A 72089-nucleotide genomic window follows, 5' to 3' on the forward strand; every position below is an offset into this window, starting at 1 on the left:
TGAATGAATTTTCATTGACCTTATGGAAGAAGTAGTTTTAAAGTGAAATAAGAATACCACAACCTTTACAAAGCAAGAAATATAAGGAAGAGCTTTGGGGACGAGCAAAAAGAAATTATAGTAATATGCAACTAAGGAACAAGTACAATCAATTAAAGCAAAAGCATAAAGATTTTAAGTCTTTACTGAAAGAGACTAGTATGAGATACAATGCAATGACTGGAGAAGTTAGTGCGACTGATGAAGTTTGGGATAAACTTATTTGGGTAAAATTTATTTAAAATGGATTTTATGCTTGTTTTATTTTAATAGATATTGGTATATTTTATCAATATAATTTCATTTTATGTAGGTTAAAAAGTCTGCTAAAAGATTTAGAAAGAAAGGCTGTAAGTTTTATGAGAAATTATGCACTATCTTTGGTGATACTATTGCAACTGGTTCCAATTCTCATCCTTCAACTCGAAGTCCTTCTAATGATGGAGATAATAATGATGATGATGCAACATTGATAAGTCCTTCTACTAGGAATGAAGAAAGTAATTTTGATGAAGATGGTAGCAAAAGAAGAGGTAAATCAACAGCCACTTCGAACTCTCGATCAGTAAAAAGAGCAAAGTTCTCATCAGCTTTGGCAGATGCACTAGCACCATATAATGAAACTGCAAAGTGAAAGACAGAATTGATAGAGAGATCAATGGCAACATCTGCATCACATTACTTATTGGATGAGAGTATTGAAGCTCTTAAACAAATTGATGGAATTAGTGGATAAGTATACGCAAAAGCTATTGAGAAGTTTGAGAACGAGGTGTCCATAGCACTGTTTCCAAATATGCCAGAGCATAGAAGAATAGATTGGTTGCTGAATTTGAAGTGAAAAGTTTAGACTTTGTTTAGCTATGAACAAGATGACTTTGTTTAGCTATTGACTGGATGACTTTGTTAAGCTATTGACTGGATGACTTTGTTAGCTATTGACTGTATGACTTTGTTTAGCTATTGATTGGAAGACTTGTTTTGCTTATTTTGTTTTGTGGTTTGACTTTAACTTTGAGTGTTTATATATTGAATGTAAAATTTAAAAGTTTTTTATACTATCAGGATAAAATGCCTTTAAACGTTGCTCGGTTCAACAAGGATAATTTACTGGACGATTCAGATGATGAGTTTGGAGAGATTTTGCTATATTTTGCTTGCGAGTAATACAATCAATTATATCTATCTAAGCAACCTTGTAGAAATTAAGCACTTTCAAGCCATGAGTACGTTATGGAAGTGTTGCACAGCCATTGGAGTAGGTGTGATGATTTTTTCAGAATGAACAAAGATGTCTTTAAACTATTTTGTGGTGTTCTAAAGGAAAAAAAATTATTGAAGAACTCATGATATCTGTCTGTTGAAGAACAAGTGACTATGTTCTTATTTGTGATTGGTCATATTGAACGACATCGTGTGGTTGCTGAACGATTTCAGTGCTCCACCTCAACCACATTTCATTATTTTAGGAAGGTTTTGAAGGCAATATGTCGTCTATCCGAAGAACTAATTACTCCACCTTCATTTGATGTAACTCCTTTACAAACTCGATTCGATCCAAGATACTATCTATTTTTTAAGGTACAAAAATTTGAATTTTTTTTCCTTTCTTTCAATATTCAATAAAAAATATATAATAACCTATTTTGTATTTTAGAATTGTTTTGGAGCTATAGATGGGACTCATATTTTTGCGCATGTTTCAATTGATGAACAAATACCATATAGAGGTCGAAAAAGTGGACACAACTCATAACGTTATGTGTGTATGTTCATTTGACATGAAGTTCACATACGCTGTCCCTGGGTGGGAAGGATCAGCTAATGATGCACAGATTCTTCTAGAATGTGCCACAAACCCAGATTATGAATTTCCAATGCCGCCCCAAGGTAAGTGTTTATTAAACTTATTATGTTGATTGACATTATTTTATATTAAATATCTATAAGTAAAAATTAACATGAATTATCGATGGATCAGGAAAATATTATCTTGTTGATTCTGGCTATAAAAACATGTTGGGTTTTCTTTTGCCATATCGAGGGGAAATGTATCATTTGGGCCAGTACACAGATCTTAATCCCATAGGAAAAAAATGAGTTTTTCAATTATCGACACTCTTCCTTGAGTAATGTCATTGAGCAGTGTTTCGGCGTGTTGAAGGCTCGCTTTCCAATCCTAAAACAAATGCCTTCATATGATATAAGAATACAAATTATATTGTCATTGTTTGTTGTGGGATTCACAATTTTATAAGGACAAATGCAGAAAAAGATGTATATTTTGATGGAAGTGAATGAAATTTGAAGTACAGGCCAGTACTTTACAAAACACGGATGGAACTTTGACTGATAGTATAGAATTCAGTATTTCCAGAATTCATATACGTGAAATGGCTCATGTTCGTGATGAAATTGTTGATCATATATAGAGAGCTAGTCGACGATAGTGAGATTGAGTAAAGACATTAGTTGATTGTTATGACTCGTTTAATACTTCACTTTAAGTTTGGACAATTATCAATTCATACGTTTTTATTTTACCATGTAGACTTTATTGATTTTGTGTTATCTCATGGATAGATATTAAGTTTTGAAATTTGAGATTACTTTGATATTATTAATATGATTTTTTTTACTATAATTTTCTTATTTTTTTATTTTAAAATAATAAATAGTGGTCACAAAAAATATTTTTATTTTCTAATCTAGAAAATGAAAATAAAAAATAAACATTTAAAAAAATGTTTCCCAAACATGTTTTTTATTTTTAAACAAAAAATAAAAATAAAAGTTATCAAACACATTTTTATTTTTATTTTTAAAAAACAAAAAATAAAAATGGTTACCAAACGTATTTTTATTTTATAAAAAAAAATATAAAAAACAAAAATATATTTTTAATTTTTAGTTTAAAAAATTTCTAAACAAAATTTTTACCAAACACAACCATAGTAGTACAAAATTTAAATTAAAAAATACAAACTATTAGTTCTAACAAAATTCTATGAGACTAATATATATAGTAAGCTATTACAACTCCCCATTAAATAATTCGAATGTTTATCTTTGTAAAAGGAAAAATAATATTTTTTCTATGATTCTTATAGAGTTTTATTCCCCAAACTTTTGCAAGCAAAACCCCCCTCCGCCCATGTACTATAAAAATTGTTAAAAATGTGCCAATTCTATTGCATTTTGTTAATTTTTTGAATTATTTGCTAATGTGATCACATGCTACATGCATAATTGTAATATAATGATTTATTCAACTAACTGAAGCTAGTCGAAATCGAGTTTATTAATGTTTAACATACGAAGATTAGCTCTAAGAGTGTTGATACATATTATCATACTTTATCATTAGACCACTACTTATGCATGCATTTTCTGCTTGGACTTTCGAATCGCGCCACATTAGCGCTACATCATCAATATGTTTTAAAAAATGATCGGAATGCAATAGAAGGGACACATTTTCAATGAATTCTATAGTTCGGGAAGAATTTTTGCCACAAAAAAAAAAAAAAAAATCGAGGGACAAAAGTCTACAAGGGACATAATTCAGAAGAAAGAATTATTATTTGTCATTTTAAAAAAATTACTATGGAATACATAAAGTTGTGAATACTTTTAGAGCACTTTCAACCGTTTCTTTATTTTATTATTAAGACAGATATCACTAAATTTATTTATTTTTACTTGTAAAGTGAATTGAAGTGTTATTTTAAGACTTCTTAGATCATCTTTAATGGATGGTGTATATTATGTCAAATTTGGCCCAAAATGTATGTCAATGATATATTTGACTCACTTTTTGCATTTGTACTCCAAAGCACAATATGCAAACTAGCTAAAAAAATCAAGAATAAATAGCATTTTTGCTCCCCGAACTATGACCACTGTATGATCGTGCCCCTCAAATGATTTGCGATGTTAAAAATTCCCCCCGAACTATGCACGTTACTGAAATATGGGACTTCTGTTAGATTTCGTCCTAGGTGGCTAACAGATTGATGATGTAGCATTTTGTCTCTTGATGTGGTAGTGTCATGTGTAAAATAATTAGAAATTTTGCCCCCCGAACTTTGACCACTACCAAATTGTGCCATTTTTATTAAGACTAATTTATTTATTTTTTAAAAAATTGATAATTAAATCCTTAAAAATTAAAAAAAATCATTTTAAAAGATTAAGAAAATAATCAATACTAAAAGTTTCAAATTAATTAAATAAAATTCAAATACTCAAAAAATAAAAATCTAATTAATAGCAAATAATTTTTTTTTTACTTTTTCTTTTCTTTTACAATATATATGTTAATATAAAAATTAAAAAATAGATCCTAAAACAAAGTTTTTTCTCCTTTGTCCTCATCTTAAATTAAATTTTGTATTTATTTATTTAAGTATTTTGTCCACCTCTTTAATTAAATTTTTTTTCTTTGTTTTAGTATTTATTTTAAATGTTCATTCTAAAATAGTTTTAATTAATATTGTTTAAGAAAAAATAAAAAAGAGTTATTTGTTGATAATTAAATTTTTTTATTTATTAAGGATTTAATTATTATTTTTAAGAAAAAACATATATATATATTTTTATAAAAGTGGTATAATTTGGTAATGGTCAAAGTTGGAGGGGGCAAAATTGATAATTATTCTACACATGACACTGCTACATCAATATACAATATGCTACGTCATCAATCTGTTAGCCACATAAGACGAAATCTAAGAGAAGTCATATATTTTAGTAACGTGCATAGTTCGAGGGGAATTTTTAACATCGCCAATTATTTAGGGGGCACGATCATACAATGGTCATAGTTCGGGGGGCAAAAATATTATTTATTCAAAAATCAATACAACTATTAATGTTTATTGAAAATATACAGAACAATTCATTTTTTTTATTAAACGATAAATTAAAAATTACAAAACCCTTTTCAATTAATAAATTATATTAATGAGTGGCAAATGAGTAATTAAAAAAAAAATTATTATGGGCCGAATTTGGTCCATGCTCCAACTTTTAGCATGCGTCAAATTTGACACACATTTTAGAAAAATATCTTTCTTAGTTGTAAAACTAGATTTGTAAACTATTGTTACAACAATAAAAAATGTAGTTACGAATTTATTTGTAAGTTTTATCTACAAAAATAAAATCTACAATTCTATAACTGATTTTGTAAATATTATTTACAAACATGTAATAGATATTTACAAGTTTGTAACAAATATTTACTAGTAGGTAAACGTTGATCACAAAAAATTGTATTTTACAGCTTTTACTTTTGATTTTGCCCCTCCGTATTTACATTTTTGTCATTATGTGTTTTTATCCAAAACTTCCATATTTTTCAGATTTTTTTAACCTTTAGTGCATTTGTGTAGATTTCCCAAAAAAAACAATGGCTGCTTAATTACCTTATCAAGCCGAACCTGGACTAGGACATCCAAGCCCAAGTTTCCTCCAAATAATAAGAGTTTAATAAAAAATAAAGTAATATATTTTGTTCAGATATATTTAGTGGAAATTAGATCTGTACTCATTTTAAATGATCCATTTTAATTTTTACCCACTATTTTTAACTTTTATTTTAGTACCCCAATTTTCAATTAATGTACCCATTATACCCCTTCAATTACATGCTTTTTTTTCTCCTTAAACACACTACAATTATAATGTATTTCCAATTTAACTATAATATGACACATATAATACACATTACAACAACACTTAGAATCATGTGCTCAAATAAGGGTAATTTGGGAAATCTCATGATAATAATGGGTAAAGTTCAACTAAATATATTTAGTGTCTAATTTTAGTTAACTACTCCAAAAAATGAGTAGTTCTCAACTTTTCCCTTATATTTAAAACACCAAAATCCCTTCTCCCCCAAATTTTAAAAAATTAATAAAACTGTTCTTACGTAGGAATGGATAATAACTTTTCAAAAAAAAAAAATATATCATTATTTGTTCAGTCCAGTAGTACTGATCAAATAAATTTTTATTTAAATATAATTTTTTTAATTTATAATTATTGCTAATAATATATTTTTATTGTGAATTCTTGTTGCAGCTTGACCAGTATTCTGCTACAAGCTTGGAGAAATAGGAGTTGGCATCCAAAAGCTTTGAAGGCTCATCATACTCAACCAGCTTACCTGCAAGTTCAACAAAATCTCCAGTTTTTAGTTTTTTTTTTTAAAAAAAAGAAGGAAATCAATGCTTTATATATAAACACACATAAATACAAACATATGTTTATTTAATTTTATTTATAGAATTTATTAATTATTTTTATTAAATTTGTATTATTGTCATATAATTTCAAATAAATAAAAAATATTATATATAAAAGAACATATTAAATAAAAAATTAAACAAAAATATTTTGTATGATTTAAAAAAATATATGTAATATAATAACTTTTTTAAACATAAATGATATTTTTTTAATAAAAATTAAGATTATGTATTATATATTATTATAATAATATTTTATAATATTTAAACTCATATTAATATAATTATTAAAAAATTAAGATTACATATTATTATCATAATAAAATTTTATAACATTTAAATTTATATTAATATAATTATTAAATATTATATATTATTATAATAATGATATTTGAATTTGAATCTATATTAATATTATAATTATTATATATATATATGTAGTTTTATATTAAATATTATTATAATAATAATATTTTATAATATTTGAATTTTTATTAATATAATTAATAAATATTTATTTTTAATTAGTTTTAATGATATATTTTGTTAAATATTTAGAATCAACTAAGAATTTACCCACTTTTTATATAAAAGAGATATTATATATATATATATATGTTATTAGAGGGATGAGGGATCAAAGCATACCATACGAGAGGACCATGACCATGTCACTATCTATAACAGTAGGAACTCTGTGAGCTACTGTTATGACTGTACATTCTGAAAATTCTTGCCTAATGATCCTCTGAAGAATGGCATCTGTGGAAGAATCAATGGAAGCAGTAGCCTCATCAAGGACTAGAATTCTATTCCTCTTTAGCAGAACTCTACCAAGGCAAAAGAGCTGGCGTTGACCAGCACTCCAATTTTCTCCTTCATCACTCACTGTTGAACCCAGAGCAAAGATTAATATCACTAGAGACCCAATTGATGCACAAGATATGATAAACAAGAAAGATCAATGTTCATCATTTTACACAGCAAGATACTTGAACTCACCAGATGAATCCAGTAGATTGGGTAGGTTGCTAACTGTTGCTTTAAGCTGACACTTGTCTAGAGCCTAAAGTTTGGAAAGAAGAAAAACATGAAACTTAATTGTTATTAGCAAATTCTCTTTTGGTATTCTGCCAAAATGGGATAAAAGAATCAAGTGGCTCACCTGCCATATTTCATCATCAGAGTATAGGCCAAGAGGGTCTAAGTTGGTTCTAATGCTACCCCTGAAAAGAGTTGGTTCTTGGGGGATAATACTGAGGTTCATCCTCAAATCTTTTAGACCAATACTGCATATGTCAAGTCCGTCTATGATAATTTTCCCACTTGCTGGGTCCACTAAACGAAATAAAGCACTTATGAGTGTTGTTTTCCCACTTCCTGTCCTTCCCACAACTCCTACTCTAGTCCCTTCTTTGAATGTGCATGTGATTCCCTTGAGAACTACCGGTGCATTTGGACGATATCTAATCTGTAACCAACCAAATGAAATATCATTACAGTGATTGATTGGTTGATAACAAGTTACTACGCAAACAACAATACTCCAATGAGCTTTGGATATTTTACCTTTAGAGATTGCAACTCTATCCTACCCTTGGTGGGCCATGAAGAAGGTGGCCTATTTCCCTCAATGATTGCTGGAGGTTCTTCTGGAATATGCATGAACTGTTTGATCCTTTCAACTGAAACAATGTAGTTGGCTAAGTTGCAATACCATCGAGTCAAGAAAATTTGTGTTGCTGTTAGTGACAAGGCATAAGAAAGAGAGAGCCCCACAAGCCCTGCAAGCCAAAACATTCAATAATTGATGAGATTATTAGTTTATGCTTTTCAATACTTTTGGAACCAAGTTTTCTATGTTGAAAGGAATAAAAACAAGATGTTGGAATAGTACCTGGAGCTACCTGACCCTTTGGAAGTAAAATAAGGAAAAAAGCTGCAGTGAAAAGGGTCAAATTTTGAAGTACTTCTATTCTTAGAACTAACCACTCTATGGCTGCATTGGACAGATAGAATAAAGCTGCATCTGTGTCCACGAGTTTTAGGTAATTTTTGAAGAATCGATCCACTGACCCAAAAGCTCTTATTGTGACAGCACCAAGTGATGTTTCAGATACAAAGTTGGTAACAGGAGCTTTTGTTGTTCCATTAATTCTTATTAGCTCCCTAGCAGTAGCTAGATAATAGCCCTTTTAATAACCAAACCAATTATTAGCTCCATCATTCTATTAAAGAAGAAACATCAATGAACTAACTAAAGTTTATGCCTACCTGAACATATATACTAGCAACCAGGCTGAAAATGCCAACGATAAGAACTTGCCATGTGACAGAAGTCATAATGCCAATCGTTCCCAGAAGTTCAACAACACCAGCCAGTGCAAAAACGACAGAGAAAGGTATGTCGTAGTCCAGAATACTCAAATCTGATGAAGCCTGTGAAGAAGATAAAAATATAGTGGGATAGTTCTGAGAAGTCACTAAACTAAAGAGCAAATTTCTTTCAAGCGATGTTAGGAACATTAAAACTTACTCGGGTCAAGATTCGGCCAACTGGGGTGGAGTCAAAGAACAGCATGGGAGCTTTAAAAATAGCATTGGTGAAACCAGTGAAGAAAGCTTTCGAAGCTTTTATTCCAAGACAAGCTCCAAAAAACGATCTAAGATACACAAAGACGGCACTAAGTGTTGAAATTCCAGTATAAACACCAACCAACATTCCACTTGTGATCTTAGGAAATTGAATAGCTAGAGCTAACCAATAAGTGGCGGCAGCTTGCAATGAGAAAAAGCCAAACTGAGTTAATGCGATTAAGAATAGAAGAAGTGACCCTTTAGAGACAAGAATATAATCCTTAAATGGCTTCCAACGCACATCACCAATCTCTTTTTCTTCTTCTTGTGTTAATTGCACTCCTGGTTGACCATTTGCAGAGATTTCTTCTTCGCTGTATTGTTTGGAGTATGAACCATAACTCTCCTCTGTCCTTAACTCATCTACCATGTGAGATTCTCCTTGTCCATCATTATTCGAAAGACCCAGTGTAGATATTGCATCTTTATGAGCATTCACAAGCTCTTCAAATGCTGTCCCAGCTTTCAGGAGTTCCTCATAACTTCCTGAGTGAGTAATATTTCCATTTTCCATTACCTATAAGCAAAAAAGAAACAATTTTCCTATAAAAGTGTCACATATCAAATATATAAGAGAATATTATCACACTTATCATCAGACTATGATGAATTACTTTGCTTTTGTTAATTAGTTTTGAAATAGAATCTCATAAATTTTAACATAGTGTTAAAGTCCAAAACCTCAAACAAGCATCTGATTCATTAAAAGAAGAGCATAATTAATTTTTTAAAAAAATATAAAAGCTGGCCAATATTTACCAGAATTTTATCAACTTCAGAGAGAAACTCTACTTGATGAGTCACTAGAATAACAGCTTTATTTCTGAGAGCAGCCATGACACATTCCTGCATATTTTCACCAAACAAATAGTGCATGATAAGAATTTAAAGTTTCGTTTTCATGCCTATGAAAGTGATCAAATTTCTGTTTTCTTACATTGAAGAGAGTGGCAGCAGTGTGCGCGTCAACTGCACTAAAGGGGTCATCAAGGAGATAGGTATCTGCATCATTATAGACAGCTCGGGCAAGCTGGATTCTTTGCTTCTGTCCTCCACTCAAGTTAATCCCTCTCTGCCCTATTTCTGTAAGGTCTCCATGGCTGAAACCGTTAATGTCCTTATCTAAGGCACATGCTTCGATAGCCTTTTCATATAGGCTTTTGTCCATTGGTTTTCCATAGAGTATGTTATCACGAATTGTCCCACTTTGTATCCAAGAAGTCTGAGAAACATAGGCTATGGATCCATATACTTCAACCTATTTGCAAGCATAAAAAAACATGAATTAAAGAGAATTAGTACGTGTTTGGCAGATAGTTTTCCAGTTTGTTTGTGCAATAATCTTGTTTTTGATAATATTTTGCAAAATGATCTTCAACATAGTCATAATCATGTTTAACATACTCCATACCTTACATACATGCTTGTTTTGAGTAATTGAGTTCCCTTGGGTAAGGGTAAGTGTAAAGAGGTTTAGAACAGTAGTAATATTAAATATCCTTCAAATACATATAAGGCACAAAAAAATTATTAAATTTACCCTAGAAAATTTGAACCAGAAATTTCCTAACACCTGGAGTGACATTTTGCTAAGAATTATCCCATCTAGCAAAGTAACATTAAAAAAATTATATATTTTCACAAATTACTCATACTCCAGAGAAATATTATATGGTCTATTATCTGCTCTGTACTTACAGTTCCTGATAGCTTTGGTATCTCTCCGAGTATAGCATATAAGAGTGATGACTTTCCTGCGCCAACTGGTCCACAAATTGCTACTTTCTGCCTCAACCCTATCGCCAAATTTACATCTTTTAGTGTTGAATGTATCGACTCTGGATCCCAACTGAAATTGCCTCCTTGAATTTCCAAGCTCTTATCTGATCTGGGAATTGAGTGTCTTCTTTTTTCCTCGTCTTTGAGCTCATCATCGAGCAAAAATGAGTTCAGTCGTTCAAACGAGACCTTTACTTGGATCATTGCTGAAAGGGCCTCTGGTATCATTCTGACAGGCTCTCCCATGGTCCTCAAAGTAGCGAGAACAGTGAAAATGGTGCTTGCATTGAGTGGGGCACTACGAAGAAGAACGCATCCAAAGAAGACAACCGAGGACACAATGGTTGGGGACATCCAATACAGTAAAGTCCCATAAACCTTCTTAAATTGTGACTCTGATAACCATTTGAGTTCACGATCACGACGGGAGTTGATCAAGTTCTTGAACTTTTCTTCCCACGATTGAAGCTTAATGATTTTCATGCTGTTTAGGATTTCTGAAGTGGACCTGAGTCGCTCATCTTGAGCAACCATGAACTCGTATTGACACTTTTGGAGTATCTTTGCGAAAGGCACGTTAAGGAGTCCACATATGAGTAGAGGAAGAAAGCCAGGAAGAGCACCGTAGCCAGTGACCTTGAAAAGAACAACAATGGCTAGTAAAAGCTGGAGCCCAGAACTCCATCCCAAGTGGAGCCACCATGAACATTCACCCATTCTGTACGCATCAACTGCAACATAGTTCACTATCTCTCCGGTTGAGTGCCTTTTCCTTCCCAAACTGGAGAGCTTTAGCTGCTTTTCGTAGACTGCCACCATTAAGGCTGATCTCATTCTCATCCCACTTCTCCTTGAGTAGAAAAACCAGTGCCTTTGAGTTAAGGACTCAACAACCTTGGTAAGAACAAGACACCCCAAGATAGAAAGACCTTGCTGCAGATTTTCCTCTTTGCTATTCGCATAATTTACAAAAGCATAGAGTATGAGAGGAGAAACTACTACAGAAATTGTCCTTAGAAGTACACAAATGCCTATATACACATTTTCTTTCATGTACACTTTTACTATTGCCCAGAGGACAAAGTTCATGGTTTTGTCTGGGCTACTCTTCTCCCTTAGAAGCCCATCCCATGCTTGTTTGAACTTTTGGTAGCCTATGTTGGATTCATCTTCCGAACTTAAAGAAGGGATGTCTTCAAGAGACAACGGTTTCGAATATCCCAAGCTAAGCAACGGGCCAATCCAGGAAAACGTCAATTTCTCAAGAAAGCAAGCCCTGCCTACTTCTGTTTTTCTGTTCTCAGTCTTTTGGACAAGAGGCTGGGATAGACTGTTGTCTTCGTTATGCTGAGAAACCAGTTGTAGGATATTCATAAAAGCACAAACCAGAAGCAAAAGATTCACAATCCATGGCACTATGTCTATAACCTTGATGCTTTTTGCTCTGATCAGTATTTCAACGTTTAGAGCTGAAATCAAAGAAAAGAAGGAAACCCACCAGACAGAGTTCAGAACTCTAATCCATTTTGTCTCCTGAAGTAGCAAAGAAACTGAAAGAGATATCCAAATCAGTGCTCTGACAAGGCAAACCAACCAGCTCGAATGGTCAAATATGTCTCCTTTTGCATTTAGATTACAAAAACCAGCAACAAGATATGCAAGGCTTGTGAGACCACAGCAAATTGAAACAGCTATGAAAGTCCAACCCCTTCTGTTTGTAGTGCTTACGTTATGCTTCCTTAAAGAAACTACAAGCGAAGACAGGCAGTACACACCTAGGAACAGCAAATTTAAAACATCTACGATAATTCTTTGGATGTAATAAGAAGAACCCATGTCAAATTTTCCACCAAAAATCGATGAAAACATCCCTGCAAAATGAAAGAAAAAAGAAATGAATCGCATAATTATTCGTCGAACAAATGGATAGTTAAGGCAAAGTCACTAAACTAATGTTGACAGACTCATGGAACTGTATTGTGCATGTCATACAGTTTCACTTCATTGTAAAATCATGATAATACAAACCAAGTGAGCTCTCAAAGGAGGCCACCACCATTGTTGAAGAAACTTAAGTATTTTGTCAGTTGTGTATGTTTTGCAGGCTGCAGCAGTAGGCCGTTTACAGCAACACACACGTAACTATTGTTCATACACTCACTACCGCTTTTGTTGTATCTAAAATTTTATTAGATAAATGAAAATGTCACGTTGTTTATCTCAATTTTAGTGTTCACTGTATGAACATATCAAGTAGCACTTAATTGGCAATATCTATAATATTTATTAAAGAACAGTATGATAAATATATATATGTAGGATACATATATTATATATAAATATACTACGGCACGTGCCATGGGAATCTATAATTAATGTTTCTTATAATAAAATAATATACGGTTACAAAGGCATCCAATGATTTAATTTTTTTAAAAGGAAGATTTTTATTTATTTATTAGATATTTGCAGTGAAATTATTTAAGTATTTATTTTTATAGTACTTAAGTGTATTCCATTCATATTTTGGTGTAGTTGTTGCACGTGTGACTAATTTTTCTCTTTGGACGTAAAAAATATGTTTGAACTTAATTTTCGGTATTGTAAACTGTTGAAATTTTCTGAAAATTTGCAGAATGCTCTAAATAGCTACAATATACACGGTCATAAAAAAAAAATCGCGCCGAAAACTGTTCACGGGTCGAGAAATATTGAGAACCCATTAGTATGGTTTAAAGTGAAGCCCCTATAAAAAAATTGTCATATATAATTATGCATCTATGTACTTCATTTTCGATAACTAAAAAAATTATCAGCACACACAAATATTTTGATGTATTTTTTTTTGTTTATTCTGTCATCTTCTTCAGAAATAGAAGTTTTGAATTAATCTTAAGTAAGTTTTACATTTTTTAACTGCTTTATATTGTGATTTGGGTTGTTTATTACAATTTGTTATTATAAAAATTAAATAACCCAAATATGCTAAAAGCTTAGCTAAGTTTTTAATTTCCTTGCCTAAATTTATTTAATTTGTTGTGCTTATATTAATGTTTTTCTTCCTAAAGTTTGAATGTTCTTGTTAGTGGGAGAATAAGGAATTCAATTTCTCATTTTTTAGGAAAAAAAAAGTTTAATTTTTGCCTTTTATAAGCTTTCTTAATAGAAACATTCAACTATATCTAGCATTAAAGGAAAAAAAAATATGTTTATATACCTTTCAATGCTTAGTTTTTTTTCCTTTCTGATTGTCAGCATTTGGTTGTTGTCCTGCATTTGGAAGGGTCATTTTACTGGAAAAAAAAAGTAGAGGGATGAGTGAGAAGAAAGAGAGAAAGTAGAGAAATAGGCCCCATGATATGATGTATATGGGGCATGATATAAGTTTTTGTGCTAAACAAATAATTCATTTCTCTGATGCATATGATGCATATGGGGCATGATATAAGTTTTTGTGCTAAATAAATAATTCATTTCTCTGATGTATATGGCGCATGCTATAAGTTTTTGTGCTAAACAAATAATTCATTTCTCTGTATTACATGGCAACTGATAGATTATATGGCAACTCATGTAAAAGGCATATGACTTGGGATAAATTACTATCGTGATGTTTAGCATTTCTCTAAATTTAATACAACTTTTGTCGTATGTTAAATTTGGCACTTTTATTTAACACACTAATAGTATTTTTTTGTAGGGATAATTGAGTGTAAAGTACATTTTGTCTATGTTTTGATGCAGTTTAGTGCAACCATTTATTCCTAGCGTTAAGTTCATCTATGACACGTAGACAAAAATACCCAATTAAAGAGATATTTGCAGCAAAAGTAACCAATTTAAGAGATATATATGGTAAATTTAATAGATATTTGCGGCGAAAATATCTAAGTTATAAGCAATTAACGCTATGTAGGCGAACTTAACGGAAAAATAAACGGTTGCACCAAAACATAGACATCAAGTACTTTCACTGTAAAAAAAATAACTTAAGTACTTAAGTGCTATGAACATAATAACTTGAGTACTTTTGACACAACTTTTTTTAAAATGTGATAAAGTATATCACTTTTTTTACACTTCATTAGATAAAGTGATATTAGAGCATCTCTAATGGAGTGTCAAATTAGTGATGCAGTGCTAAAATATAACACACTCAACAAAAAAATTGATCCAATAGTGTTCCAAAAGTTGTTTGACACATACTAAAAATTGTGCTAAATTTGGCACAGAATATAGCATGATGCATATTTTGCATCACCATAAATACTACACTTTTTTATTTACTTTTTTTTTTTTCCATTTTTATTATTTTAGTATTATATTTATATATCAACATTAAATGTTAAACTTTTATCTTATTATTATATTTAACTATAGAAATCATATATAAATAAAAATTATTATTTTTTATATATTTTCAATAAAATATCAAATGAGCATTAATTAAATATTGATTTTTGCCTCATATTTATAATTGTGCATTAAAGCCTAGTGCTAAAAATTGTGTCAAATATATCACATATTTTGTTTTTTTGCCAAATATAACATAATTTTTTACATCTCTCATTAGAGATGGTCTTAGAGTTGTGTTGCTAGTTTATCCTTTGTCAATCACAAACATTTTTTTTTAGGGGAATTCGAACTTGGGACCTCATCTTTGTGAGGAGAGGTGTAGTACTACTAGACTATGCCTATGACCGCAAAAGAAATAAAAGAAAAGTCGAAGAAGCTAGGGATATCCAACAACTTATAATAAATATTACTCTATTGCCACTTTAATTTTTACTAATCATGGAATGATGAATTTATATATAACATTTAGTGAGAGTTTTATGTAATTTAATTTCTAAATCACAAACAACATATAGGAGATGATTTTGTTATTATTCTTTAACAATATTATAATATTTTATCTAATTTGTATTTTGTTATTGTTGACTAATTTCTTCGTCAACTATAAATAAAACGTAAAACTTAAATAAATAGAGAAATCAAACACCAGATTTTACGTGGCTCGGGCTATTAATTAGCCCTAGTCTACTAGTCAATTGTATTAAGGATGAAGAACTTGGAAAGCTCAAGTTCTCTTAGAGTTTTGGTACCGTCTTTGCATACATTGAAATTCCAAATTCCTTTACAAATGATACCTTAGCCCTACTTATAGGCAGCTGAAGGGATTAAGCTCATTAATGGTTGTTGATTACAATAATTTTCCCGTAATGGGAATAGTTATACACAAATGAAGATTTCCTTCCTATGAAATGGTTCTGGGGGCCCCATTAGACATTTGGTAGGCCAAATACGAGGATGTCAAGCCCACTACTATATAGGGAAAGGTGTTTCCAGACAATTGTTAGAGTGGTAGATGCACGTTTTCCCATGTCAAGCGGCGTAGTGTGACATCCTCTTTGCCGCTTGTACACATCACAATCTTTGAAGCCACTAGCGGTGTCAGGCATGTGTCTGTGGTCCTGAGTGTCTCTCTGCTTGACACTTGGCAAAGGTGTTCTCCTTCCTTGGAGGAAGAGTTCTCAAGATTTTGGTAAGTTGATCCCAACTCTAGGAGCCCTGAAAGACCACTCCCCTAAGTTATCGAGATGTGGCTCTCATCAATAACCAACCAGCCATGTTCTCCAATAGAGAAGGTGTAACGCCCCAAACTCCAGGGACCGTTACGATGTGCCTTGTAAACAGTGCTAAACTCGCTAATCGAGTCATTTGGCCAAAATCGTGATCTAGGTATGATTAGCGATTTAGGGATTAAAACTTTGGTTAGGAGATAACGTTTCACTAGAACGTTTAATATATACATTGGGATCCCAAAAATATAATTTCAGAGTTTATTACAGAAAATATTTACAACAGGCCGTTCTAAGCGGCAAAACAGGGTTCAACCCTAGTTCCACTTTAAACCTCGGTCGTGGCGGACGAGCAGCTGCATATGTACACATCATCACCTAAGCTCTTCAACTCAAGGATGGTCCAGCTTCCTCTTGCCTTTACCTGCACCACGTAGCACCCGTGAGCCAAAGCCCAGCAAGAAAACACAATAAAGCATGATATAATATCAACAACGATCATAATAACCATTCGGGACTATCAGTCCAAGCAAATAGGTGACAATAGCCAAAATTCACAATAATGAGCATCGCTCCCTCTAGCCATGTGACAATAGGGTCACCAGGGCTTAACTGATAAGTGATTCTTTCTTAAGTTTGATTAGGACAGGTGCAAGGTGATTGGTCACCAACATAACCTTCCTCTCGACCCTAGAGTCGAAGCTATGGACAACGTCCCCTAGCCATGTGACAAACGGTCACTGGGGTCATATACCTTGGCTATAGTCATCTGGTCGTAGACCAGGCAAGCGCTTATAAGTTCTTCGACCCTAGGGTCGGTCTAGCACTAATGCCATAGAGCCATTCAATGCGTGATTCTCGACTTTAGAGTCGGTCCCTGACTAGTCAGTGCCATACACAAGCAAGTCATGCCACCAATCGTATACCACATGTTCAATATCCATAAACAAGGTATTTAGCATGCTTACTAAGCAGATACTAGTACAATTAGGACCATGCACAACCACAGAGGCTCAAGCTCTGAATAATATTGTAACGCCCCAACTCCAGGGACCGCTACAGTGCACATTGCAAACAGTGCTAAACTCGCTAATCGAGTCGTTTGGCCATAAACGTGTAACTAAGTATGATTAGCGGTTTAGGCGTTAAAAACTTTGGTTAAGATATAATGTTTCACTAGAACGTTTACTGTATACATTGGGATCCCAAAAATATAATTTCAGAGTTTGTTACAAGAAAGTGTTTACAACAGGCCGTTCTAAGCGGCAAAACAGGGTTCAGCCCTAGTTCCACTTTCAAACCTCGCCCAAGTATTGGTCGAGCAGCTGCATATGTACACGTCATCACCTGAGCTCTCCAACTCAAGGATGGTCCAACTTCCTCTTGCATTTACCTGCACCACAAAGCACCCGTGAGCCGAAGCCCAGCAAGAAAACTCATATGCTCATAAACAGTCATATCATGATACCAAATCATATCTGGCATGCCTAGCATTCATAGCTCTTTTCAGCATGCAAATGAATTCAAACATATGCTGGGGTATCCAGGACAAGAAGTCCTGGCCTTCTGATTGGAGGACTATCAAGTCAATCCTAATCAGATGAGTGTCGTAACACTAGAGGTTCCGATAAACCATGCTGAGTGACTAACAAGCAAGTCACTAGGGGCCTCAGTGCCCAAGCCATGCATATGATGATCAAAATGATCATACAGAGCTCATAGCCCTGATCAGACGAGTGAATATCACTTGAGGTTCTAGTAAACCATACTGAGTGACTGACAACCAAGTCACTAGGGGCCCAGTGCCCATTTCCCGCAATGGCTCTACATGGCTAGCCCTTGGCTAGATAAATGCTTGTTTATATTCATCGAACTTGAGGTCGGTCCTGCATTAATGCTCTTTGAGTCATTCAATGCAGAGGGTCGATTAGGTCCAATCGACATAGCTTGCACTACGCACTAGGGTTGTCATGACTAGTGAGTTAGCACAATGTGACCAGTGCCCAGTACCACTGCCGAACCTGACTAGTGAGTCACGGCTTCACAGTTGATACTAATACCTTTGCCAATTCTGACTAGTGAGTCAGCCCTGTGTAACCAGTGCCCAGTACCACTGCCGAACCTGACTAGTGAGTCACAGCTTCACAGTTGATACTAGCACCTTTGCCAAATCTGACTAATTAGTCAGTACCATGCACAAGTAAGCAATGCTATCAATGTGTATCATATGCCAATTATCCAAGAACAGGGCATTCAACATGCTTACTAAACAGTTGCTAGCATAATTATGATCATGCACAAACACAGAGACACAAGCTCTGACCAATCTCATATTCATCATTCATGGCATGCCCTAACCACATGTTTCTCGTGCATCACATGCATCACACTTAACCATCCAGCATGCCTCAGTAATTATCATATGCAAATGGTCAAGATTGCTAAGCATTCATTATGCTATCAATGTTTACATTTAAACATCCAACATGCGTCAATCATAGCCATGCATGTCACATATGGGGTGCAGTTTTCTTACCTTGGGTTCGAGCGAGAATTAATAAAAGAAACGACCTTTGAGAACGATCAGCTTTTAGTCCTTTAGCGGTCACCTAGTCATAACCAAACATATAGGATACCATTAATAAAAATGACCAACATAGGTCCTCAAACCAATATCTAGCCTCCGGGACACCAATCCCCACTTAACCGGGTAGTGGGATCGACCCCGAGGCCTTAAGCTAGCATCCCCAAGTCAAAAACCCATTTTTGGCCAAATCTGCCTTAATGGGCCGCGGCTCACCATATCCATGCCGCGGCTCATCCCCCCTGACAGAGGCATAATTGCCTCAGAAACACACTTAGGCCGCGACACGCCATAGCCAGGCCGCAGCACATTACCCTGATCAGCCCAAAAACCAGCAACGCACCAGCAAACTCCCCTGCGTTTTTCCCTTGGAACCAGCCCTTCAAACCAACCCAAAACACCAACCTAACACCCATTTCAACCCCTAAACATCATCAACATCTCACCCTCATCAAAACCCAAGTTTCCAAACTCAAGAACTCCCATTAATTCACAACTAACACATCAAAAACCTCAATTGAAAACTTAATAGAAAAACAGGGTATACCATGAAACTCATGGCTGGAACTTACCTCAAACTTGATTTTGAATCCCCTTCCATGGCTGAATCAAGTTCCTAAGCTCCCACCTTTAATCTCCTAACTTAACTCCTCAATTTGGCCTCTCAAAATTCAAAGGAAAGTGAAGGGTGGAGCATGTACGGGAGAGAAGAAAATGATGGGGATAAGACTATGTTTCTGTTCTGTTTCCACAGCTTTCTAAACCCCAAAGCTGATATAAATCCTTAAGGTCAAAAGACCATAATGCCCCTCGGCCAATTTAAAGCTTCTAAACACTCCCAAGGGTAAACTCGTCATTTCCAACCTATACCGTTAATTATAATTAACGCTCTCCAATTCCCGTTATTCTCAAATGCCAACAAATCATACCCCATTACCCTTTAATTCCCAGTAATGTTCTAATCATCAAAATGACCCCGAGACTCACCTCGAGCCCCGAACTTAGTCCTGTTATGACTAGACTGAAAACTTGCATTCCCATGATAGTCTCATGCCGAATGGCTCGAACCAATCCACATATAATGTGGTAAAATTATAATTCACCCATATGCATAAAATTACACAATCACGCCCCCAACGGCCAAATTACCAAAATGCCCTTGCATTAAAATTATGAGCCCATATGCATGCATTCACCATCATATAATAATATAATTCACATAAACATGCATATAATCACTAAATATCATAATAAATCAATTATGGCCCTCCCGGCCTCCTAATCAAGGTCTTAAACCTTATTAGGAAATTTGGGGCATTACAAATATCATACCCAGTATACAAAGCATGTCCTAATCACATGTTTCTCATGCGTCATATGCAGTATATCCAGCAATCCAACATGCACCAATAACAGCCATGCATGTCACGTTTAATAGTCAACCGACATGCATCAAAAATAGCCACGCATGTCATACGTAATAATCAACCGACATGCATCAATAATAACCACGCATGTCATATTGAGTAATCAACCAACATGCATCATAATAGCCATGCATGTCACATATACACAGGGTGCAGTTTTCTTACCTCAAAGTCGAGCTAGAATGATTTAAAGAACAACCCTTGAGAACGATCAACATTTAGTCCTTTAGCGGTCACCTAATCATAACCAAATATAAGATACCATCAATAAAAATGGTCAACATAAGTTTCCAAACCAATATCTAGCCTCCGGGACATCAATCCCCACTTAACCGAGTACTAGGATCAACCCCGAGGCCTTAAGCTAGCATCCCTAGGCCAAAAACCCATTTTTGGCCAAATCTGCCTTGATGGGCCGCGGCTCACCATATCCATGCCGCGGCTCATCCCCCTGATAGAGGCATAATTGCCTCAGAAACCAGCAACGCACCAGCAAACTCCCCTGCGTTTTTCCTCTCAAACCAGCCCTTCAAACTTGTCCCAAACCCTAACCTAACACCCAATTCAACCACCAAACATCCTCTACAACTCACCCTCATCAAAACCCAAAGTCAACATCACCTAAATCTCCATTAATTCAAACTTTCTACAAGTGATTCACAAGTTAAAAGCTAAAGCTCAAAACAGAGTATGAACCAGAAATTAATGGTAGAAACTTACCCCAAACACGATTTGAATCCTTCCCAATGGCTGAACTCAAGCTAAACCTCCCCAAGCTTGACTCCCTAGCTTGCTTCCTCAAGATAGGCTCTCAAAACTTAAAGAAGAGGGTGAAGGAGAACTTGTACGGGAAGGAAGGAAGGAAGAAAGAGAGGATAAGCTCTGTTTTAATATCAATCCACAGCCTTCCAAAATTCCTAAGGCTAATATAAATCTTTAAGGTCAAAAGACCATATTGCCCTTAAGCCAAATAAATCCCTCTAAAAGCTTCCGAGGGTAAAACCGTCATTTCCCGCCTATCTCGTTAATTATAATTAACGCTCTCCAATTCCTGCTATTCTCAATATTCCCAAATACCAATAAATCATATCCCATTACCCTTTAATTCCCAGTAATGCTCTAATCATTAAATTCACCCCGAGACTCACCCCGAGCCCTGAACTTAAACTCGTTATGACTAGACCGAACACTTACATCTCATGATCGTCTCATGTCGAATAGCTCGAACCAATCCACCTTATAATGTGGCTATATTAATTAATCAGAACCATGCACCCAAAATGTACAATTACGCCCACAGTGGCCAAATTACCAAAATACCCTCACAATAATAAATTCTCCCATATGCATGCATCCACCATCATATAATAATATAATTCACGTAAACATGCATATAATCATTAAATACTATAATAAATCAATTATGGCCCTCCCGGCCTCCTAATCAAGGTCCTAAACCTTATTAGGAAATTTGGGGCATTACAGAAGGAAACGACCTCCAATTATTAGGATCTAGCTTTTGAAGATGGCTAAACGACACAATCCATTTATGTCATGTTGTCGTACGCGATTAGGTTATAAATTAGACATATATTTTACAACAAAAAAAATAAATACAATTATATACATCATTTATTAAAAATTGACCATTAGAACTTTTAAATTTTAATTAAACAAAAATTTAATACAATCTTAAATATAAATTTTTTAAAAATATATAAATAATAAAACAAACTTATTTTTATATTATGTGATTTTTCTGACCTAAAATTTTAGTATTGTGTTGTTTAAATGATAAATATAAAATTTAGAAATTATAAATAATAAATTTAAAGGGAACAAATTAAAGTATTTTATTTTAAAAATTGGGTTGTACTTACTAAACTTAAAATATGATAAGTAAAATTTAAAAAGTTAAAGTAGTATGCAACAAAAAAAAATTGCAAAAAGAGATGTGTTTTTTTTAAAAAAAAAAATTAGGTGTAAATATACTATTTTTTATAGTTTTTTTAATGAACCTTTTATTTATTGGGTTTTAGAATTTTGCTATACATTTAGTACTTAATTTAGACAAATACTTGTTCAATTATTAATTTTCATCTTTACATTTTGTCATAAAAATAGAAACTATTAAACTAAACAAATTTATATTTTTCTAATAATATACTAGAACTTAATTAACAGAAAATTAATGGATTTTAACAATTGACACATATCTATAGTAATATTATAGAAGTGTGGATGATTAAATAATTTAAGAATATTCCATATTCATAAAAAGTCTATTTGTGTCATTTTGAATTTTTATTTTTTTAAATGGTGCTTTTGCATTTTTATTTAATGTATTTTTTTTCACTTTGTTCACTATTTTATTTTTTAAAAAGAGATTTACATGTTTATATTTTTTAAATTTTAATTTTTTATTCACTATACATATGCCACATATTTGTCATACTTTTTTTTTTTTATTTTCTCAATTATATAAAATATTAATATATTTGTTGACGCCGTTTTTCGTCAACTTAAAACGTAAAGCAATTAAACAATATGAGATATGGTGCAGATGAATAGTATGGTGGAACAACAAGAGTTTTACGTGATTCAGCAGTTAAATCTGTTTAGTCCACGAGTCTATTTTATTAGGACTTTGAGTTTTCTGGAAATCCTTCAGAGGTGAATTCCCCAGAGTTCTCTCTCAAGATATCAAAAGATTCGTCTTTTACAAGTGTTCATGACCTCTCTATTTGTAAAGAGTTTTCAGAGTTCATTCCCACATATTTTGGGAAGATACTTCTGCATATTAATTGAAATAATAATATTAAATGTTGTAACTCCTATATACAAGGAAACGTCCCCTGAAGACCAGGAAACGGATAACAGACTTGTTAATATCTCTTTAATGTTGGGATGTTACAACAATAGATATCTTTAAATGTACAGAACGCGTTACATCAGATGACTCATCAAATCTCCGAGGTCAGCAACCAACATCGCGTCAGTCAAGGTTTACGGACAAGTTACGAACTGTCCGTCTTATTCCAAGACCTGCTCGGAGCAGATAAATACCATCGAGGCTGTCACATTTCGAGCTTGTGCTCTTTAAGCTCGGACTACTCGGTCTGAAGGCACTCGCTAACGGATGTATCCCGATGCTATGCAATTTCGAGCTTAGAAAGAATCTCGAGGCGACATCTTTGAGATTGTTGTCTTGCTTCGGAGGTTTTACAACTGGACCATGAACATGCATTTGTATATATCTCGAGCTCACACTCGACGAGTCCAGCCTTCGAGGTCATAATTTCTTATCTCGAAGTCTGGGTGTAACAACATTTATATAAATATTATTAGATGATTTTTTTTAAAAATATATTATTATATGAAAAATGTACACAATTCATTATACTTCTTAGGATTGTGTAGACAATTAAATAGATAACTTTCTTAAAAAAATATTTAAATTATTTTTTTTCTCAATTTTTAATTAATGATATTTCTCAGCGACTTGTGTTGTATTTTTTTTTTCTTTTTATATATTTGTACTTTTTTTTAATAAGGGTCTTCTTTGTTTATCTTTTTCCTTTTTTTTTCTTTTATCAAGTTTTTTACATGTTAATTTACTATATGATAAATGATTCTTATTTTCTTAATAAACTAGAAGGAAATTATATTTTGGGATTAGATATTACTTATTATCTTTTTCATTCTCAAATTTTTAATCTACAACCTCTGTTATTAACAATATATATTATTAAACAAACTACACACTTATTATCATGTATATTCTAGGTTTAAATTTGTTTATTATAATTTTTATACATACATATGAATTTTAAATTACAATAAACTAATAAAATAAATTACTAATCTATTATAAAGTACTTGCATTTTAATTCTTTATACCCCGAGGTATATACATTTTGTAAAACATATTTCCTAATTAGTATAAATAATATAGTAATAATAATAATAGATGGATAAATAAATAAAATCAATAATAATACATGAAAAAAATGTACAAATTAAATTATTTATTTAGATAATTACTCATTTTATTTGTTATAATTTTATTTTAAAAAATTGAATTAAAATAATCTAAACAAATAAAAATAAGATAATCTTCACAAAAATGTTAAAAAATAATAACTAACAAAAATTAATAAAAAAATAATTTTTTAATTAACGGGTAGGCAAGTACCCAAGGACTAGTATATTATATATACACACATATATGTAAAGAACTTTCTCAAAAAATAAAGTAAATATTGACCTAAATGGCAGGCATTGAATTCCTTTTCTAAAAAAAAAATTTTTTAAAAAAAGCAGCAGTAATGGACAAACGGAAGAAAAGTCGGCAACTAAAAATGGGCATAACAGTCGCAAAAAAAACTATGTAAAACATAAGTAAAATATTTTAGGGAAATTTTAGTTTTTATGATTAACGAGTTGTCCTAAATAAAAAAAAAATGTTAGGTCTTTTAATTATTTGAAAAAAATATTAAATTTTTTGATAATACCAAAATACTCATTTGATTGCTGTCGTATACCACACAAATTTAACAATTATTTTTCTTTCAATACTTCAAATTATTTCAGTATAATAGCAAGCACAGGTCGAACCCACGAGAACTATAGTTCACTTTATTATTAAAAAATTAACACTAAAACTTAAAATGGGATTTTGATTTTTAACTCAAAATTAAATAGCATAAACTAGAAAGCAATTAAAGATGGATATTACGATATTAAGAAACAGTTAAAGGTTAATCTCCACCCTCGACAATCATTCCTAATCACTAATAATAAATATTATTCCAATTTCTCAATTAAACTATTAACCCCGTAGATAACGCTGAAGCAGTCAATTATCTCAGTCTCCCTATTATAAGTAATAAAGGCGAAGCGCTCAATAATTAACTCTTTTATCTAAGCAATAAATCTATGAAGCATACAATCTATTTAACTTAGATAAAGCATTAAGTCATATGGAAACAAGTTAATCTAGGCAATAAATTAATGAAGCATATAATTCATTTAACCTAGGTTCTATTTTTCATCACAATCAACAATTTTTTTGACATAACTATCAATTGTAATTTATCACATACATTTAGAATCCTAAACTATTAGATGAGTAGTAATTCTAAGATGACAATTGAACAATGTAAAACCTTAATTAGTTGGCCACCTAACAAGAAATTACAAGATTCATAACATTCAATTGGAAAAATAGAAACAATCTAATATTGAGATAAATTAAAGAACAATATTCATTATCAATAATCAAGAATTCATGTCTTGGGTTTTGAATTAACCCTTAACCTAAAAAGAACCTACTCCATAATAGTAATCATAATCACAAACATAATTATAATTAAAATTAAAGAGATTAAGGGAAGAAAAGAAACTAGATTGATGAACAAAAGTAGTGTAGTCTTGTAGTCTTCTCTTCAGCCCTTTCTTAGTCTATTTCTCTCTTAAAACCGTGATAAAGATCCCTCTCAAATTAACCCTAATCATCCTTTATAGTCTCAATTAAATTCTAATTAAAAAGTAATAAAAAATCTGAAAACGACGTCGCAAGCCGCGGCCTGAAAAATGCGAGCCGCGGCCTAGAACAAAAACTGTGCCTAAATCTGTCCCTCAGGCAGCGGCCTATCTGGAGGAAAAAATTCTGAAAGTGCAATTTCCATTTAAAGTGCAGCGGCCTGAGTTTTTTGAGCCGCGACCTACCTCCAATTTCTTCAATTCTTGATCTTAGATAGCTTCCACGTTGCCACCACTTCCACATTTCAATCCCGAAAGCTTTGAATACTCCTAAAACTTTATTTTAACTACACTTGCCATCAAAATGTCAGATTTATCATCATAAAACGCAACGTAGAAAATATGTTGTAGAATCACGAAACTTAGTTAAAACTATTAAAAATGCTATCATAACACCATCCAAGCATAGAAAAACTTAACAAATATTAATACAAAAATGACCTTATCATCCTTCTATAATTTTTCTCGAGTAATGATATGTGTACCCAAAATATGTACCCACACTAACGTGACTCACTAGTTTAGTCAATCACATTTATTAAAATTGGGATCCACTGTAACGCCCTGATTACCCCATAACAGTTACGGTGAATCGGAAATTTGACTCGCTACCCGAGTTCTTTGGTTAAAAACGTGCTTCTAAGTGTTATTAACAGGCTAAGGTGGAAAACCAATAAAAAGGAAATGATATATTTTATTTAATACATAAAATTGTCCATGGGCCCATCAAAAACATTTACAAGTTATTTACAACTCAAAATGGTAATTACTGTTTCAAATTTACAAACCCGCCGACCTAAGCGGCAAAATAGGGTAAACTCCCTAGTTCCTCTGAGAACTCATTGGCTGTGGTGGTCAAGCGGCCGCATATGTACACATCACCACCTAAGCTCTCCACTCAAGGCAGGGTGAGCTTTTCTTTCCCTTTACATGCACCACATAGCACCCATGAGCCAAAGCCAAGCAAGAAAACACAATATATCATTAATATAATATCAACAATGATCATAATTACATTCAGGACTTTCAGTCCAAAACAGATGAGTGACGGTCGCAAAAGTCACTAAGGTGGGTTCCGTTCCCTCTAGCCATGTGACGATAGGGTCACTGGGGCTTTACAAATAAGTGAACCTTTCACTAACGTACACAGGATAGGTGCATGATGACTAGTCACCAACATAACCTTCCTCATGACCATAGAGTCATAACCATGGGATTCCGCTCCCTAGCCATGTGACAAGCAATCACCTAGACCTTAGGCCCTAGCTCTAAGTAACTAGTCTTAGACTAGTCAAGCGCTTATAAGTTTCATCGACCTTAGGGTCGGTCCAGCATTAATGCCCTAGAGTCATTCAACGCTGCTATCGATTAGATCTAATCTTTTATCGGCCCTGCGTTCAGGACGCTTATACCGTTTCTGACTCACAGGTCAGTAATATGCGACTAGTGCCGTCCCTGACTAATCAGTGCCATACACAAGTAAGCAAGCTCTGCTAAGCATTTAATATGCAATCAATGTCCACATTTATCAACCAACATGCCTCAACAACAATCATGCGTGTCATATACACAGGATGCCGTTTTCTTACCTCTGATTCGAGCGAGAATGAATAAAAGAACGACCCTTGAGAACGATCTGACTTTTAGTCCTTTAGCGGTCACTTAGTCATATGGGACACCATCAATTAAATGAATAACAAAGGTTCCCAAACCAAGATCTAGCCTCCGAGACGTCAATCCCCACTAATCTGGGTAATAGGAACAATCCCGAGGCCTAAAACCAAGTTCCCAAGGTCAAAACACTCAAACGGGCTCAAAACTACCCAAGGGCCGCGACCTTAGCACCTTGAGTCGTGGCCCCCAGCCACACTAGGAGCAAGGGCCGCGGCGCCCCATACCCAAGGCCGCGGCATCCAGCAAGGCCAAAGTCTCCACAACTGCTTCATCGAGCTAGGGCCGCGGCGCCCAAGAACAGGGCCGCGGCCCCCAACCCAGAACTAGCCATAAACTCGGTTTCCATCATCCCAAACCCTCCAAAAATATACCTAAACACTTCGAAATCCAAAAATCAAAGTTCCCAAGCTTCCCAAAGATCCAAAACCATCAAATCCCGAGGCTTAAACGAACCAAAAACTCAACGATTCACAAAATCTAATTCGAAGCTTAGAAACTCTAAAAACTCAAAACTTAAAACTTAGATTACCTTTGATTGGGTTGTTTATCGTCAAATCCTTCGGTCAAGAAGCTTCTAATATTTCCTAGGATCGCTATTCCTAGATCCTCGCTTGATTCTGGCTCCTAGAAGTCGAGATTTCTTTGAAAATGCCTCGAACGGTAAAATGAACTAACGGGAAGAGAAAAAGGATTTTCTAACGTATGGTTCTATCTGACAAGCTACTTCAAGCTTAAGTAACCTCAAATAAAACCTAGTGCTCGGGGTCCCAAAAACACTCCCGGGGACATTATAGCCAAAACTTCCATAATTTCCTCCTGATCTCAATAATTCCCAATTTATCATCAAATAACACTCTCATTATTCAATATCCCAATAAAAGACCCCCGTTATGACAAAATTGCTAATTTATAATATAAGACCGTCTCATGCCGAATAGCTCAAATATATCTCCATAATAATGGGATCTCATTCATAACTCACAATATGCACCGAAATACACAAATATGCCCTCAACGGGCCAAATTACCAAAACACCCTAATAATCAAGTGTGGACCCACATGCATGCATATAACATCATATTATAATATAATTCACATAAACATGCATATATTCATTTAATGGCATAATTAAACAGTTATGGCCCTCTCGGCCTACTAATCCAGCCATGAAACCGCATTAAGGATTTTGGGGCATTACAACTATCCCCTCCTTATAGAAATTTCGTCCTCGAAATTTACCTGAATAGCTCGGGATACTGACTCACATATTTAACTCTAGCTCCCAGGTCGCTTCCTCGACCTCGTTCTTCCTCCACAATACCTTTACCAAAGGTATCGTCTTATTTTTGAGGACCTTGTCCTTTCTGTCAAGTATCTGAACTGGCTGCTGTTTAACGCCCAAATCGTGACAACCACTAAGCGGTGGTTGTAGTATAATCGGGCAGTCGATCCACAAGGAGGTAACCTATACTCAAAAGATTAGTAGAAAATAACACAAAAATTAGTAACAATAAATGAATAAAAAGATGGAAATGAAAAGAGGTTTGAGATTTTGGTATTGTATTTTTGATGAAATGATAAAGTGAGATAGGTGAGATAAATGTAAGATGTAATCAAGAGTTTGAGAAATGGAAAGGTTTCAAGAATCATCCATATGCTTGCTTAGTTACTTAGTTACTTGATTTACAAAAATACACAAGTAAATAGTTCACATCCCAACATTTACTTGGAAAATCTAACATTAAAGTCCATATTCTTTTCTAACAAAAGTCCATTTGAGTTATAAAGTTCTTTACTTTAAAAGCACAAAGTTAATCTTATGAAAAATCTAAAAATGACAAAATACCCAAGGGCAATAATGCAATAGCAGATTAGACATAAAATTATGTATCAATATTACTTTTACTAATTAGAAGCACATAGAAAGAGCATGACTAATCCTATATACTATTAGCATAAGTAAATAAAGATAGAGATGAAAGAATATAAATAACTCAAATTTATTACATTAAGAACATAGTAAATCAAAGTAGCAAAATAACATCACTTGCATATGGAATCATCCCTAACCTTCCTAGGAAGATTAGGCCATTATGCTCATGATTCTCACAAAATTCTAAGAAGAAAATATGAGAAGAAAGTGAGTGGAAATTTTGCTATAGTTTCTCTACTCTAAAAATTACATACCTATTATGAAGAAAGAGTCCCTATTAATATATAAATAAAAGGACTAAAAAGAAATTAAACAACAAAATGGAGTTTGCAAAATAAATCTAAAATATTAATAATAAAATATGATTTTGAAAAATCAAATCTTATTATTAATATTACCCTAGCTATTTTTGTGTATAGTCAAAATGCTCATTTTCTAAAATACCACAAAAACATGATCTTCAAAGCTCAAAATAGCAATTTACAAAGCCCAATACCCACAAAACATGGCTGGTGACACAAGAGGGTTTTGACCCATTTTCAGCCAATGAGGGAGTGCCACGTAGGCAGGCTGCTGGGAAGATTGAAGCTTGTTCACGTTTGGGCCTGCTGGGCCTTTGGTTATTGATGAAGGGGCTGGCTTTGGTTCACGTTGGAGGAAAAGAGGCAAGGCCGTGGGGGTCTCTTTGGATTGGGCTGCTGGAGAGCTGTTGAAGGCTGGGCAGCTGACAGGTGCTACGTGGCGTTGGAGATGCTTGGGCCTGTTGGGCTTCGATGGAGTGAAGCCGTGAAGAGTCATGCGGGTCAAAGGCTAAAAGGAGGTAATGGGTGTCTGGACACGTGGCGCGCTGGGGTGGGTGGCTGGCAGGCTGGGCAGCTGTTGGCGTGGCGGCCTGGGATTGGCTGGCAGGAGGACGCGTGGCGGGCTGTGGTGGTGACACCTGGCGGGTGGGCAAGGAGAAGAGGGATCTTGCTGTTGGGCTTGGGCCAAAAAAAATGGGCTTCCTTCTTGGGCTTTGATCTTCAAAAATACCATTTTCTCTTCTCTTTTTTCAGATTTAATTATTTTCTTTTCTTTTCATTTCAAAGTATCAAAATACAATTGTAATTCCTACAAAATAATAATAAATTAAATCATAATCAAATATTTTCATTTATAAAATAAATCATATTAATTCCATGAAAATATTAATTAAAATTTAATTTATTTTGACTATTAAAATCAATAAATGTGTATTTTTCACCGCTAATCAGCTGCTCCTCAAATGAGAGATTTGGCTCAAGCTCCAGATCTTCATAACTCAAAATATGATTCACATCAGATACATACATCCGAAGAGCTAAAACATGAAACACATTATACACAGCCGACAATGCCGGAGGCAAAGCCAATATGTAAGCCACTTGACCAACCCTTTCTAGGATCTCAAATGGACCTACAAACCTAGGGCTCAGCTTACCCTTTTTCCCAAACCTTCTCACCCCTTTCCATGGCGAGACTCTAAGGAAGACATAGTCTCCCACTTGGAACTCCACGTTCCTACGTTTGGGATCTACATAGTTCTTCTGCCTACTCTGAGAGGAGAGCATTCGAGCTCTAATCTTCTCAATGGCCTCACTGGTCCTCTGAACTGCCTCAGGACCTAAGTATTTCCTTTCATCTATCTCATCCCAATGAATGAGAGATTTGCACTTCCTACCATACAACATCTCATAAGGTGCAACTCCAATGGTAGACTGATAACTGTTGTTGTAGGAAAACTCTATCAAAGGTAGATACTTACTCCAAGATCCACCAAAGTCCAGCACACATGCCAGCAGCATGTCTTCCAATATCTGGATCGTCCTCTAAAATTGTCCATCTGTCTGAAGATGATAAGCAGTACTGAACTTCAATTGTGTCCCCATGGCCTTCTGTAAACTCCCCTAGAACTTGGAAGTAAATGTAGGGTCCCGATCTGACACGATCGACCTCGGCACTCCATGGAGGCGCACGATCTCTCTCACGTAGAGATCTGCATACTGATCAACTGTATAAGTAGTCCTCACTGGCAAGAAGTGAGCTGACTTGGTGTAGCGATCCACTATTACCCAAATAGAATCATGCTGACCAACAGTCCTGGGTAAGCCCACCACGAAATCCATCGTGATTTTTTCCCACTTCCACTCTGGGATATCCAGAGGCTGCAATAACCCTGCCGACCTCTGATGCTCAGCCTTGACTTGCTGACATGTCAAGCAATTAGCCACATATTCTACTACATCCCTCTTCATCCCCGCCCACCAATACAACGTTCTCACATCCTGATACATCTTCGTGGTGCCTAGATGCAAAGAGTAAGGTGTAGTATGAGATTCACCGAGAATCTCTCGCCTCAAAGCAGTGTCTAACGGAACACATATCCACCCCTTGTATCTCAACAAGCCTAACTCAAACACTGTATAATCTCTGGATGCTCCAGCCAAAACATCCTCTCTGATCTTGATCAGCTATGGATCATTCAACTGACCTTCCTTGATTCTCTCCAACATTGTAGACTGTAGCGTAATATTAGCCAACTGGCCCACCAGCAACTCTATACTAGCTCTGGTCATATCATTTGCTAACTCCCTGGCTATCAGCCTCATACCATAAATCTGTCCCGGACCCTTCTGGCTTAAACCATCAGCTACCACGTTGGCCTTTCTTGGATGATACAGAATCTCACAGTCATAATCTTTTACTAACTCCAGCCAACACATTTGTCTCATATTTAAATCTTTCTGAGTGAAGAAGTATTTCAGGCTCTTGTGGTCTGTATAGATCTCACACTTCTCTCCATAAAGATAATGCCTCCATATCTTTAAAGCAAAGACCACAGCCGCCGACTCTAAATTATGAATGGGATATCTCTTTTCATACTCCTTCAACTGACGAGAAGCATAAGCAATTACCTTATCTGATTGCATCAGAACACAGCCCAAACCCTGATGAGAAGCATCACAATAAATCACAAACTTCTCCTGATCTGTCGGGAGACTCAGAATCGGAGCTGTAATCAATCTCTGCTTCTGTTCCTGGAAGTTGTTCTCAATTTCTCCTGACCACACAAATTTCTGGCTCTTGCATGTCAACTCAGTCAATGAAGTAGCAATCTTTGAGAACCCTTCCACGAAACGCCTATAATAACCTGTCAATCCAAGGAAACTTCTAACCTCAAAAGCATTCTTTGGCCTTGGCCAATCTCTGACCGTTTCAATCTTTGCTGGATCTATCTTAATCCCCTCCTTACTGACAATGTGCCCAAGAAAGGATATCTGAGATAACCAGAACTCACATTTCTTGAATTTTGCAAACAGTCTGTGTTCCCTCAGTCTCTGTAGAACCAACCTCAGATGCTGCTCATGCTCTGACTCAGACTGAGAATATACCAGAATATCATCAATGAAGACGATCACAAACTGGTCCAGATAATCTTTGAACACTCTGTTCATCAGATCCATAAAAGCACTAGGGGCATTAGTCAATCCAAATGACATAACTAGGAACTCATAATGCCCATACCTGGTACGAAAAGCAGTCTTCGGTATGTCTCCCTCCTTGACCCTCAACTGATGATAACCAGAAGGAAGGTCGAGCTTTGAGAATACCATCTTACCTTGCAACTGATCAAACAGATCATCTATCCTTGGCAAAGGATACCTGTTCTTAATTGTCAACTTATTCAGTTCTCTGTAATCAATGCACATCCTCAGAGAACCATCCTTCTTCTTTACAAACAGAACTGGCGCACCCCAAGGTGAGAAACTAGGTTTGATAAAACCCAAATCTAACAGTTCTTGCAATTGTACTTTTAATTCTTTTAACTCAGTTGGGGCCATTCTGTAAGGTGCTCTAGACACTGGCTCCGTTCCTGGTGCCAGTTCTATAACGAACTCAATTTCTCTGTGCGGTGGCAACCTTGGAAAATCTTCTGGAAACACATCCAGAAATTTACAAACAAGTCTGGTCTCTTCTGGTCTCACTGGCACGACCTGAGTGGTATCAACCACACTGGCTAAGAATCCAATACAACCTCCTTACAATAGATCCCTAGCCCTCAAAACAGAAAGCATAGGTATGCGAGGTCCATGCACAGTACCAACAAACACAAAAGGATCCTCACCTTCAGGCTCAAAGGTGACCATCTTCCTCCTGCAATCAATGGTTGCTCCATACTTCGCCAACCAATCCATACCCAATATCATATCGAAGTCAGTCATAACCAACTCTATCAAATCCATTAATAATTCTCTGCCCTCTGCTGTCACTGGCAAAGATCTGATCAATCTCCTGGATACCACTAACTCTCAAGTGGGTAACAAAGTTCCAAACCCCACATCATAAAAATCATAGGGTCTACATAATCTATCAATAATACTACTAGAACCAAAAGAATGTGTAGCACCACAATCAATCAATACATTATAAGGGGTTCCAACACTAAGAAGCTGACCTGTAACAACTAAGGGAGAAGCCTCAGCTTCTGCTTGTATCAATGCGAACACTCGAGCTAGGGCCGAGCTGTCCGCTTTTCTGGGTTCTTCTTTTCTTGCCTTAGGGCAATCCTTTCTAAGATGACCCACTTCTCCATAAGAGAAGCAGGCCCTTGCCCTACACTCTCCCAAGTGACGCCTCTTACATCTAGGGCATTCAGGATAAGACTTCCAGGCTTCATTACCACCTGGACGACCCATTAAAACACCATGGGGTCGCCTATCAGAACCTGGAACTGGGAAGGTGTCAGGAACCTTCCTCTTCTGCTCACTGGGGCCTCCACCCCTACTTGAACCCACAAATGGAGGACCTGTCCTCCTGAACTCTTTTCTGGCTACACTGTCACGCCAGATCTTGTTCTCCGCACTCTCAGCTGTGAGTGCCTTCTCAACCACCTGTGTGTAGGTAGTAACCCTAGCCACAGTGGTAATACGTACATCACGGGCTAGTCTAGGCTGTAGTCCCTACAGAAATCTCTTTCTTCTGGTCCCATCAGTGTGCACCAGCTCCATGGAAAATTTCGCCAAACGATCAAATTTTAAGGCATACTCAGTGATTGACAAACTTCCCTGAAGTAGCCTAATGAACTCCTCAGCTTTTGCTGCCCTGATGGCATCATTGTAGTATTTTTCGTTGAACAGAGTCTGAAACTCTTCCCAACTCAGGGCATTAACATTTCTGGTCTAGGTAATTACCTCCCACCAAATTCGGGCATCCTCCTGAAACATATAAGTGGCATAAGCCACCCTCTCATTACCAGTCACCCTCATGAAATCTAGGATGGTGGTAATCATACTCATCCATTACTCTGCCTTGGCAGGATCTACACTGCCCTCAAATACTGGAGTATGTTGCTTCCTGAACCTTTCATAAAGAGGCTTCCATTTATTTCCAACCTCAGGCAGTTGCTCTGCTACTGGCACCGACACAGGAGGTGCCTCTGATACACTGGCCACTGTAGGTGCTTGCTGTTGTCTCAGGAGACGAAGTTCTTCTCCCTGTCTCAACACTGTAGTTTGCAAATCACTAATTATCTGCTGCCAGTTTACAGGAGCTGGCTGTGGAATTTGTCCTTGGTCATTTTCCTGACCCTGATTGTTATTATTATTCTGGCCTTGATCATTCTGGCCAGCTGACATATCTGTCTGCTATGGATTCATTCTTATCTCTTATACCTTGCTGAAACAATGATCAATACGGTCAGTCAGGTAGTAATAACTAAACCTCTTGCCTCCTTACGGTCCAAGAACAAACAAACAATTATCATATTCCACAGTCATACAATTATACAAGCAGATACATGATTATAGCATTTACCACTCAGCATGTATCACATAATAGTTCACAATAAACAATACTAATAAGTACGTTCCAGCAATCTCAGTACTATTTAGCACACAGTTGCTGAGGATATAGTATTTCAGGGCACAGGTTTAACATGGTGTCTCATGCACATAGTTGACCCAGATTTTGGCTAACTGACACGGAGTCAGAATATGCTTGATATGAATGAATGTGTAGAGAAGAACGTAATGACCAAAAGTAATAACAACACGATGTTTTTATAGTGGTTCGACCCCAGGATCTGGTAATAACCTACGTCCACTTAGACTGTTATTGATATAAGAATCAAATGAGTGATCAAAGAACAAGGGTTCAATGAGTTTCACTTACCTCTGAAGAACAATACAATATCCCTAGGAGAATTACTCTAGTCTCAAATGATTCAAAAGCCAAAAGTCCCTTCCTTGAGCTATCTTTTGCTATTTATAGGCTCAAGGGGGATTACAAAAGATTGTTACAGATATTCTTTCCTGAATAATCGGATACTCAGGAGATTGTGTAAGTTAAATTTGGGATTTACAAAGATCTTCACAATAATGTTGCTTTGTATGCGGAACCATCGACCAGACTGGTCGCAGGTAAGACTGGGCTGCTTACTGCTTCTAATGCGTCTTCGGGTCGATACTCTAGCAGAGCTTTTTTAGGTGTCAGCCATGTGTCCAGGGATCACTTGCCACGTCATCAATGCTAATTTTTTGGATAACATTTGCCCCCCAAGTTTATTTATCACGAGCAATAAATAAACTTTTGAGCGAACGACTCTTCGGTAACCCCGCCTTACGTGTCAGAACCCTTCGTGTGTTCTTGGAAAAAGTAACCTACTTTTGTCTAATCACGACTTTTCGGTTCCACAGTAATAATTCGACGACCATTCCGCTTCCCCATACTTTGAAAAAGGGAAACTGATGATTACACCTTTTTAATGCCACATACAAACTTATATAATACCTTCGAAAATCTTCCTTTTCTTTTTATGCACACCATTGTCTTCACAAGAAACCCTAAAAACCAGAGTTTTAAACTTCTCCGGAGACCGTTCCTTTGCAGTCTCAAGACTCAGTCCGAGAGTTCACTGATTTCCGAAGACCCTTCTTCCATCTCCACGATCATTTTCTTGGTAAGTTTTCGAATTCTCATGCTTCAAATTTTCGTGGTGCATGCTTCTGTATGTTGACTGTTTGAGTTTATCTGTTTCTGGTTTGAGACGCTTGTGAGTAGGATGTTTTGTAGGCAAAAAAGGGTTACGAGTTAGTTTAATAGTCAGGATCATACTTTTAGGACGTAAAATCAAAGTAAAAATTTGATCTTTAGGCTAGTTGGAAAATAGGTTTTTCCCGCCCTAAGGGGAGTTGAAAAAAGCTTTCTTGAAAAAACTTTTTGCTTTCACCCTTTGATCCATTTTTCAAACTGTTCGTGCGGAAAACTTAGCTTTTTGTTAGAATGTTGTTGTATAAAAGCTTGGCTTTTATACTCGACCAGCGTTATTCTAAAAAGCCTTTAAAAATTCTTTATCCTCACCTCCCCATTCTTCTGTTTGCAGACATTGATGCCAGATTTGTGGGGAGGTGAACGGCCCATCGACGACGACCTTCTCGCCCAGTTGCTCGAAGGCGAAGATCAACCGGTCGACCGAGTCCACGAGATTCTCTTCTCACGATCCTCTAACAGACCTCGTCCTTCTCCCCCTCAAATGGCCCGTTCCAAATCCGTAGGCAGGAAAAGACCCGAGTCTGAAAACAGTCCAAACCTTCTTGCCCAGCCTGATTCCCAGGCTAGGGCTCCCTCGACCAGCGGTCGAGATAATCTTGTTCCTGACCCTAACATCCAAATTAGAGCCCGCCCTCGCCATCAGAATCTGCCTGATGTCGAGTGGTATACCTCCCCGACCAGTGTAGTGACCCTTCGGATGGTTGCTAACTACTTCAGGAAATACCCTCTTACAGGGGTTTCCATTAAAATTCCTGCCGCGGACCAAAGGGCTAACCTCCCTGGGGGCATATATAGTGCCTGGTCTCGGTATCACTTAGAGGCGGGGGCTTACCTCCCTCTACATCCTTTTTATGAGGGGGTGGCCAATTATTTCGGTGTCGCTCCCTTCCAAATTACTCCAAATGGATATAGAATGCTGGCCGCACTCTATATCTTGTACAAACTCAAGAAATGGCCAGAACCTACCCCTAATGAGGTCAACTATCTTTTTGACCTTAAGTCCAACCCGCAACAATATGGAACGGGTTTCTTCCACTTCTGTCACCAGGAGACTAACCGGACGTTCCTGAGTGACACTACGCACATATCGAATGTGGGGCAGTACAGTAAGGAGTACTTCCTTACACCAGACATAACCAGCAACAACCTAGCCTTCGCTCGAGGAGGTAAGTGCCGTCTTTGACTGGTCGATACTTTTAATCAAAGAGTCTCCTTTCATTTTTCTCAAACTATAATTTGTCTTTCAGGCCCATGGTTACGTCCGACCCCAACACCAGACATGGTGTTGAGGTCCAATACATTGGCCAGGATGATAGACGCAGCAAAAAGCGTCAAGTCCCTGGTTACTGATGAAAACCTGAGGCTGTCTGGCCTCTTGGCTCCTCACCATGAAACAAGAGGGTCCGTGGTAGATGATGCCACTGCTGAGGGGGTTCCCGAGCAGCAACCTCCTGCGTCTCCTCCTCGAAGGAGGCCAATGGGGGTTTCAATCAGGGAGCCCACAGGCAATCCTTCCGCAGAGAGGTCTTCTGCTCCGCAAGGCAAGGGGAAACAAAAGGCCAAAGAGCCAGTTGTGGACCTGGGGGAGTCCTCTGATGAGAACGGTAAAATTATTTTGCTTTTAAATAGTTTGCCAATTCCCTGTCATTTGTTTGACGGGGAGGGCAACTTTACATATACTCCAAATCTAGGGCCAGACTTCTTCATGTCAGATAGTGAGTGTGTGACTAATAGAATCAATAGTATAGCGACCAGTAGTTGTAGCTCGGGTACTAACTTTGTGACCTTCTTTTTCGTTTTGACAGAGAGTCTTCGTCTGCTTTTATCTTTACCCTTTGCATGTTTTTACTTGTGTGCAGATATGGCCACTCCCAATGTCTTCGACTTATACCAGGCCGAGGAGGAAGAGGAAGAGGAAGTTCCTCAGCTTCGGAGGAAGTCGTCACAGAGACAAACTGGCGAGACGAGCCAGGGTCCTGCAACAAAGAGTCGAACTGAAGACCCTCCAAGAGACGTGCCTGTTGGGCAAACTTCTGCTCATCCTCCGGCCTCTGCTGAGAAGGAGACTCCCCCGCTCCAATGAACCCTCCTCCAGCTGTGCTCAGAAGGGAACAAGACAAAGGGGAGGAAACTCTTGGGTCCAAACTCTCGAGCCGTGCCATACGAGCAGCCAAAGACCGCATTGCGTACATCGGGAAAAACGACCGTGTCAAGGATGCAATGGTTGAGGCAGAAAATATGACGGTCGACCTAATCCTGAACAGGACCTTGAACGAAATAGCCAGCGTAAGTACTTCTTTAATCTTTTTGGCCTTAGTCTTTTAGTCTTTGCCACAGGTTCTAACTTTTATCCTCTGTCCTCAAGCATTGCTGTCTGCCACCACTGCTCGCACCCGCACCCAAGCCACCATCAAACAGGCTTGGGCAAAGGCTATTGAGAGGTATCAGGTGAAAGCAGCCGAGGAGCTTTCGACTGCAGAGGCCAGGCATACCAAGGAGTTGGAGGCGATGGTTCAACAGAGGGATGCTGCGGTGACCAAGTTATCGGAGGTTGAAGCTGCAAAGGCAGCTGCGATAAAGTCGAGGCAGGATTTTCAAGATGCCAGCCGAACCCATCTTCGCGAAGTCAAAAGATTGGAAGAGGTGCTTAAGCCCAAGGACGAGGCCATCGCCACTCTTGAGGGCAAAGTGAAGCAACTGGAGCTTAACAACTCCAAAAATCTGGAAAGGTACAAGAGGACGACGCTCCGATGTTTCTACAACTTCTGGAAACACAATCAGGGAGCCGACTTCAGCTATCTTTCAGAGGATATCAGGGCTGCCGAGCTGGCTCGCTGCACTGCCCAACTGGCTGAAGAGGAGGCAAGAGCAAGGATCCCTGCTTCCCCAAGCATCGCTGGCGCAGAGGAAGAAGGGACTGCTGAGGATGCTGTCACCCAGAATGCTGCTAAGGACCCTCCTGCTCCCAATGCCTCTTAAGCTTTTTCATTTATTTTTTCTTTTGATTACATGACCCACGGGTCGTGATGTAAAGACAATATTTTCATTTTAAACTTTGCTGCACGGGCAATAAATCTTTTTTTCTTTTACTTGAACAATTACATCCAAGCAGTGATGCTTGCGGTGTAACCAAATTGCATGATGCTATAACATTTTCATTTATTATAACATTTGTCCGTATGACCGAACTTAGCATAGTACTTTGGCATGATTTAACAAAATATAAATTTTGAAAAATACTTTAAGTACCTCAGCATGCTTTCACTCATTTTGTTCATGTGTTTACATACCTCACGGTATGCTTTGCTATCGATGTGCCTTATATGCCCCCCAAGTGATCGAGGAGCTTTAGGTCCTTGGTCACTTGCCTTGACCATGACCTGTTCGAACATTCCTGTTCGTTGTGAAATAATACTTGTAATACAGCAAAACAACACACGTAATGAACAAATACTTGTAAATATAAATTCACAAAGGTTGGCAAGAATGACTGGCTGCGCACAGTCCCTTATAATCTCGTATTTAAAATGGACTAAACATGTCTTTACGAGTGATTCTGAAATAGAATCTTACATATATGAGCGATTAGCCATATAGCATGGCTAACCCTCTTTGCTAAACTTGTAAAAAGAAAAATTAATACAAGCCAGTCCTTTAAAAAGAACTGTTCACTGATAATACTTGCGCAGGTGTTCTCCATTCCAATAACGCGGAACGAGATCTCCGTTTAAGCGTGGAAGTTTGTAGGTGCCCGGATGAAGGACTTCTTCAATTTGGTAAGGTCCTTCCCAATTAGGTCCGAGCACTCCAGCAGTAGGGTCGCGGGTATTTAAGAAAACTCGTCGTAGCACCAAGTCTCCGACGTTGAATTTTCTTTCTTTAACTTTGGAGTTAAAGTACCAGGCGACTTTTTGTTGGTATGCAGCAACTCGGAGTTGGGCCTTCTCCCGCATTTCGTCAATCGAGTCTAGGGATTCCATCATTAGTTGGCTGTTCTGGTCCTGGTCGTATGTTAGACGTCGATGTGAGGGGGGATCTAATTCGACAGGCAACATTGCCTCATATCCATAGGCTAAGGAAAATGGGGTATGTCCTGTCGCTGTTCGGTGAGACGTTCTATACGACCAGAGGACTTCAGGAAATTGCTCTGGCCACGCTCCCTTAGCTTCTTCAAGCCTCTTCTTCAAGGTGTCTTTAAGGGTTTTATTCACGGCTTCGACCTGCCCATTCGCCTGGGGGTGTGCAACTGAAGAAAAGCTTTTAATGACTCCATGTCTTTCGCAGAAATCGGTGAATAAGTCGCTGTCAAATTGGGTCCCGTTGTCTGAAACTATCTTTCTAGGCAAACCATATCGACAGACAATGTTCTTGATAACGAAGTCAAGGATTTTCTTGATCGTGATGGTAGCGAGTAGTTCAGCTTCGGCCTATTTGGTGAAGTAATTGACTGCTACGACTGCGTACTTTACTCCGCCTTTCCCTGTAGGTAGGGATCCAATCAAATCTATCCCCCATACTGCAAAAGGCCACGGACTTTGCATCTGTTTCAATTCGTTTGGAGCTGCTCGGGGAATCTTGGAGAATCTTTGACATTTATTGCATCTTCGTACAAACTCCATCGAATCCTCGTTCATAGTTGGCCAGAAGTAGCCTTGCCTTAGAATCTTCTTTGCCAAACTTTGCCCCCCAGCGTGATCCCTGCAGAAGCCTTCATGCACCTCTTTCATGAGTTCCTTAGCTTTTTCTGGTGTAACGCACCTGAGTAGTGGCATTGAATATCCTCTTCGGTACATAACACCATCGACCAGTATGTACATAGCGGCTCGCCTTTGTAGAGTTCTGGCTTTGTTTCTATCTGTTGGTAGCGTACCAATTGTCAGATACTCCAAATAAGGTGCCATCCATGTATCTTCCATTCGAATCTCCATACTGGATTCGGCCGCTTGTATGCTTGGCTTACTCAGTCTTTCTACTGGCACAATGTTCAAAGTGTCAGCATCCTTCGCGCTTGCGAGTTTGGCTAAGGCATCTGCATTTGAATTTTGATCTCGCGGAATTTGCTGGAGGGTGTATTTAGTGAGCTGGGCTAGCAGGTCTCTTGTTTTATTTAAGTAGGCCACCATTTTCAAGCCTCGCGCTTGATATTTTCCTAGGACCTGATTCACCACCAGCTGTGAATCACTGTAGATATCAAGCGTCTTTATGCTCATATCCTTTGCCATTCTCAATCTAGCGAGGAGTGCTTCATACTCAGCTTCATCATTCGACACGGTGAAGTCGAACCTGATGGCACAGTGAAATCGATGCCCTTCCGGCGTTATCAATATCACTCCCGCTCCAGCGTGGGATTCGTTGGACGACCCATCCGTGAATAACTTCCACGAAGGAGCTTTGTCTTGAGGCTCAGGCGCTTTAGGCTGTTCGCACTGTTCGCTGTCTGGGAGTTCGGTGAATTATGCAATAAGGTCGGCCAAAACTTGTCCCTTGACTGCTGCTCGCGGTGAATAAGTTATGTCGAACTGCCCTAGTTCGACTGCCCATTTTAATAATCGCCCAGCTGCCTCTGGTTTTTGGAGGACTTGCCAAAGGGCTGGTCAGTTAGAACTGTAATAGGATGGGCTTGAAAGTAGGGGCGTAGCTTCCTAGAGGCCAGGATTAAACAATATGCTAACCTCTCGATTGGTGGATATCTCAATTCTGCCTCGATCAATCTCTTGCTGACATAGTAGACTGCTTTCTGTACGCTTTCTTCTTCTCGCACTAGTACCGCGCTAGCAACAACTTCAGTAATCGCCAGGTAAACAAACAAAGTTTCTCCTTCGATTGGTTTTGATAAGATGGGAGATTGTGCCATATGGGCTTTTAAGGCTTGGAACGCTTGTTCACAGTCTATCGTCCATTCAAACTTCTTATTTCCTCTAAGTAGGTTGAAAAAAGGGACGCACTTGTCTGTTGATTTTGAAATAAATCTGCTTAGGGCTGCGATTCTCCCAGTTACGCTTTGTACATCTTTGATCCTTTCTGGCGATTTCATGTCGATCAGGGCTTTTATATTGTCGGGGTTGGCCTCGATTCCTCTTGAATTTACAATAAACCCCAAAAACTTCCCTGATCCAACTCCGAAGGAACATTTGAGGGGATTTAACTTCATCTGGTATTTGTTTAATACATCAAAGCACTCTTGTAAATCCCTCACATGCCCTTCTGCCTTCTTAGACTTTACCAGCATGTCGTCCACGTATACTTCCATGTTTACACTGATTTGCTCCTTAAACATGTGGTTGACTAGCCGTTGGTAAGTCGCACCTGCGTTTTTCAGTCCGAAGGGCATTACTTTGTAACAATATAAGCCCGTATCGGTCCGAAAGCTGGTGTGATCCTCGTCAGGGGGATGCATGCTAATTTGGTTGTAGCCTGAATATGCATCCATGAATGAGAGGATCTCGTGCCCTGCAGTTGCATCGACCAGCTGGTCGATCCTTGGGAGTGGGAAGCAGTCTTTTGGGCAGGCTTTATTGAGGTCTGTAAAATCCACGCAGGTCCGCCACTTGCCGTTAGGCTTAGGAACCAGCACTGGATTGGAGACCCACGATGGATAAAATGCCACCCTGATGAACCCATTCTCCTGTAGTCTTTCGAATTCTTCTTTTAAGGCTCTCGATCTATCCTTATCGAGCAGCCTTCTCTTTTGTTGCACGGGTGGAAAGGTCTTGTCTATATTCAGGACATGGCTGATTATTCAACTTTCTATAATCTATGCACACTCTCCACCCCGTTTGTACTCTAGTAGGGATTAATTCATTTTTCTCATTTTCAACAACTGTGATCCCAGACTTCTTAGGCACAACTTGAACTGGACTAACCCATTGACTATCAGAAATAAGGTAAATGATACCTACGTCTAACAATTTTATGACCTCTTCTCTAACTACTTCTTTCATATTTGGATTTAGCCTTCTTTGACATTCCCGAGAGGTTTTAGCATTCTCTTCTAGATGGATTCTATGCATACATATGGATGGGCTAATTCCTTTAATGTCTCCAATGGTCCAACCTATGGCTTCTTTATGTTTTCTAAGGACATCTAACAACTTATTTTCTTGTTCTTTATCTAAAGCAGATGCTATGATAACAGGTAAGTTTTCAGATTCTCCTAGAAAAGCATATTTTAAATTTTCTGGTAAAGGTTTAAGGTCTAACTTTGGAGACTCAGAAATTGATTGAACATGACCTAAGGGTGAAAAAGGTTCAACTTTGGTTTCATGTAAGGGTATAGACTCTAGCAAAGCATTCACATCATCATTAAAGTCATCAACATGCAAGTTCATACCAAAGTATTTTTCACAAAAATCAAATAAGTCATTTCCATTATCTTCACAAATACTATCTATCATGTTAACTTCATGAACTTCTTCACACTCAACAGATTTAACCACATTAAAAACATTCAATTCAACAGTCATATTTCCAAAAGATAATTTCAAAACACCATTACGACAATTTATGATTGCATTAGATGTAGCTAAGAATGGTCTACCTAAAATGATAGGAATTTGAGCATGCATATTTTCCACAGGTTGAGTATCAAGAACAATAAAGTCAACAGGAAAATAAAATTTATCAACTTTTATCAAAACATCCTCTATAATGCCTCTAGGAATTTTCACAGAACGATCGGCTAATTGAAGAGTTATAGAGGTAGGTTTTAGCTCACCAAGACCAAGTTGCTTATAAACAGAATAAGGCAATAAATTCACACTAGCACCCAAATCAAGTAAAGCTTTGTTAATAAAATGATCACCAATAATGCATGAAATTGTGGGACACCCAGGATCTTTATATTTAACAAGACTCTTATATTGGATAATGGAACTAGCTTGTTCAGTTAAAAACGCATTTTTAGGAACATTAGTGTTTCTTTTAACAGTACAAAGATCCTTTAAAAATTTAGAGTAGCCAGGAATTTGTTTAATGGCATCTAAGAAAGGGATATTGATACTAACTTGTTTAAAAACTTCTAAGATGTCATTGTATTGGCCGCCTTTTTTAATTGGAAGTAATCTTTGTGGGAATGGGGCTTTTGGAATGAAAGGATGGATTGGAGTTTCCTTGTTTGAAAAGTCATTGGCATTAGAACTAGAAGGCTGACTCTTTTCTTTTTCTTTTTCGTTTTCAACCTCGGGTATGTAATCGGATTTGACAATTTTCTTTCCAGACCTAAGAGTTGAAATTGATTTGACTTCTCCATTATGACTAGACTTTCCTATCTCATATTGACCTTTTGGATTAGGGATAGGTTGACTAGGGAATGTTCCTTTCTCTCTATCAGCTAAAGCAGTGGCGAGTTGTCCTACTTGTGTCTCGAGTTTGGTAATTGATTGAGATTGATTTTGTAGGATTTGTTGGGTGGATTGCATAAATTGTTGTAAAGTATCTTCTAAGGAAGGTTTTCTTTGTTGCGGATATGGTTGATTTTGTGTGTTGTATTGGTGCCCTTGATTCATTTGGGGTTGGTTTTGTCTCCATGAAAAGTTCGGATGGTTTCTCCAATTTGGATTGTAGGTGGATGAAAATGGGCTATCATTTGGTTTCCCATAAGTATGAAGTGCATTGGCCTCCTCAGAAAAGGCTTCTTGGTAGGAAGGACATGATTGGGCATTATGGCAAGGACTAGAACATATAGAACAAACATCTTTTCTTGGTTGTATTGGAGAATTTATAGTTTGGCTTATGGCTAAAGCTTATACTTTTCTCGCTAATTTGTCTAAGGATGTTCTTAAGTCTAATTCTTCTTTTACTTCATACCTTCCTCCTCTTTTTGGTGAATTAGTTGACCTAGACCTAGGATCAAAATAATTCCATTGTTGTGAATTGACAGATAAATCTTCAAGGGCGTCCCATGCCTCTTGTCCTTGAAATTTTAAAAAATTTCCAGTATGCATAGATTGAATCATTTGACGATTAGAGGGAGTCAAACCATCATAAAAATATTTTACAAGTCTCCATTTTTCAAAACCATGATGAGGACATTTTAATAATAAATCTTTAAATCTTTCCCAACATTCATAAAACTCTTCATTATCTTTTTGAAAAAACTCGGAGATTTCTCTCCTTAGACTATCAGTTTTAGACATAGGAAAAAATTTCAGTAATAATTTATTATAAAGTTGATCCCATGTAGTTATAGACCCCGTGGGAAGGGAATTTAACCAAGCTTTTGATTTGTCTTTTAATGAAAAAGGGAACAATCTTAGTTTGACCGACTCATCAGAAAAAATTTGAAATTTAAATGTTGAGCAAATTTCTAAGAAATCTTTAACATGCATGTAAGGATCCTCTCTATCTAACCCATAAAAAGATGGCAATAATTGAATGATTGCGGGTTTAAGCTCAAAATGAGTAGCAGAAGTAGTAGGTAAAACAATGCATGAAGGAGCATTAGATGAAATAGGTGCAAAATATTCAAGCAAAGTTTTTTCAGGCACAACATTTTCATCAACAATATTAGCAATAGGTTCCATGATGCTCAAATTTTTACTAACACTTTCAATTTCAAATAAAGATAAACGTCTTTTTACTAATCGTTTTTTAGAATTACGTTCCCAATGATGCATACAATTTTCACAAACAAGGCAACAAGGATAATCTCAAACAAGCAATTTTCTGATGTGGAAGATCAGTTAAAACCGCAACCACAGAGCATACTTAGAATTTTTAGAGATTTCACAACAATATAATTCTTATGGTTTACTTGTCCCCAGGCCTATTTGATTCCACTTACTCGCGCACTACTAACAACTCCCCGAGGTTAATTAGTAGAGGCGGATGGGAATTTTGTTCAAATTTCCTTTAAGCAAAAATTGCTTATGGTGAAAGGACAAGATTTAGGTTTCTTTTTTTTGTTTTTTTTCAAGTATTTTTCACAATATTACACTAAAATATTAAAGAAGACAAAGAAAAACAAGGCAACAATTAAATAAGACTAAAATTTAGGCAAGAGTAGGGAGGCATAGCATGCCATCAACCATAACAAAATTAAGGTAAAAACTAGGAGGCACAAGTGCCATCAACTTAAACATAAGATAGAGGACTAGGAGGCAAAAATTGCCATCAACTAGCTAAGAGGCAAAATTGCCATCAACTAGTAATTTGCGGAAATTAAATAAAATAAAAATTACAACAATATAAATAAAGAAAATTACAACAAATGTCAAGAGGCACAAGTGCCGTCAATTAACAAAGATATAAAAGAAATAAAATTACAACAAAATTATAACAAAATTAGGAGCCACAAGTGCCGTCAACTATAAAAATTAAAAGGATAGATAGGAGGCACAAGTGCCGTCAACTAAAAAAAGACAATAAATATAAATATATAAGTAAGTTTTTTTTTATGGGTGGTTGAACTGTCCCAAATTTCTTTTTATCTATTTTTTTTTTAGTTTTTTATAGATATATATATTTTTTAGTTTTTTTTTTTTAAGTGCAAAAATTAAAATAACTAGTAGAAGAATTTACTAACCTTGAGATAATTTTCGTTTCTTTTCTCTTGCAACTCCCCGGCAACGGCGCCAAAAACTTGATGGACCCAAAACGGGTATGTTTAAAAATTTATACTCGCAAGCGCACGAATCGTATTTATAGAATAGTTTTCGTGTAAGCACGAGATCGAACCCAAGGGAGTTGTCTAAAATAAAAAAGAAAACTATTTTAAGTCAAAAGTAATAAATTCTAACCTAGTTCCAAAGATTGATGAGTTTTAATATTATGAACATGAAATAAATGATTGAAAAATAAAGCTATTTAAGAGAATGAAAATAAACCAATAATGATTTGACAATAAGTGTTAAAAGAAAAGATTATTAAGATACTAGAATCCACAAAATGTAAGTTTAATAATATTTATTAGTATATTGATTCCCAAGTTTTAGTGATAGTTAAAATAATTTAAACTATCATTTTCCAAAAAATATTTATAATTTTAAGCACAATTTTCTTATAAAAAGATAGGATTTTTCTTCACTTTTCAAAATTATAATTTCAAAGCATTTAGTGTAAATCAATCTAATGAAATAACAAATAAATCAATGAACATTATTTATAAGGCAAAACATAATATTTTTGTTCTAAGCATGGATGTGTACAATTTAATGACACATCTTACACAAAGAATATTATGTTTATGCACTAATGAAGAACAAAGTGTAAATATGTTCTAACAATCTAAAATACAAGATATTTAAGATGAAAGAAATATATGTAGAAGAAAAATCCATAAACTTTGTTGTATTACAAGGGAAATCAACATACAACATAAATATTACCTAGTTACAAGTTGCTTCATCATGATCTTAATAATCTTATGAAAAAGATTAGAAGCACAGAACTAGAGTAGAAATTACAAAATAAAAGACATACATACTTGCAAAATGCTCTTGAAAAACCCAAATGGAAGAGAGAATGGTAGAGAGAAAATGAGAGAAAAAGATGGTAACCAAAACATTATGCACCCCAAAAATGGTCTTCAAAACCTTTATTTATAGCCAAAATGAGATTATTAAAATAATCAATTTAAATTAAGTAAATTGATTAAATTAATAATAATATGGTAAATAAGGGTAAATTGTAGGAGTGATGATGATTTTGGGGTAAAAAGTGTGTAAAAAATGGGTAAAAAGGTGGCATTTTTGTCATAGGGGACAAAATACAATTTTATGGGCTCAAGAGGCTGTACGGCAAAGAGGTTGGAGGCTGCTGGGGACAGATTGCTGGGGACCGTGGGCCTGGCGTCTGGGCTTTTGGAGGCAGGCCGTGGGCTTGGACTGCTGAAAAATGGCAGCTGGGAGCAGCTAGGCGGGCCGGGCCTGGTCGAGCTGCTGAAGGAGGAAGGCCCACGTTGGGCTGGGTTGAAGGCAATGCCCAAGGTTGTCTTGGCTGGATGCTTGCTGGAGTGAGCTGCAGGCGTACGGCTGGGGGTGTAACGTGGAAGGCAGCAAGCTGAATGGAAGACAGCTGGCGGCAGCTGAGGCTTGGAGGAGATGAAGGCTTCGGGCCTGTGGTGGCTGGGCAGTGGGAGCTTCTAGCGTGGGCCTGGGCCTTGGGCCAAGCTTGGGTTGGCTAAACAAACTTCAAAAATGCCATTGTCCATCTCTTTTTTCAGCAAAAATGACACTCTTTATCTTTTTTTCTTGCTTTTCAAGAGCAAAAATACACCAAAATCCCTAACAAAAAAAACATAAATTAAATCAAATTCAAATATTTTCAATTATAACATAAATCATATTAGTTCATTGAAAATATTAATTAAGACTTAATTTAATTGAACATTTAGTTTCACTAAAACAACATTTTTTATACCTCAAACTAAACAACATTAATTCAAATAATTAACTACAATATTTTACAACAAAATAACTATAAAAACACACAAAATTATATAAAATCAAAATAAGACTAATAAATTTAAAAATACTTAAAAACTTAAATAAGTTAATTAAAAACTCAAGAACTAAGCAACAATTAGCATATAAAATATGGTAAAATAACTCTATTTTGTAGAGTTATCAATGACCAAAAGTAATAACAACACGATGTTTTTATAGTGGTTCGGCCCCAGGATCTGGTAATAACCTACGTCCACTTAGACTGTTATTGATATAAGAATCAAAGGAGTGATCAAAGAACAAGGGTTCAATGAGTTTCACTTACCTCTGAAGAACAATACAATATCCCTAGGAGAATTACTCTAGTCTCAAATGATTCAAAAGCCAAAAGTCCCTTCCTTGAGCTATCTTTTGCTATTTATAGGCTCAAGGGGGATTACAAAAGATTGTTACAGATATTCTTTCCTGAATAATCGGATACTCAGGAGATTGTGTGAGTTAAATTCGGAATTTACAAAGATCTTCACAGTAATGTTGCTTTGTATGCAGAACCATCGACCAGACTGGTCGCAGGTAAGACTGGGCTGCTTACTGCTTCTAATGCGTCTTCTGGTCGATACTCTAGCAGAGCTTTTCCAGGTGTCAGCCACGTGTCCAGGGACCACTTGCCACGTCATCAATGCTAATTTTTTGGATAACACACATAGGTAAAGCATATATACTATATTTAAGTAGTTATACATATAACCACATAAATAGTTACCAAACCATGAGTCGAACTTGACTTCAGTGATGTGTGTACATGTTGAGCCAGTCTATAGGAACCATAACCTTGGCACACTCTAATACCAAGTTGTAATGCCCTGGTTACCCCAGAACAGTTACGGTGAACCGAAAATTTGACTCGCTACCCGAGTCCTTTGGTTAAAAATGTGCTTCTAAGTGTTATTAACAGGCTAAGGTGGAAAACCAATAAAAAGGAAAGGATATATTTTATTTAATACATAAAACTGTTCATGGGCCCATCAAAAACATTTACAAGTTATTTACAACTCAAAATGGTCATTACTGTTTCAAATTTACAAACCTGCCGACCTAAGCGGCAAAATAGGGTAAACCCCTTAGTTCCTCTGAGAACTCCTTGGCTGTGGTGGTCAAGTGGTCGCATATGTACACATCACCACCTAAGCTCTCCACTCAAGGCAGGGTGAGCTTTTCTTTCCCTTTACTTGCACCACATAGCACCCATGAGCCAAAGCCCAGCAAGAAAACACAATATATCATGAATATAATATCAACAATGATCATAATAATCATTCAGGACTTTCAGTCCAAAACAGATGAGTGACGGTCGCAAAAGTCACTAAGGTGGGTTCCGTTCCCTCTAGCCATGTGACGATAGGGTCACCGGGGTTTTACAAATAAGTGAACCTTTCACTAGCGTACACAAGATAGGTGCATGATGACTAATCACCAACATAACCTTCCTCATGACCATAGAGTCATAACCATGGGATTTCGCTCCCTAGCCATGTGACAAGAAATCACCTAGACCTTAGGCCCTAGCTCTAAGTAACTAGTCTTAGACTAGTCAAGCGCTTATAATTTTCATCGACCTTAGGGTCGGTCCAGCATTAATGCCCTAGAGTCATTCAACGCTGCTATTGATTAGATCTAATCTTTTATCGGCCCTGCGTTCAAGACGCTTATGCCGTTTCTGACTCACAGGTCAGTAATATGCGACCAGTGCCGTCCCTGACTAATCAGTGCCATACACAAGTAAGCAAGCTCTGCTAAGCATTTAATATGCAATCAATGTCCACATTTATCAACCAACATGCCTCAACAACAATCATGTGTGTCATATACACAGGATGCAATTTTCTTACCTCTGATTCGAGCGAGAATGAATAAAAGAACGACCCTTGAGAACGATCTGACTTTTAGTCCTTTAGCGGTCACCTAGTCATATGGGACACCATCAATAAAATGAATAACAAAGGTTCCCAAACCAAGATCTAGCCTCCGGGACATCAATCCCCACTAACCTGGGTAATAGGAACAATCCCAAGGCCTAAAACCAAGTTCCCAAGGTCAAAACACTCAAACGGGCTCAAAATTACCCAAGGGCTGCGGCCCCCAGCCACACTAGGAGGGAGGCCCGCGGCGCCCCATACCCAGGGCCGCGACGCCCCATACCCAGGGCCGCGACGCCCAGCAAGGCCAAATTCTTCGCAGCTACTTCATCGAGCTAGGGCCGCGGCGCCCAAGAACAGGGCCGCGGCCCCCAACCCAGAACCAGCCATAAACTCGGTTTCCATCATCCCAAACCCTCCAAAAACATACCTGTTGACCCTGATTTTGGTCAACGACACGGAGTCTAGGAAACGACAATAAAATGATATAGAGCTTGAAAATAATCTAATGGAAAGATAAAGAACACAGTGATTTATAGTGGTTCGGCCCCAAGGATTGGTAATGACCTACGTCCACTTGATACTATTATTAATATTGAACCCCTAAGGTGTGATCAAAGAACAAGGGTTCCTGAGTTTCACAGACCTTAGAAGAAGAAAACAATACAATGATGGATAATAATAATATAATTCTCTCAGAAAAAAGAGATCGATCTCCTTCCTTGAGCTATCTCTTGTATATTTATAGACTCAGGAAAGGTTACATGAATTAGGAAATAATATCTATCCTTAATGATCGGATCTGCAAGTCATAATGAAGAGATATTCTCGGATATCATCACAACTATACAGATTTTTACATAAATGAACGAATATACGACCAGGCTGGTCGTACATAAAACTTGATCTCGTCGTGCAGAAATAATGCTGGTAGAAAGGCGAGCCGTATCTCTGCTACGTGTCCGCCACGTGTCAAAAATCCTTGCCATGTCATCATCAACTAATTTATGGATAAACATTGCCCCCCAAGTTTATTTATTGCGACCAGCAATAAGTAAACTTAGGAAAACAATTTTTCATATGCCCCACGAAATCTGTCAGAGCCTTCTTGCGTTTTTGAAAACAGTGACCTAATCACGTCTAATCAAGCCTTTTCAGTTTTCAAGAAACCATTCCGACAACTGTTACACTCCCTCATGCCTTGAAAAAGGTAACTCATGATTACCCCTTTTCAGCACACATCAGCTCTATAAATAATCCCCACAATCTTCTTTTAACTCTTTACACGCCATCTTTTTGCCAAGAACTCCCAAGAAATATACTTCAAAGCCTCGAACTTTAAGGTTTTCAAACGCTTTGCCGAGGATCTCTCGCCTGCAAACTCAAAGTTCTTCCTTCTCAAAATCTCCAATCTCCACTCAGGTAAACTTTCTTTGACGTTTAACCCTTTGAGATGCCATGCATGATGCTTTTGTGCTCCAAGACTTTTTGCGTTCTTGGGTAGAAATTTGTGAAGATTTTGCATATACCGTTTGATGCTTGATAGGCTAGTGTACTTTTGCTCTATATAAGTTAGGAATCAGTTTGATAGTCAGGATCATGGATTTAGGGCGTAAAATCGAAGTAAAAATTCGATTTTTAGGCTAGCTGAAAAACTGGGTTTTTCCCGCCCTTTTGGAGTTGAAAAAGCTTTTTTTAGAAAAAAACTTTTTACTTTCACTTTTTGATCCGTTTTTCAAACTGCTCGCATAAAACTTATTGTTTCAGTTAGAATGTTGCTGGTGGATAGACGCGAGCAACGTTATTCCAACTTTCAACATAAGCTCCCAGGATGTGCGTCTTATCTCCCCTTTGTCTGTTTGCAGTTTATATGCAAGACCCGCGGGGAGGAGAAAGACCCATTGACGACGATCTGTTGGCTCAACTGCTCGAGGACGAAGAACAACCCTCGATATTGATACCTGATATTCCTTTTTCTCGCATTAGTCCAAACACTTCCCCAGTTTTGACCCGAAACATGGCTTGCACCAAAACTAAGGCCCAGAAAAGTAAAACCTCCAACACTTCTCATCAGCCTGCTGCTGATGCTCCCTCGACCAATGGTCGAGAGGAAAATGTCCCTGATCCAAACATCCAAAGACACGCCCGCCCTCGAATTGCTACTCAGCCGGATGTCGAGTGGCATGTAGTCTCTGAGAGTAGGGTGACGGTCAGAATGATCGCCAACTACTTAAGAAAATACAGTCTGACAGGGGTGACCCTAGTCAAGCCCAACCCAGACCAAAGGGCTAATCTGCCTGGAGGCGCCTATAGCGCCTGGTCGCGATTTCATGTTGAGGCAGGGGCCACCTTGCCTCTTCACCCATTCTTTCAAGGGGTGGCCAACTATTTTGGAGTTGCCCCCTTCCAAATTACTCCAAACGGATATAGAATGCTTGCTGCACTCTATATCCTGTACAGCCAGAAAAAATGGCCCGTGCCATCACCTAATAAGGTCAGTTACTTGTTCGACCTCAAATCTAACCTCAATCATGAAGGCACAGGGTTCTTCCATCTTTGTCATCAGGAAATCGGGCGCACTTTCCTGACTGACACAACCCACATCTCAAACGTGGGGAGGTACTACCAGGAGTACTTCCTTATGCCTGACCTGGTCGCGGACAACCTGGCGTTCGCACGAGGAGGTAAAACATTCGTATCGCTGGCTGACTTCTTCACTTAGTGTTTTCCTCCATAATGTCTTAAACTTTTGATGTCTTCCAGGCTCGTGGTTGCGACCAAACCCAACTCCGGGAATGGAGTCAAGATCGGCACTCTTAGTCAGCATGCCAGATGCTGAGAAGAGTGTAAAAAATCTGGTTACAGAGGCTAACCTTAGGTTGGCTGGCCTCTGGGCCCCTCAATCGGATATGAAAGGGTCTTTGGTAGAGAGTGCTCGCACCGAAGAGGAACCCGAGTAGCAACCTCAAGCGTCTCCTCCACAGAGAAGACCCACTGGGGTCACGATCAGGGAACCTACTAGCATTCCTTGAGCAGAGAGGCCCTTGGCCCCCAAGGGGAAAGGAAAGCAGAAGGCCACCGAGCCTGCCGAACTCTCTGACAACTCGTCGGATGACAACGGTATAGTAATTTCACTTTTAAACAATTTGCCAATTCCCTGTCATCTATTTGACGGGGACGAAAATTTTAAATATGCTCCACACTTAGGGCCAGACTTCTTCGTGTCAAAGAATGAGTGTAAGACTAGTAGAGTCTGCAGTGTAGCAACCAGTAATAATAGCTCGGGTATTGGACTTTGCAATCCTCTTTTGTTTCTTTTTCTGATGTAATGTGTTTGGCTATTCATGCTATCTCATGGTTCCACCAATGTCTTCGACCTTTACAGCACCCCAGAGGATGCTGCTGCCCCTCCAAGCAAAAAGAAAGCCAGCAAGAGACATGCTGGGGAGAGCAACAAGGCGCCTCCAGCGAAGAAGGCCCGTAATGTAGGCCTTTCGGAGGACGGGCCCGCTGCCATCGCGACTCCGCCTTCCCTCCGCGAGCAGCAGACTCCATCTGCTGCGGCCGGGTCAACTCCTTCTCTTGCCGCCCCATCTGATCAATCCCAGCAGGAAGGTCCTGCTTCAACTGGGAACCTGATGGTTGGTCGTTCCTTTAGACTGATCAAGGAGAGGCTTACCAAAATCGCCAAGCACGACCGCTGCCGAGTAGCAATGGCGGCTACGGAGACGATGGGATTTGACCCAATTCTGAACCGAGCCCTGAATGAGTTCACCAGTGTAAGTTGTCTCCTTTGTGAAATTAGGTCTTCGGTAATTTATTGTTTGTCTAATATTTGTTTTGAATGCAGGCCATGCTAACCCTGACTGCCGGCCGCATCTGCTTGGGTGCTGTCACCGAGGAGGCTAGGACCTCGGACCAACGGCACGAGGATGAACTCAAAGCTTCTGAGGCCAGACATGCTGATCAGCTGGTGGTGGTGACTGCGAAAAAGGCCCAACTGGCCAAGGAGTTGGAGGAGAAGCTAAAGTCTCTGGAAAAAGCCCGCGAGCTGAGGGACCAATATAAGGAGTCCAACCGCTCTAACTATAAGGTGGCTAAGCAGCTCGAGCTACACTTGATCACGAGCAGGCTAGAAACCAGAGACATGGAGGACCGAGTTAAGGACTTGGAGAAGACTAATGCTGCCAACTTAGAGAGGTACAAAAATGCCACTCTGGGGTGCTTCCATGATTTCTAGAAGCACAATCAGGGTGCCAATTTTGATTTTCTTCCAGAATTTCCTCCTGATCTCAATAATTCCCAATTTATCATCAAATAACTCTCTCATTATTCAATATCCCAATAAAAGACCCCCGTTATGACAAAACTGCTAATTTATAATATAAGACCGTCTCATGCCGAATAGCTCGAATATATCTCCATAATAATGAGATCTCATTCATAACTCACAATATGCACCGAAATACACAAATATGCCCTCAACAGGCCAAATTACCAAAACACCCTAATAATCAAATGTGGACCCACATGCATGCATATAACATCATATTATTATATAATTCACATATTCATTTAATGACATAATTAAACAGTTATGGCCCTCCCGACCTACTAATCCAGCCATGAAACCGCATTAAGGATTTTGGGGCATTACACCCACTGTTTTAAAAAGCACTACCACATCACTGTATGTAATATTTGGGGTGCACATATAACGACCCAAATTCGCTAATAAGGCTTAAGGGCCTTGATTAGTGTGCCTGGAGGGCATAATGGGAATTATGTGTGATTTTAATGATTAAGATGCATGATCATGATTTAAAGCATGTTATATGACTAATTGAATATTTGAGATGCATGACTATGTGTATTAGTATGCATGTAGGCCCTGATTAGGTTAGAAGGGCATAATCGTAATTTTGGCCATTATGGGCATAACTCAATTGATATATGTGATAATTGTCGAGACCACATTATTATGTGGATATATCTGTGATCTGCGACTCGAGACGATCCTAGTGAGCAAAGTAGCGAAAAAGTCATGGCGGGGATTTATACCCGACTCGGGGTGAGCTTAGGGGTATAAATGGGAATTTAGTGAATATACAGGAGTTTATCTTGACATTGAGGAATATTATTGGTGGTTAATTAGGTATCGGGAATTAAGCGGGAAATATTAGAGACACTCGAGGAGTTAGCGGGAATTGGGGTAAAATGACTAGAATGCCCTTAAGTGGATTAAATGGTTTAGAATTAATAGGGAGGGCATTAAGGTCATTTGGATTTAAAGATGGGTATTACTGAGGCTTTTAGTTAGTGGGATTTGTAGAATATTACAGAAGTTTGAAAAGAAAGAAAAGGAAGGAAAAACAGAGTGGTTTTCCTTTGAGTCGGTTTGTGGTTCTTTTACCACTTTTCTCCATTCTTCTTGAAGTAAAATTCAGAGGAGAGCTAGTTCAATTAAGCCACAAGGTTACTGAGCTAAGATTGAGGATTTGACAAGGGTTTAGCAAGGTTAGGCCATCACTTGAGGTAAGGTTCTGTAATCTCTTCAGTTGCTGGTTTTGTTTCTGAATTATGGTGTATAAGTTGAGTTTGATGGGGAACTTTGGGGAAATTCAGGGCAAAGGTTAAGGGAAAGCAAGCCAAGGAGGTCTAAAGACAGCTTGAGGTCGAAATTCCACCTGAGGTATAAAGTCTAAACTCTAACTTTGTTGTTCAGCTGGTTTTTACTGAATTTTAGTGTTTAGGAGTGGCTATGGTGAATTATGAGTTTGGGGATGCATGTGCTTGAGTTCTAGGTATTTGGGGTGCTTGGGATGAGTGGGGCATGGTTATAAGGTTGTTTTTAAGTTTGGGAAAGAGTTGGAAGAGTTTTGGTTGAGGTTGGTTCGAGGAAATCGCAAAAAGGAGAATTGAGGGTGGTATCTGTCTGTGACTAGTGCTAGTCTTTGGGCGCTGTAGTGCTAGGCCAAGTTTGCTGATGGGGTTTTGCTTCTGTTTGTAGCGCTGTAGCGCCCTCCCATGAGCGATGTAGCGCTACCCTGCCTTCTGAAGGGGATTTTAGGGTTATTTGCAAGGGCTTTTGACCTAGGGTTTGGGGTTTGTTTCCACCACCTTGTTTGGTGGAACTAGGACTTCCCGGGGGCTCGGGATTAGCCCCGAGGCTAGGTTTTGAACTTGAGGATCGATAATGACTTTGGGCCATGATTGTATTAGGTGAGCGCTAGGGCTCGAGGGGGATCGTGCTCAAGGAGTCGAGGGATCAAAGCTAGTGAATTGAAAGGTAAGAAAACTGCACTCGATTATATGTTTGTGATGGGACTAAGTGCTCCCGAGAATTGTATCATGTCAACGATGGTATTACGCCATGGGACATGTAAAGCGGCCTAAGAGTGCCGTACACTGTATTGGCGCACAGGGCGCGGCTTGGCCACTGGTAGCCGAGAATATTCACTGAGCTCGGCTTAAGCGGGCTGGAGTCAGTGGGATAACGGAGGGAGCAGCCTGAGAGCGCTAGCCCCAGTTATCATTTGTGCATTGATATGTGAATTGAATTGATATGCTTAGTATGTTGAATACTTGGTCATGCTGAATGATTATATGTTTGAGAACTTATGATGCATTGTGAGTTATGGATTTGTCTGTTGATTGCTTATGCTCTGTTGTTGTGTTTTCTTGCTGGGCCTTGGCTCACGGGTGCTACGTGGTGCAGGTAAAGGCAAAGGCAAGCTGGACCAAGCCTGAGATGGAGAGCTCCGAGGTGGAATGTACATAGCCAGCTGTTCGATCGCCATGGTCGAGGAGTGGATCAGGACAGAGATTGCCTAACTGTATGTTTTGCCTTAGTATGGCTTGATATTGTATATAAACCTTGTGTCTTTTGTAAATGGTCTTTAAAATTAATATTTTTGGGATCCCGTGTAAACAGATGAAGCTTCTTAATGAAAATGTGGCTTTTGAAACCGAAACACTTTTCACCCTAGTTCCTTAATAGTTTTAGTAACACGATCTTAATTAAATGACTTGATTAGCAAGTCTGGCACTTTATAAACACATAGTGTAACGGTCTTGGCTATCCAGGGCATTACAGCACATATCATTATTCATTTTTCTCATCCACTTCCTCTTCTATCTTCCCTCTCTTTCCCTCAACCCATTCTTCTCAACTCTCTCTCTAGAAAAAAATTCATGGGTAAGGTAAATGTGACAGTCAGAATCCTGTGATCCGTAAGGGGAAAGATCAGGTAAAGCTGTGCAATCCCACACCGTCTGGGGAAAGTCAAGTGTGATGATTCTAAGACTGTGTAGGTTTGAGACTACACAGTTGAAGAGAGCTTAAATGGATTGATGGGTACTACCTATGCTAACAAGATGCATCTTCTTTTCGGTAGCCCATCACTTGAGAACTCCGAAGTTAAGCGTGCTTAACCTGGAGCAATCTGATGATGGGTGACCTCCTGGGAAGTTTTCCCAGGAAGCGTGCGAGTGAGGACAAAACACACTGGAAAGACTCATGTTGGTTTGTAGGGACAGTCGCCATTCCAAGAAGCAGCCATAGTGACGTGGAGTGTTACAGTAAAATATAAGATAATTCAATGTAATGGCAAGTATTCCTCATTTAGGACACGAAAATACTACATTTCAAACAGATCTATGCATGCTTTTTGAGTTTTTTTTTTTGCGATTGTTTTTCAGATCTTAAACTTTGAAATCTGCATAAAATCGACGTGGTTCGATGGTGCTCGATGTCAGCTCGATGGGGCCTTCAAAATCAATATTTTCATGAAAAAACCTATGTTGCTTGATGGTGGTTCGATGGTGTTAGATGTGATTCTTGCAAGATACGTAATTTTTCACTCGAATGTTCGTTTTGGGTGGTTTTTTTATTTTGGGTATTTTTTCAGGATCTACACGTTTGAGATGTGTATATACACATTTGGGAAATGTAAATCTTGAAAAAATGTAAAATGCAAAACATACCTCATGTTCAAGATATGTTTTAGTATGTTTTCAAGTTCTAAACTTTGAAAATGTGTATGTGAACATCTAAAATATGTAGATCTTAAAAAAATACAAAAAAAAATCATCCAAAACGGACACCCGAGTAAAAATTATGTTTCTTACAAGAATTGCATCAAACCACTATCGAGCAACGTCGATTTTTTCATGAAAATATTGATTTTAAAGGCCCCGTCGAGCTGGTATCGAGCACCATCGAGCAAAGTCAATATTCTTCATATTTCAGAGTTTCAAATCTGAAAAATAACTCAAAAATTATGTCTGTAGTGGACAAAATTCGTATACTTGAAAAATAATAGTCCAACAAGCAGTCAGTCAGCCCAATAAGCTATCTAACTAGCCAAGAAGGCCCAAAGCCCATGTAAAATAGGCTCGCATATACAAAGTACCATCCAATTACCCAAAACCATACCCGGACCCGAATTCGGATACACTCAGTCAGCCAGGGACCTTGAAACAGTCAAGGCTCCCATCACGTTCGCCAAGAATCTCGGAATAAAACCACTTGGAGCGAGTCAAGCGAAGGAGAAAGACGGAGGAGGACGGAACGAGGAGGAGGACAATAAATAAGACCATTAGAGGTTGAGAAAAGGCATCAAATAATCACTGAACTTTCTTTACTCTCTAATTGAAACGAAGGCTACTCTATTTCTGAGCAATCCAGTCAAGCAAGACTAATTAGTCAGTCTGATTGGACCTGACCTAGTCGCTTGACTCCTCCGTCATCGCCACCGTCACTCTGACCATTTTACGACTCCTTCATCCATCATCATTTCGACTATTTATATCTTAATTTTATTACTTTCTATTAGCTCTCGTTACAACCCGACTGACTTGAGCGTCGGAGTCCCTTTGGCTGACACCCCACCGGTGCTCCCAATTGAACTCTCGTCTCTCTTCTTTTTGTTATTGACAGGTTGCTGGTGCCCATCTAATCAATTGTAGGAAATCACCTCTACAATTTGGCGCCCACCGTGGGGCCCTAGCAATCAAACGATCAACAAAGAGATCAAAAAGTTCACTTGAGAGCCATGTCAGACGTGACTGAGACACCCGATCTGTCTGCTCAACTCGCTGCTCTTACTGCCCAGATGAATGAAGAACGCGAGAAAATGAGGAGGCTCGAAACTGAAAATGCTGACCTGCTCGTACGAATGGAGGCCATGTCCTCTCAAGCCACCGAGGCTCAGCCATCCCGCTTCCGAGGCCCAGTCAGCCCTATGCAACCTCTGGGAGACCTCACTCCTATCTCTAACAGTGATGGACCGAATCAGACAGTTCCATCACCCTCGGTAAGGAATTATCAAACTCCACCCACCATGTCTAACATTCAAAATTATGTTGTCAATACAGGCGAACAGGTAACCATGACTGAACATGGACATTCATCTGCGCCCGGATCACAGCAGATTCCGGGAATCAGCCAGCCAGCCGGTGCAGCTGGACAGCAACAGATTCCAGGAGCCAGTCAGCCAGCCGGTGCAGCTGGACAGCAACAGATTCCAGGAGCCAGTCAGCCAGCCACTGGACCCGGACAGCAACAGATTCCAGGAGCCAGTCAGCCAGTCACTGGACCCGGACAGCAGCAGGTTCCAAGTGCTAGTCAGCCTACCATTGGAGCCAGCCAGATCATCATTGGAGCTGGTCAGAATATACCTGAGCAACAGGCAATCGGATTTAATCACCCAGTCTTGAGCGAGCCAATCCGCCGAGCAACCACAAGCTCATTTCCAATCCAAGATCCTGAGTTGGCTCGAAAGTTAGCTGAGATGGAGGCGCTCATTCAACGGATTCCTGGGATGCCGGCTCCGATTAAGAAGAGTGCAGCAAGCTGTTATGCGGACTCTCCATTCGTAGACGACATTGCACTAGTGGAAATGCCAAAGAAGTTCAACTTCCCAAATATGAAGATGTTTGACGGGACGTCTGACCCGGATGATCACATCGCACAGTATAGGCAGAGGATGTTCACCGTTGCCATCCCACGTGATATGAGGGAAGCATGCATGTGTAAGGGGTTTGGTTCTAGTCTGATTGGACCAGCCCTCCAGTGGTATACTAATTTACCTAATAATTCTATTTCTACTTTTGCACAATTGACTGACACTTTTGTTGAGCAGTTTGCTAGTAGCAGGAAACTTGAAAAGTCTGCAGAAGACCTCTACATCATAGTTCAACGACGGGGTGAGCCTTTACGAGAGTACGTAGGCCGCTTCAACAAAGAAAAGGTTTCTATAACCCATTGTAATCAGGACACAGCCATCTCAGCCTTCCGCAAGGGACTCCGGTACGACTCAGACCTATACAAAGAACTTACCAAGTATCCTTGCAAGACGATGGAAGATGTTCTCGCCAAAGCCTGGGCACAGATCAAGTGGGAGGAGGATGAAGTTAACTATTATCACTCTTCTCCGAGGAAAGACACTCGAAGAGACTCGAGGGCAGGCAGACGGCAGAGTGATAGACGATCCGAGCCATACCCGTATCCCAACAGATCAGAGAACAGAAGGAGGGAGTACAACCGGTCGTCCGAGACACGTCTGCGAGATGGACCAAAGATACCAGAATACAATCTTTCAATTTCACCAGCTGAAGTCGTTGGCGTACTGAAAGGACTCGGAGACAAAGTGAAATGGCCGGAAAGGATGAGGACTCCGTCTGACCAGCGAGACAAAGCAAAATGGTGTGAATTCCACAATGACCACGGTCACCGAACGGATGAGTGCATTGCCTTAAAACTCGAAGTATCCAACCTGTTAAAGCGTGGTCACCTGACTGACTTACTTACAGACAAAGGCAAAAGAACATTCCAGCAGGAGGCAGACAGGTCAGTCGTCCGAAGAGAAGTAACCCCGCCGAAACCACCTACTCATGAACGGACGGTGAACGTAATAACTGGTGGCTCTGAGGTAAGCGGAGTCACCCATTCAGCAGCCAAAAGACATGCCAGGCAGACCAACTGGGTCAAAGGAGAGTCCGACGAGACAGAGAAGAATACCATCAACCTACCAGCTCAAACCATCAGTTTCTCAACAACAGAGTCAACCAGACTCCTCAACCCACATCATGATGCTCTTGTCATTGCACTTTACATTGCTAATTGTCTTACTAAACGTATACTTATTGATAATGGTAGTTCAGCTAACATTTTATTTTTAAGTGCTCTCAGGGAAATGGGGATAGATGAATCAAAGATTATAAAGAAGACTACAATCCTCATCGGTTTCAGTGGAGAACAAAAGAACACACTAGGAGAGATCGAGCTACCTGTCTATGCCGAAGGAGTCAATCTATGCACAAGATTCCTGGTAGTAGACTCTCCGTCTGCTTACAACGTGATACTGGGACGACCATGGATACATGAAATGGAGGCAGTCCCTTCAACATACCACCAAGTTTTAAGGTTCCCAACTAAGTGGGGAGTAAAAGAAATTAAAGGCCAACAGAAAGATTCGAGAGCGTGTTACCAGACTACCATGAAACCCAAACCCGCTCAGTTATAGCAATTACAGGAAGACAGACTGACTGACTCCCAGTTGAACCAACCAGACATGGAGGAGTTGGACGAAGTCCAGATACATCCGGACTTTCCAGATCACAAAGTCCAAATCGGATCACGATTGGATCCTGACATCAGAACTAAGCTCATTGACTTTTTATCTGCCCATTATGATTGTTTTGCTTGGTCCCATGCGGACATGACTGGAATTGACCCCAAAATAATTGTCCATAAATTGCAGGTTGATCCAGACTACCCACCAAGGAAGCAAAAAAGAAGAAAATTTGCCCCTGAAAGGAACAAAGCCATTAACGAAGAAGTTCAAAAGCTTATTGATAATGGGTTCGTGAGGGAGGTGCATTATCCCGACTGGTTGGCTAACGTAGTCATTGTGAAAAAAAAGAATGGCAAATGGCGAGTTTGCATTGACTTCACAGACCTCAACAAGGCGTGTCCAAAAGACTCGTTCCCATTACCGCACATAGACATGCTAGTAGACGCCACAGCCGGTCATGAACTCCTAAGCTTCATGGACGCATACTCAGGATACAACCAGATCCTGATGCATCCAGATGACCAGGAAAAGACAGCCTTCATGACCAACTTAGGCATATTCTGCTACAAGGTCATGCCATTCGGATTGAAGAACGCAGGAGCAACATATCAGAGACTAGTCAACAAGATGTTTGCCGGATTACTGGGGAAGACGATGGAAGTCTACATTGACGACATGCTCGTCAAATCCCTCATTGCAGAGGACCATATCAACCATTTAAAACAATCTTTTGACATTCTCAGGAAATATAATATGAAACTGAATCCAACTAAATGTTCTTTTGGTGTGACTGCAGGAAAGTTCCTTGGGTACCTTGTAACCCAAAGGGGAATCGAGGCAAACCCAGCACAGATAGAGTCAATCCAAAGGATTCTTTCCCCAACGTGCATAAAAGACGTACAGAAACTAACTGGACGCATTGCAGCACTCAGCCGATTCATCTCAAAGTCTTCAGAACGATGTCACCACTTCTTCAACACGCTAAGGAAATCAAAAACCTTCGAGTGGACAGCTGAATGCGAAGAGGCACTGGGCCAGCTAAAACAGTACCTGACCAGCCCGCCTCTCCTCTCAAAGCCAAAAGACAATGAGACATTATTCATCTATCTAGCAGTATCCGAGACGGCAGTTAGCGCAGTCCTAGTCCGGGAAGAGGAAGGCAAGCAGTCTCCAGTCTACTATGTAAGCAAAGCTTTGCTTAATGCAGAAACCCGATATAGCCAGCTGGAGAAGCTTGCACTAGCACTCATCCACGCAGCAAGGAAGCTACGCCCATACTTCCAGTGCCATCCAATAACGGTCTTGACCACCTTCCCACTCAAAACAATCCTCCATAAACCAGAATTGTCAGGCAGACTTACCAAGTGGGCGGTAGAGCTCAGCGAGTACGAAGTAACATACAAGCCACGAACTTCCCTCAAATCTCAGGTATTAGCTGATTTCATTGCAGATTTTACACCTAACATGCATGTGCAGGCAGAAAAAGAACTTTGTTGTCTGACCGAGGGACAATCAGTCGGAATCTGGAAGTTGCAAGTAGACGGCTCAAGTAACACCAGAGGAAGTGGACTCGGACTCGTCCTGACTTCACCCCAAGGTGACATAATCGAACAAGCAGTCCGATGCGGGTTCAAAGCTACCAACAATGAAGCTGAATACGAAGCAATGATAGCAGGACTCGGACTAGCCAAAGACATGGGAATAAAAAAGATCGTGGTCTTCAGTGATTCTCAATTGGTAGTCAACCAAATGCAAGGTAGCTACCAGGCCCGGGATAACAAGATGACTGCCTACCTCAACAAGACTAAAGAGTTGCAGTCAGTCTTCGACGAGTTCACTATCAACCAAGTACCAAGAGGGGAGAACAGCCATGCAGATGCATTAGCAAACCTTGGATCCTCCATCCAGACAACCGACCCCAAGACAATACCTGTAGTATATCTCCAATGGCCAGCTGTCTGGAAAGATGAAGAAGAGCAAGTTAATGACATCTCCAACAACCGAACATGGATGACTTCAATAGTCGAGTACTTAGAACATGACATACTTCCCGAAGATAAGAACGAAGCACGTCGGGTCAAGGCTCAGTCAGCCCGCTTCACTATTATACAAGGTAAACTATATAAACGTTCATTTTCTGGTCCATATTTGAAATGCATTAACCCTGCAGAGGCCAAATACGTACTGGCTGAGTTGCATGAAGGAGAGTGCGGCAACCACTCTGGAGGACGAAGCTTGGCGCACCGTGCCCTAACACAAGGCTACTACTGGCCAACCATGCGAGCTGATGCCTCTGACTATGCCAGACGATGCGACAAATGCCAACGGTTCGCTCAGATATCCCACCAACCTCCGGAGCGTCTCATCTCAATCACGTCCCCTTGGCCATTCATGAAATGGGGGATGGATATAGTAGGCAAGCTTCCAACCGCACCAGGACAGAAAATGTACATGCTTGCAGTGACCGACTACTTCAGCAAGTGGATCGAAGCAGACTCATTCCACCAAGTCCGAGACAAAGAAGTAAAGGGTTTCATTTGGAAGAATGTGATCTGTAGGTACGGAGTACCAAAAGAAATTGTGACAGACAATGGTTCTCAATTCATCAGTTTCGACTTCCAAGACTTCTGCAAGTTCTGGAACATCAAGCTCAGCTTCTCGACACCAAGGTATCCCCAAGCAAATGGACAGGCAGAGTCATCCAACAAGACCATCATGAACAACATCAAGAAGCGCCTCGAAAAAGCTAAGGGAAGATGGGCTGACGAGTTGCCAGGAGTCCTGTGGTCCTATCGAACCACAACCAGGACTGCGACAGGGGAGACACCATTCTCATTAGCTTACGGGATGGAGGCAGTCATCCCAACTGAGAGCGAAGTTCCGACAGCCAGATATGAGCTAACTACAGACGAAGAAAATTGGGAAAACATGTGCCATGAACTCGACACCATCGACGAAAGAAGGGACAAAGCACTCTTAAGAGTCTCAGCCTATCAACAGAGCATAGCCAGACATTACAACAAGAACATCCGCACTCGGACATTCAAAGTAGGAGATTGGGTTCTACGAAGAGTCTTCCAGAACACTAAGGAAGCTGGAGCAGGTAAGCTCGCCCCGACATGGGAAGGTCCCTACCTCATCACAAAGGTAGTCGGACATGGAGCATACAAGCTACAAACAAAGGAGGGACGCGATATCAACAACAGCTGGAATGCTATCCACTTGAGACTGTATCACTCTTAACTTAACCCAGTCTACTTTCATTTTCTTTCATCAGTATTCTCACAAGATCTTCATTCGAGCAACATACTGACACTTATAATGCAGGAAGTGTCAGAACTACATTTGGGCTTGATCCCTGCAAAGGGTATGTAGGCAGCTCCACGGAGCGCAGCCCCCTATCACAACCATTTTTTCTTTATATATATACTACGAACAGTTCAATAACAAATCTAAATATAAATTGACTAAGTCACTTTATACTTAGATTGGGGGAATAAGACACTAATACTCCATAAGTCATTCAGCCAATCAGCATCCGATACAAGGACTACAAAAGCTACCAGAACAATAACTTAAACAACACTAACAAAAGCTACAACAAGCCATAATACAACAAAACTAGGTCAGTTAGATCAGGATACAATACTACATAAGAAAAAGTTCATACTACAACTAGAAAAGGCCCGACAAACTCTGTTATCCCACGACAATGAACACGAGTAGAAGAGGAATCAGTCATCCACAACCAGATCATTAGTAGTCATGATGCCAAAAGAAGTGGCTAACTCTTCGGCCCGGGTTATCTCTTCAGCCCTCATCTTCTCCAATTCCTCAAGATCAGCAATGTATTTGGGAACATCCCAGCTATCAGCCTTACCATCCCGAAACTCACTAGCCATTACGCCACGGCATTGGATCTCAGCCTCCAGCCCAATGACCAACATCCGATTCTCCAACGAAGCAACCTCGGCTTTCAAATCATCAACTTGACCAAGAGTCACTCTCAGCTTCTCGACATCAGCTTCCTTGGATTCTAGTTGAGCCTTCAAATCAGCTATGAGTTGATCAGACTCCTTCTTGGAATCTTTCAGCCGACTAACTTCACCCCGAAGATCATTTCTCTGACTCCTTACTTCCTTTAGAGTTGCCATTAAGGACTTGATTTTCTTCTTCAGCCAAATGACCCCTTGCAAACCCTGACACATAAAAAATAAAATGTAAGACAACAAGAGAAATCAGCTAGTCGGCACAAACAAAACTAAATGAAATATTCGTACCTGGAACAAATGAGAAACAGTGGTATCAATTGACCCATCCGTACCAACCTGCTCCATTCTGTGATCATCTTCGGGCCACAACAACTTATCAATCTCTCCTAAGTGAGGCCCAATCTCACTATAGGCCGCAGCATTGGAAGGGAACGAAAGGGCAACGGTGTCGCTAAATGGGTCGGAAGAATCATCCCGCACAGCCTTCTTCTTTTTTTTCGTCTGACTCCGCGTCAAAACAGGGGGATCAGCCGGAGGCACAACAACCTCTCTATCAGCTTCTGAGCTCCCAACGGACGATTTCTTTGCTTGACGCAAACGTTCCAAGGCATTGGAACCGGTTAGAGGAAGTGTAAAGGGTCGGGACATAGCTACGTCTGCAAACAACCGCTCACTTGTCGTCAATTCAGTCAAAAAATTGGGAGTATATCCCAAGACTTCTAAACTTCTCTTGATAAACACAACACGAGGATTATCAGGACTCTGTAGAAGAGGAATACCTTCAGGGAGTTTTTCAACAGAGCGACACAAAGAACTCTGACGAAGACTCGATTCAGACAGCAAATCACTCCACTCACGCTCCGCCTCAGGAATAGCAAGAATACTCTTAAGTCGACCAGAAGACTCCCTCGAATCCCAAAGGTACTCAACTCGAAGCCTACCTGCAAAATGATAGAAGTATCAGCACACAAAATAAAATAAAAACAACAACAACATGTATATGCAAGGAAACGGATTAGTAGGCAAGCATAAAAGACTCACATGCAGGAGACCATGAACAAGGTATCCTACTATCAGCAGGTAACCCCAACGAGACGAAAGGGACGAAGAAGTAACGGTCCTTCCACCTCTTATCTCCACTCTTCAAACTAATAATTAAAGGAGGGTCCTTCCCCCTAGTTGTTAACTGGTACCTACCTTTGTCATTAAGGTGTGCCTTCAAGTAGTAAGCTCTCAACAAGTCAGCCACCCCAAGTGTTATCTTGTGCCTTTCACAAAGGACTTCGAGAGACATCAAAATCCGCTATGAATTTGGCATTAGTTGTCCGGGCGAAATCTCGTGGTACTCACACAACTCAACGACTAATCGGGGGATGGGAAACCGAAGCCCTTCTTTGAAGGGAAGTTCATACAGACACACCCAACCAGGTAAGTGCCAGTCAGGCCGCTCCGCCTTAGCAGGAGCATGCAGACTGATGGTATCAGGGATCTCATAATGACGACGAAGATAGGTCAACTCACCTAAACTTATGGAAGACCTAGGATTAGAACTAAGCATACTACCAGAACCCGGCATACCACCATCAATAGGTTCGTTAGAATCTATTCCCCTTCCAGTAACATCACCTAAAGGACGACCCCCCAATTCTACTACTGTAATTCGGTTGCAATCAACCATCTCAGCAGAACTTTGAAAGAGAGAACTAAAATCTTCTTCACTAAACGAACAAGACAGTCGACAGACTGAATCAGCGTGACTATCACACCTACTTGTAGACATAATGAGCTGATCACCTAGAGCAAAACAACAGCTAAGCCTTAAGGAACACAAAAAAGACATGAAGAATATTTAGCTCGATACACAATCAAGAAGCGCTGGACGACTCATCAATCAATCAGTCAGACAGACCAAACATAAAAAACATATGATTAAACGAGGCAAAACAGACTACTATATCAAATTAGATTACAAAGTATTCAGTTAAACAGCAGTCAGCCTATAAGTCTCTACTAATCAGTCAGACATACCACTCAGCTCAAGGAACAGAAACACATGAATTAGACATACGCCTAAACAACAGAAATTCATATGCCACCATTGCAATCAGATCAAACGCAAACAGAAAATCTACAGGATCAAACAAAAATAACAGTTGAATAAACTAACCTAGCACGAAGAACATGAAGAACACGAAGAACACAAAGAACATGCATAAGGACATTGAAAGGAAAACAAATGAGAGAAAACTTACCTCTTGAGAAGCTCTTTTACTCCACACCTTGCACCTCCTCTCCAAGCCTTCCTCAAATGAATGCAATAGTAAAAACAAACCACCCTTATATAGGCACACAAATCCACCCGATTAGTGCCAAGTGTCAACCATCAGGTGGCCCTACCAAAAAGGATTTAACTTCCTAAGGACACTTAAAGTCTCAGAGACAAATGAAAATTCACATTGAGCGCACTAGGCCCACTCGGCCATCTCCCCCGGACACACTACCTCCTCGGCAGACCACTCGGCCCAAACACACGAGTCACTCGGCCACCCAGGCGAAGCACTCGGCCCACCCGGAGGAGCACTCGGCCATGCCGACAAAGCACTCGGCCACCCCGGTAAAGCACTCGGGGGAGCAATCAGCCATGCCAACGAAACACTCGGCCTTCCCGGAGGAACACTCGGCTCGTGCAGCCCATTCAGTCGGCCAACATGTGACCCACTCGGCCATGCCTCAGGGCCACCCCGTGGACCACTAGGCCAGAAGGCCGTTCGGCCCAAGCATCCAGTCGGCCCAAGCAGCCGGTCGGCCAACCAGGCCCGCGCGCATCCGCAATCCACTCGGACAGCCGGATGCATATGTGCTCATTACTCGGCCGGATGCGTAGGTGCGCATCACTCGGCCGCAAAGTAAGCAGCCAGTCGGCCCAAACAGCCGATCGGCCAACCAGGCCGCGCGCATCCACAGGTCACTCGGACAGCCGGATGCGTAGGTGCCCATCACTCGGCCGGATGCATAGGAACGCATCACCCGTGAATAATTTCTGAAAAAGGTAAATTGAGTCAATGCATATTCTGTAACTATTGGGAAAATGGATAAATTCTGATGGAATTAATTTCTTTTTTACTCTTTGATAAAAGAATGAATTCTATACCAAAGAGTGAGGGACAAACTGTAGTGGACAAAATTCGTATACTTGAAAAATAATAGTCCAACAAGCAGTCAGTCAGCCCAATAAGCTATCTAACTAGCCAAGAAGGCCCAAAGCCCATGTAAAATAGGCTCGCATATACAAAGTACCATCCAATTACCCAAAACCATACCCGGACCCGAATTCGGATACACTCAGTCAGCCAGGGACCTTGAAACAGTCAAGGCTCCCATCACGTTCGCCAAGAATCTCGGAATAAAACCACTTGGAGCGAGTCAAGCGAAGGAGAAAGACGGAGGAGGACGGAACGAGGAGGAGGACAATAAATAAGACCATTAGAGGTTGAGAAAAGGCATCAAATAATCACTGAACTTTCTTTACTCTCTAATTGAAACGAAGGCTACTCTATTTCTGAGCAATCCAGTCAAGCAAGACTAATTAGTCAGTCTGATTGGACCTGACCTAGTCGCTTGACTCCTCCGTCATCGCCACCGTCACTCTGACCATTTTACGACTCCTTCATCCATCATCATTTCGACTATTTATATCTTAATTTTATTACTTTCTATTAGCTCTCGTTACAACCCGACTGACTTGAGCGTCGGAGTCCCTTTGGCTGACACCCCACCGGTGCTCCCAATTGAACTCTCGTCTCTCTTCTTTTTGTTATTGACAGGTTGCTGGTGCCCATCTAATCAATTGTAGGAAATCACCTCTACAATGTCGAGCTCAATGTTATGGTGTGTCTATAGGTGAGATGCTCTCTCTTGGCATTTTAATCAAAATAAATTGAAATGTTTTGGTGTTCTCTTTCACCATTATCATTTCGCTGTTAACTTCATTTAAAAGGTTTTATCTTGTCTTATTTTGATTGCACAATGTTAAATCTTTATCAATCTGTAATATTACACATTTTATTCTCGATATAATAGAAAGTAACGGTAGTTTTGTAAAAATATATATATAATATATAATTATACATTTATGATGCATTGCACTACGTACCTTGGTCGATTCCAAATTTTTTGTATTCATATTATTACAGTCACATCGAATTTTCTTTTAAATTTTCAAGAAAATCTATAAATTTAAGGTGACAAAAATCGTATTTAAAATAATATTTGCGCATGCGATAATATTGAAAGTTTGAAATCTTATTTTGATATCTTAAATTATCTAGATTTTTTTGAAATTTTGCAAGAATTTTGTTATAACTACGATAAATACCATGTAAAAAAATTGAAACCATACCTTATACATGTGTATAAAAATATACCATTCACCATAATAATACATAAAAAAAAAAAAAATGTGGTATTGTAGCAATGCCCTATCATTACATATTAGAAAAAGTACATAACATATAAATTTACTACCAATCCTATATAAATATATTACAGACGTGATCATCATGCCTGAGATTATTTTAAAACTAATGTTAATTTGTCCAAAGATGTGGAGACATCGAATTATATAATCATTTTAATCTATTTGGTTATCCAGCTGGTTGGCTGGACGTTGGTGATAATTATATATTTTATTATGTATTATTTAACCCATTATTTATAGTTCATTAATTACACTTACTCATGAAAAAAGTTGTTATATAATTAACCCTATAAAATTTTCAAGCACTCACATTAGATTATGTAAAGTACCTACTTCTCTAATGAAAAGAGAGAAAAAAAACAGAAAAGAGTTAAAAAATAGAACTCTAAAATATACTGATCTATTTTAATTTTCTTTTATGTGAAATTTGGCTTCGTTAAAATCATTCAACAGCAAAACTTAGGGATGTGCAGAAATTAGACTTATTTAATCCAATACAGCATAACTGATTCAATTATATATTTATTTAAAAAATATATTAATTAAGATTATGCTTATAATTTATTGTGGATTTGTATTGTATTTTATCATTTTGAATAAATTAGTGTTTCTATTTATAATATTATGAATTATTTGAACAAATTCAACTAAATAAAGGCTCTAAAATATTGAATGGATCCAATCATATCCAATAGATATAGCTCATCCAACCTAATGGATAATTGGATCGATTGTTGTTGACGACGTTTTTCGTCAACTAAAATTAAATAAGAGCGATTAAGCACTTATAAATAATAAAGAAATAACAGAGATTTTTACGTGATTCAGTAGTTAAATCTACCTACATCCACGAGTCACTTTTACTAAGTAATTTACGTTTTAAAGCTTTAAGAACAATTTCACAGAGCTTTAAGTAGAAATTTGTGCGTAGAAAATAAATGACTAAATTCAAGCTATTTATAGACTCAGTTTACTGAATATTCTTCTCTTAATTTTAGAGAAATTACAAGATATCCCATTTGAATTTGAAATACAAGAGAATATATTAAAATACAATCAAATGTATTAATAAAAAATAAATATCCCTTAAAATAGGGTTGTTTACACACAGTTTTAACTAAGCTCATAATTGTTGGGATTTATAACTGCACCGCATACACATTGTTACTCAAACGCACTTTCGAGCCTGCTTCATGTTTCGAGCTCATTGGAACATT

General features: G+C 38.6%; 4 protein-coding genes and 1 non-coding gene across 5 annotated transcripts; 2 read left to right on the plus strand and 3 right to left on the minus strand.

Moving 5' to 3' along the window:
* Positions 1-125: 125 nt before the first annotated feature.
* LOC133794967 (uncharacterized) lies at positions 126-673 on the plus strand. Its single transcript, XM_062232417.1, has 2 exons — positions 126-266; positions 353-673. The coding sequence occupies exons 1-2, from the start codon at positions 126-128 to the stop codon at positions 671-673; spliced, it is 462 nt and encodes a 153-aa protein (XP_062088401.1).
* Positions 674-5826: 5153 nt separating this feature from the next.
* LOC133794450 (ABC transporter C family member 8-like) lies at positions 5827-12902 on the minus strand. The gene is made up of 12 exons (XM_062231674.1): positions 12741-12902; positions 10632-12583; positions 9871-10191; positions 9693-9779; positions 8833-9450; positions 8571-8735; positions 8194-8488; positions 7866-8080; positions 7462-7767; positions 7299-7362; positions 6945-7184; positions 5827-6214 (listed from the first exon to the last, which is right to left on the minus strand). Exons 1-12 carry the CDS (start codon positions 12769-12771, stop codon positions 6108-6110), a joined length of 4401 nt encoding a protein of 1466 aa, XP_062087658.1. The 5' UTR covers positions 12772-12902; the 3' UTR covers positions 5827-6107.
* Positions 12903-45537: 32635 nt separating this feature from the next.
* LOC133798820 (small nucleolar RNA R71) lies at positions 45538-45644 on the plus strand. Its single transcript, XR_009876038.1, has one exon. It is a non-coding gene; the product is annotated as a small nucleolar RNA R71 (small nucleolar RNA).
* Positions 45645-65847: 20203 nt separating this feature from the next.
* Positions 65848-67689, minus strand: LOC133794968 (uncharacterized). The gene is made up of 3 exons (XM_062232419.1): positions 67437-67689; positions 66684-67336; positions 65848-66602 (listed from the first exon to the last, which is right to left on the minus strand). The coding sequence occupies exons 1-3, from the start codon at positions 67687-67689 to the stop codon at positions 66138-66140; spliced, it is 1371 nt and encodes a 456-aa protein (XP_062088403.1). The 3' UTR covers positions 65848-66137.
* Positions 67690-67698: 9 nt separating this feature from the next.
* On the minus strand, positions 67699-69122 carry LOC133794969 (uncharacterized). The gene is made up of 3 exons (XM_062232420.1): positions 68943-69122; positions 68563-68698; positions 67699-68189 (listed from the first exon to the last, which is right to left on the minus strand). The coding sequence occupies exons 1-3, from the start codon at positions 69120-69122 to the stop codon at positions 67699-67701; spliced, it is 807 nt and encodes a 268-aa protein (XP_062088404.1).
* Between the last annotated feature and the right edge of the window lie 2967 nt (positions 69123-72089).

This window comes from Humulus lupulus, chromosome 8 (genome assembly GCF_963169125.1).
Source record: "Humulus lupulus chromosome 8, drHumLupu1.1, whole genome shotgun sequence".
In the NCBI taxonomy this organism is placed as follows: domain Eukaryota; kingdom Viridiplantae; phylum Streptophyta; class Magnoliopsida; order Rosales; family Cannabaceae; genus Humulus; species Humulus lupulus.

Excerpts from the sequence above, each read along its gene's own strand:
- LOC133794967 (XM_062232417.1), top strand. The coding sequence starts at position 126 with ATGCAACTAAGGAACAAGTACAATCAATTAAAGCAAAAGCATAAAGAT. Across the intron at positions 267-352 it reads TTTGGGATAAACTTATTTGG|GTTAAAAAGTCTGCTAAAAG; the intron begins GTAAAATTTATT and ends CATTTTATGTAG.
- LOC133794969 (XM_062232420.1), bottom strand. The coding sequence starts at position 69,122 with ATGGCCGAGTGGGTCACATGTTGGCCGACTGAATGGGCTGCACGAGCC. Across the intron at positions 68,699-68,942 it reads GGGCCGAGTGCTTCGCCTGG|GAAGGCTTGGAGAGGAGGTG; the intron begins GTGGCCGAGTGA and ends CATTCATTTGAG. Across the intron at positions 68,190-68,562 it reads CTTCATGTTCTTCGTGCTAG|GTGATCAGCTCATTATGTCT; the intron begins GTTAGTTTATTC and ends GTTTTGCTCTAG.
- LOC133794968 (XM_062232419.1), bottom strand. The coding sequence starts at position 67,689 with ATGTCTCTCGAAGTCCTTTGTGAAAGGCACAAGATAACACTTGGGGTG. Across the intron at positions 67,337-67,436 it reads TTGTTCATGGTCTCCTGCAT|GTAGGCTTCGAGTTGAGTAC; the intron begins GTGAGTCTTTTA and ends ATCATTTTGCAG. Across the intron at positions 66,603-66,683 it reads CTGTTTCTCATTTGTTCCAG|GGTTTGCAAGGGGTCATTTG; the intron begins GTACGAATATTT and ends TTTATGTGTCAG.
- LOC133794450 (XM_062231674.1), bottom strand. The coding sequence starts at position 12,771 with ATGGTGGTGGCCTCCTTTGAGAGCTCACTTG. Across the intron at positions 9,780-9,870 it reads CTGCTGCCACTCTCTTCAAT|GAATGTGTCATGGCTGCTCT; the intron begins GTAAGAAAACAG and ends GAAAATATGCAG. Across the intron at positions 8,736-8,832 it reads TTGGCCGAATCTTGACCCGA|GCTTCATCAGATTTGAGTAT; the intron begins GTAAGTTTTAAT and ends TCTTCTTCACAG.